General features: G+C 35.6%; 1 protein-coding gene across 1 annotated transcript; it reads right to left on the bottom strand.

Moving 5' to 3' along the window:
- Positions 1–11777: 11777 nt before the first annotated feature.
- Positions 11778–56192, bottom strand: LOC149546506 (spliceosome-associated protein 130 A-like). Its single transcript, XM_089791228.1, has 4 exons — positions 55029–56192; positions 52751–54808; positions 12223–12714; positions 11778–12110 (listed from the first exon to the last, which is right to left on the bottom strand). Exons 1-4 carry the CDS (start codon positions 55977–55979, stop codon positions 11973–11975), a joined length of 3639 nt encoding a protein of 1212 aa, XP_089647354.1. The 5' UTR covers positions 55980–56192; the 3' UTR covers positions 11778–11972.
- Between the last annotated feature and the right edge of the window lie 15897 nt (positions 56193–72089).

Here is a 72089-nt window from a genome sequence, read left to right as displayed (position 1 = left end):
GAAGATTCTCTAAAGTGTTAAATCCCACAATAGTGTTATAAAATTTGGTAAATCATCCAAATTAGCACCCCAATATGTTGGACCCCTTGAGGTCTTGAAAATTATCGACATAATCACCTAGAGAATCACTCTACCATCAATTCTCCTCCAGTTGCAGAATGACTTTCATGTCTCTTGTTTAAAGAAATATAAGACAAATTTTGAATGTGTAATTAATTTTTTTAACTCCTTATAGGCACGAGATCCAAGAGAAGTAATGATAGAGCCACTCACAATACAAGGTACATAAGTTGCACTTATGCAACCATGTTGTGATTCAATGCAAGGCCCAATAAGACCAATATGGAGATGACAAAACTACTTGGAAGGATTGCAGTGAGATCTTTCATATATTTCCTCATTCGTTTTGAACATATGTAACAAGTTCATAGTGTCATATTAGTACATTGATGATTCACAAGGGAGAGAATATGTTACATTTGGAATTCTTTGTGCAGGATTAGTATATCTTTGGTTATGTTGTAAGCTATTACTATAATGATGATGGTATCTAATCCTTCCATGTCAATGGATGCAAGAAGATCCATCTTGTAACTGAGGGAAGAGTATTATTAACATAAGAGTACACAAACACACGATGGAAGTCTAGAATGCCATCCAAACTAAAGTCACAATTGTTGCCAATTATCTTATTTAAGAGGGAAGTGCCTTAGATGTTTAGTTGGTTGTTTTTGTACTCTCGTAGAACTTAGCATAAAAATTAATTTATAATTGGGATCTTCTCTAAAGATCTTAGCGAATTACCATAGTAAAACCTCTTGTTATTTTTGAGTTAAGCTATGTGTATTTGATTATTCATATATTTTATGAATTTATACGTACAATTAAAACATATACGTGAACTTATATGAAAGAGGCATAAATGTGATTACATGCATAAGTAAATGACCATCATAAGTAAAACTATTAACTAAAAAATCACTTAAAATTTTCAGTCATTCTGTTTTATTGCATGTAAGGGCGGATGCAACCTGACACGATTGAGAAGAACTAAAATTACGTAAGGCATAAGGTCACATTAGACTAAAAAAATGTTTATGTAGGCATCAAAAGGTATCGGACAAGACCATTATTTATATTTATTACTTACGTACATCCCCATTTTAAAACATCTAATTAATAAATACAAACAAATTGTCACCTTTTGATGCCTGCATATACATCTCAGCATTAGTTATGTTTTTTTATTAAGGAAAACAGGTTTTGAAGGGAGCCTAAAACCATTTACAAATCATAAAAATTTCAATGAAGCCCAAACCATACAAAACTATAGACCAAATGTGAAACAGGTCACCCAATAAGACACAGTGATCGGGGAGGCATCGCAAATAATACAATACTCATCAGCCACACAAACAGGTTTTGAATGGGCACCTGAAGCCCAATGGTAAAAAAGAGGAATAGACAATAAGTCCCTTACCATGTCAGACAACAAAGAAACAATAGACCAAAAGAGCGAGGAAAACCAATGAAAGGGACAACCACAACTCAAGCTTTCCCTTTCAGTCCCAACTTTTGAGAACATAAAGCCATATCAAAAGGAGTGGAGGGCTTGACCTTTTTTCCTTTAATTGTGGTCCATCCATCCTCCACCAAACCAACTGCCTTCTGTCAAGCAAAGTCAACAACACCACAACCATCCCCTAAAACCCCCGCAGCCAGGGAACGGACTGCACCAGAAGAATGATCAATAACCTCCAAAGATGGGGCAACAATATCCAAAGATGAAGCCATAGGTGGGATAACAATCAAATCGCCAGAGATAGAAGATGTCACCACTAAAGGGACAATCGTGCCATCAGAAACAGTAGCCGAGTTCGCCCCCAAAGTGTCTTGAGAAGAGTCACCATTCCCAATAGAAGAATCTTTCTAAACCATGTATTGATCATCTAAACCCCCCCTCCACCAAGAAGGAGACTTCCTCGGTCTAGATTTTTAGAAGAGTGGTGGGCAGCAAGGTGGTCAATCTTGTGGCATATCCTACATCGGAAAGGGATGCCCTCATAATCAAGAGGCTGGTTCCAAGGGCCATGCGGAGATTTCAACTTAATCATTTCAGGGAGTCCCTTTGAGACGTTGATCTCAACCAGGATATGGGCATACATCATCCTAAACACATTGGAAGATGCAGTATCTACCAACAAGAAGTCCCCGAAGGCTTCCCCCACCGCCTCCAAGACAGAATCCACCCAAAGGTGAAGGGGGAGATTCGGCAACCTGACCCACAGAGGGATCTTATTAAAAGATTCTATCGATGGGTCAAACTCCTTATACCAAGGTTTAGCCATCAAGGGAAACTTCTCCCCCCGTGAGAAACCACGACGCAGGATGGCATTTCTATCTTTAGTAGTTTCAAGTTTCACAATGAAAAAACCGCTTGTAATAGGGTATATCTGAGTTGTACCTGAAATGAATGGCTTCCAAACACGGGCGATCCGATTGTGCAGGTCTAGTAGAGAGGGCCAGAAACCCTTAAAGCGAAAGATAGTAGCACTGGAGGAGATATCATCCACATAAACAGAGACCTCATCAAAATATATGGCTCTAAATCTATAATTATTGGGTTACTAACTGCAACTGGCATAGCACTGTCCCCGAACACACAGGGTGCCCTCTAATGCCTGCCTCATAAGCGGCAACATCAACGTAAGACATTGCAGATCTGTCAGCACCATGAGGCAGAGACACCATGGAGAGACCATCAACCGGTTGTAACCCATCCCCAATAGATGAGTTAGGAAGGGCGAAATGGACCCCTACAAGGGCAAAGCCATGGAAGACAGTCATGGGCAAAAACCGACCTGGGCCCCCCAGCCGGATCAACAACGACCGCAAAGAAGCCGAAATGCGAACAAGACCAAAAGTGGAGAGGGTCGCAAATGCAAGCAAGGGCTGCAAAATGAACGCGGGTGCCATCACGAAAAAGTTTTTCTTGAGTGCCCTATTTGTTGGAGACACCCCTTAGCATTAGTTATGTTACATCCCAAATTTTGACCTAGTTTTAAAATTGTTCATAGCCATTGGATTTGACGAATTTTTCTTTCATGATCATGTGAAGTAGGTAGTTATTTATATTTGTTGTATTAATTGTTAATGAAGTTGATCGTTAAGCATTATCGTTATATGATGTTTAGCAATTGCTTGATTTTGGAATTATGTTTAATAATTTGAAGTCTTTTAAATGTTTATATGAAAATTATTATGGAACTGTTATTATGGTGAAAGTGTTTCATGAGTGATTGCAGGAGAAGATGAAGGGGGAGAGCATTGCTAAACGGGATCATTGGAATGGGATACTAGTGTAGTCCAGTCAATAGGAATGACAGGTATGACCTTAAACTTCTTCGCAAGGACCTAGTGACTTGAACTTCAGGATACATCTGTAGGACCCGCATGAGCTATGAAATAAATAATTTAAAAAACATAAAATAATTTCATTAAAATATAATACGTACCTTAAAGGATTTTAAATGATCTTTCACCACATTATTATAATATATACTTATGTACGTACACATAGACATAAAAATGAAGTGACAACATCATATTATTTTCTTATAATGAATGATGTCACCTCACCAATATATTTACATGTATGTATATAAATATGAATCATAATAATTTTTGAATTATAACCTTCCAACTGTTTTTCCATCTTTTATTATTTTCCTTGTTTGAAAACCAATTGAACACTTGACGTTTTTATTTGACAAATATTCTTTAAGTTATGGAAGCCAAAGAGTCTTTTTAAAACCTTTTTATATCATGGATCGGGAGAGACAAAGTCGCAAGAGCACACATTCCCATTTCTTTCCCTTTTAATATCGCATTCTTCCTTATTACGGTTCCATTCCCAGTCGATACTCTGTTACAAACCTATCAAATATCTGCAATACCATTAAAAACCTTTTTTCATAGTAGGGCCATTCTAATACTCTCTGTCGTATATGCCCTTTCTTGTTGAGGATATAAGTTTTTATACACTGTGGTGACATCTACAAGCAATTGAAGAAGAGCTGATTACAAATCAATTTGCAAACTTCAAACAGTTCTAAATTTATATCAGGTCATGTGATAATCATTTACAGTTAATGTTATTCCAATGTTTTTACCAATCGACTTCCATAGCTGCAATTGTAGTTTACCCTCATTTATAACTAAATAACTCTAGGGAGTTGCTTACCAATAAAGTATAGTGAAGTGTCTATAGCATGGAATCATAAATTATTTTTGCCAATAGACCTTGGAACCAAATGATAATTATTTATGCAATTTTTTTTCTTTTAAAGAATATAATCATGTAAGCACAAATTGTGAAATGCTAGAAGTTTATAATATTCATGAATCAATAAGAGCTAGTTGCTCTAAAATTTCGAACACCTAGGACTCACCGACTATTTAGCCATGGAGAAGAGGAAGAGGTGAGATGAAATCTGCAAGAATAAAGAAAATGAAATTAGACTTGATACTTTAAATCAAATTAAACAAATCTTAATAACTCATGCTTGTCCCTAATAATGTAACCTGTTGTCAAGTCGAGCGGTGGTGATTGATTCGTTGAACCCATCAGAAAACCTTGGCCAAGGTAGTTTAAAGACATACCTACCATCTAATGATCACTTGATGTCAGTGGTGTCAATTATGTAGACATCTTCGTCCATAACTGTGTGAGACATTATAAACACTAGGATACTCAGGTGGCTGGACTAAGAAAATCTCAAGCCCAATCTCAAGGTAGGAAGAGTCTTTCTAATTCAATAGATTGTGTGGAGATAAGTATGTTCCGAAGTTGGAAGGTTAAGCCTAAGCCAATGCTTCTCCTCTTACCGAAAGTCAAGGCTTGTACAACCAACCAAAGACCCACCAGATGATACTTTTATGTTTCTTTTCCTCTTTCCATGATAAGCATTTAGTTACATGTATATAAATTAGATAGTTAATCTAGTTATTTCAGTTGATCATAGATACAGTTAATTTCAACTAATCATTAATTTAGTTATTTTAGTTGATCATAGATACAGTTATTGTCAGTTAATTGTTAATCTAGTTATTTCAGTTGATCATTGATATAGTTATTTTCAATTAATTACCAATCTAGTTATTTCAATTGATCATTGATGCAGTTATTTTTAGTTAATCATTAATCTAGTTGTTTCAAATGATCATGGATACAATTACTTTCAGTTAATCGTTAAAGTAGTTATTTTAGTCAATCATTGATATGGTTATCTCAGTTTAACATGGTTATTTCAATTAAATGTTGATAGTTAAAATAGTTAATGTCATATGAAAAGGAATTCAGTGATCTATTCAATGAATGTTGGGAAAATTTCTTTATAAAATGTCCTTGTTTTTGTTATGAAAAATTGTTTGTTACAAGTTAAGTATGCACGTCAATTACATTGATAAACGTTTAATTAAAGTTCATAAATAAGTTCTGTATATTGTTGTTCATGGTTTTCTTTAAATGGAAGAGCATGTTGAAGGTGTCCGACGATGCGAAGAGCAACTCCTCAAGCCACTGCAGGCAATGAGTTGCTCCTTGCCTGTGGTCAACTTTTGAGTTCTTACCTTGGTCAGGATTATTCCTTCTTGTCCGAACAGTAGAGCTCTACGATTTTGATGTTGGGAGTTGTTCTTGTATTTGAAAAAGAAGGAAAGTCATCTTTTACGTTTGCTGATATTGTTAATTGCTGTCATTACATGGCGCAGACGTGAAACTTACACTCTTGCTGTTGATTTAATCAAATAATTGATTTTCATTAAAAAATATAAATAAACACAACCACATATTCTTATGCAGCTCTCTCTATTAGCTTTTCATTTCCTGCTATGATATATTGATTGCAATCATGTATCTGATATATCTTTCATTAATCTTCCGTTGAGTATTCCTAAAATAGAGCTTGAAAAAATAAGTCAATTTTGACTATTTAACACTTTTAGCGTAGGAATGAAGCCATAATGTGTGATGTTTAAGCTGTCCGTATTCGTTCAAATACAAACCTTAGATTTAGTTTTGCATATTAAGCATACTATTATAGATTGATTTGATCCTTAAATAATATCATGATAATTATATTGTGGAAGATCGAATTCAATCCCTGTTTGCTAGGATTTTAGAAATATGAAAAAGGACCCTAATAGTTCTCGAATAACATCAGGTGGCCTTAATATTGTGGATCATCTAATTCGTATATTTATGTATAACTTCTTCCAATTTGGGAAATGAGCAATCGTATAAATACTTAATATTTGGGATGCTATTAAAGAAAATAGCCAAGCTTAACAAGGGTTCCTACTTTGCTTTAGAATAGCTTAAGATAGCATCACCCTGCACAATACACGTCAAAGAAAAAGAAGATTACATTGTATGCATAACTGTTAATATGTTAGAAATATTCAAATTTTGCATGCATTTCTAAGTACTAAAAATAAAAATAAATTTTGGTTCCATGTTATGCAGTTATGAGCTGGAAATCTAATCACCATGTTAGAAACGGGAAATTTGAAATAATACAAGTCTACTCTTAATGACCTTCAGTAATTATGTATAGGTAACCATCAATATGTGAAACACTCTCATCTTAGTAGATTAAGGGACTGGTCCAGCAGTAATGATTAGGATTTATCTGATTTAGAGGTGTTGGTCTATAAAACCTGGAGACAATCTATCAATTGCAATACTGTCAATCTTGCAATGAAAATTGTTATAATTGATTAAAAACACAGTGGCTTGTGAACAATTAAGTAATCAAGATGTGGGTAATTGAATAATAAAGCAATGTGAACCTCGAAGAGTTTTGCGGTGACATTAACTACACAAGTTGTGCTTGTACTTCTAAAATATTGGCCAATATAGCACTATGCTACACAATACTCAATCACTAGAACCAGTAATGCTACGTCTAGCTATAAAGGTCACCTAGTAGGCGAAGGTGTATATAAGATGGTTGAATACAACAGTTGTGGGCTCCAAATCTTGTTTGCAATAAAATAGAAACCATGTTTGTGTGCTCCTAGAAAGGTCTCAGCTATTTCCATATGGAAGTTGTATAGGTGACTACTAGGTCATGATCAAAAGATCTAAGGTCGGATGGTAAAAAAAAACTATGCTACTCTTTTGCACATGGAGGACAAAAGCTAAGAAAAAACAAGAATGAGACAGCACGTACAGATCTTATTCAATTTTTTTTTATAGTGAGTTACATTAGTTATTTAATTTCCTATGTTGCTTAACTAAATGAACTAGAAAGGTACTCACCTGAATATATTTTGTAATTTTTTTCTCATTAGTTAATGCAACTTTCTTTTCATGCTCAGGAAAATGAAAATCGGTTAGTTCAGTTATGATATTACACTCCACGTAAAAAAAATTCCCATTTTGTTAGGGTAGTATGGCTTCGTTATTACATTGGAACACTAGAAAACCGGAAGAAGCCAGTGACATAATTATATGCCATATTTACAAGCATCCTCAGAAAATCATTATACCAACATAACGAAGCAATGGTATCATTTTGGTCAAGCTAATAAAAGAAAGTTACCATTAATAAACAGTATTATCTTTGCAAGACCTTAATGTAGATATTATATTGTCAAAGGCAAGATTCTATAAAGAAATAATTAAAAAACCTTCATGACCATTCCAATGAATACATTCATAAAGAAAACTCTCTTATCTGAGCCAAACAAATTAGTATAAGATTAGCCCTAGAAGACCATCCATATAGGTCAGATCATGTTAGCCCACACAGGTCGCTGCTTGAACACTCTGCAAAATAACCTCAAAGTTAATGGTCAGGCAACAGCTACCCCGAAGTAACGGTCAAAGTCCAATGTAATCAAAGTCAAACAAAATCTTAATGGCCTAGCATATATGTAGATGTGTATGTATGTATGTATATATGTGTGTACATATAGATATACATATATATTTCTTAAGAAATGTTGAAAATCTAAACCTATGGAAAGAATCCTGGATATTTGATCATTATCGAACTAAAGAATATGAATCGTACAATTGATTGCAGAAGCTCATGTTCACCTACAAGTACCAGCAAGCTATGACAACTCCAAAAAATAGCTTGGTTGGACAAAGGCATTATATCAACAGTCTGATGATATAAGCACTAGTGGAATACAAACTCAAAAACATTCTAAAAATAGGCAGTCTCTAACAACGGAGTTTATTATCACTCTCAATTTTCCATATTAACGACAATAGCACTGAAATCTCTACATTTGCTAAAGAAGGGAATGAACTACATAGCCCAAAATCAACTTGGCAAAGGGGAAGTATGAAAGCATTTACAATTTGCAGAACTCGTGCTATTATGTCCACACTTAACAGAACACCAACCTAACCTTGAGAATTTTACAAGAATCTGAAGAGACATTGCAACAGCTGATATATATGAAGAAAAAATATTCTTGGTTATCAGAAATAAAAAGGCACAAAGGAGATTGAAGAGAATTCTAAACATGGATAGTACAAAGTCAACAATTCCATAAATAGGCATATCATTAGTCAAAAAGGACAAGAAAGAACAACACAAGTATTTGTTCGAACATGAGCAAAATGCAGATTAACAAATTCCCGACTCACAGTGACTACACATCCAATTAATCATCTATATACAGATTGTTCAATATGCATCAGATACCCATTCGAAATGATACATAACACTGAGACTAAACCACCTCTGAATTCAAATAGCAACTTGAAAAACTAACTAGCAATGATCAATAAGGACCATAGCGCCATCTATTTTGAACCTGTCAAAGAAATGAGAACCACAAATGAAATAGCAACAATTGAATCAGTTGAATAAGTCTTCATGAATCGTAACACTAGATCATCCCTGTTAGGAATGATCTCTAAGGTTGAAACTAGACCGCCTCTGAAGAAGAATAGTAGCTCTCTGTAATGTCCTCGTTCTGAGAATAGAATATAGCTATAATTAATAAGAATAGATAATAAACAGAATAATGATAAATTTTTATTATTAATATAATAAAAAAGAAAATAATATAATACAATATTATATTATAAGTGGATGTAATAATGTGATTAATAAATAGTAAAATAATATTAATAAATGAATACAATATTAATATATTCAAATAAGAATATGAATAAATAAGATAGTACTGAAATAAACAAATAGAATATTATAATAATAATATATCATTTATAGATAATAATAGTACATTGACAAGGCAAGAGTCTGCAACACAATGGCAACCTGTGAGCTTTCCACCGTCTTCGGTTTGAGTCTACTGGAACTTAACACATAATTATTATTATTTATAACAAATAATAATAACATTTAATCTAGGCTTGATAAATAATAGTACACTGATAATAAATTAATTCATATATTATAATATTATTTACACAGATAAACAGAGTAGTAAGAATAAACATATTATAATAACGGGACTAAAAGTCGAGACTCATCTAAGAGAGAGAGTTTCTATTGGGGCACATATACATGGAGCAACAACATGATAGTTAAGACATTAAAGAGGATAGAAAATGAAAAGAATAAGAAAGGAAAAACATAACTAACTTAATAATTTAGGCAAACAGGAAGCATAAAATGGCGACCCTGTAAGGCATTCACAGTAATAGTTTGATGAGATACAGTTAGCAGCCACGTTGAAAGGATATAAGGAAAAAAATATCATTTCTGTTCACCGTTTTGGATATAACACAGATTATACAATAGATCGATGCAGAAGTACATCTAATTAGAGAGAGATCTCATTGTATTTCGGAATGGATTATGAGAACCACCACCACTGGGGAGTATTATCATAACTAACTTAATAATTTAGGCAAACAGGAAGCATAAAATGGCAACCCTGTAAGGCATTCACAGTAATAGTTTGATGGGATACAGTTAGCAGCCACGTTGAAAGGATATAAGGAAAAAAATATCATTTCTGTTCACCGTTTTGGATATAACACAGATTATACAATAGATCGATGCAGAAGTACATCTAATTAGAGAGAGATCTCATTGTATTTCGGAATGGATTATGAGAACCACCACCACTGGGGAGTATTATGAAGACAGAAAACTGTGGCAATTAAGTCACCTCCACTGATAAGAGGTCAAAAACGCAATCTCCTGACAAAAACATAATAATAAATTGTTTGCATCTACAGTGTCAATCCATCCTATTCTACCCATGGTTGTCATCTCAAAAAGTTATAAGATAATACATACAGAAGGGAGGAACATAGAATCCTAGCGTTATTAATATATACCTTAGAAGTTTCAGCGATAAAAATATAGAGACGGCATAGATACTTAAATGCCATTGACATCAGATTGGGAAAGAGTTAAGGGGAACTGTCATTTAAGCAATATAACTAGAGGAGACGGCAATGAACGTTGGTTAGAGTCACCACATCAGCAATCCACTATATATGGATATTGGGAATGGGAGAAATAATCAGGAGTGAATAGTATGGAAGGGAAAGACGGGAGACAGTAGCAAAAAGAAATAAGCACATGAAGATCAACGTCACGCTAATTCTATCCTGTGCAATCAGGGGAAAAAACTATATTTTCTTATCCTTGAAGAATAAGCAATATAACTAGAGGAGACGGCACTGAACGTTGGTTGGAGTCACCACATCAGCAATGCACTGTATATAGATATTGGGAATGGGGGAAATAATCAGGAGTGAATAGTATGGAAGGGAAAGATGGGAGACTAGCAAACACAAATAAGCAAATGAAGATCAATGTCAGGCTAATTCTATCCTGTGCAATAAGGGAAAAAAAAACTATATTTTCTTATCCTTGAGGAATACATCAGCTATTTGGACTCTGACATATACAAATTGGCTGTAGACAATTCTTGAAGAATTCAAATTCTACAAATCAGAAACAGCACCAGTCTTAATCACAAAAGAAATCTAATGAATATTATTATTGTCTGGACAATTAGGATATATCTAGCAGCAAAACATTAAGTTCGACAATTAGCATATTCATATATATTTGATTACGAAGCTCATGAAACATATGCAAGCTCAGGAAGATAAGGGAAAAGTGAGTTACTACAGCTTGGAGAAAAAAGAAGCATAGGAGTGAGATAAAAAGAAAGGAGCTGGATAAGAATCAATAAAATCAATAAGACATCAGTTCACTATGCACCACAGAAACATTAATTAAGTTCTTGCCAATTTCAGGCCAGAATCCGAATCATTCAATTCTAGTTTATTGAAAATGGGTTAAGTTGGAAGCTTGACCTATTTGATATCCAACATATGATTATATTATAATGGGAAACTATATGAGGAACTCAACCTGCACATACGTTCGTCATACCTGATAACAGAAGAGACAACAATTATATTGAGCATAGAATTTACTATAAAAGACAACTCATTAAAGTTGCATATGATTGACTATGTCTGAAATAGTAAGGAACATGAATATTAGTCAGTGACATATCAAAGGCACTATATTATCAATTCAGGAGTCAATGGTAAAATCAAGATTGTGATACATAGTAAGAACAAGGAATTATAGGTAGTTGTCCTCAATTCTAAGGTACATCCAGACAGGGGACATTACACTCAAAAATGATTGGCATTGCAAAGAAAACCTCAGAAAATAATCAATTGATAAGGATCATGACACCACCTTTTCCTACTGCTCAAGCATGTTACTAAAAGAAAGGAAAACTGCAAATAAGACAACTGTGCTAATTATAATACGCTATTGTATGGGAGGAGAACTGAATCTGTAAAATTGGAATCTTCGGAACATAAGGTATGAGATGCCAACAAACCTCATTTCCGTTGTTGTAATTTACAATGTTGACTGTTAATTGAACAGATTTTCTGCTGCTCAATTGTCCATTAGTTACAGTTAAGCCACATAAAATCATATTATCTTATTTCTTATATCTTCTAATTTCTTCAATATCTCTCCAGGTGTTCGATCAAGCTCATCTGCAATTTTGCGCTGCAAATCTGGAGCTAGAGTGGGAAACTGCTCACAAAGATCACCATCAATGACATCCTGCACAATGAATTCCTCATCTTAGTATCCAGAAACATATGCATGTACTTATTCTCAAGAATCTGCTTAAAAGTAGATTTGCCACTTCGAATTTCAGAGACATCAATCTTACCTTTACAGGAAAATATGCTGATCTATATGCCATATGATCTCGACCACATAAAGGGGGATGTTCCTGCCTCAAGTGCATCTCTAAGTGTGAGAAGAAATCAACATCTTCTCTTGAGGTGAATGGCAGAAGTGCCCCAATGCTTCCCATCACAGTGCCATAGATTAGACATTCACCTCCTCCAGGTATAAGAGATGCTTTCTGTAAACTCGTCACGACATCACCAATATGAAATTGTATTATTTCTTCTACTTTGTTTGGGGCTCCATTCAGCTTACCCTGTTCCCACTTGATTTTTCCACCAGTGGGATCATCTTCAATCTCTTCTGATACATCTTGTGGCAAACGAACAAGGTAAACATTTCCAAATTTATCTGCGCCCGCCATTGTATCAAAGTCTATGTGCAAAGAAGATGTTAACCAACGAGGAACACAATCATCTGCAAATATGTAAAGCTGGTTCTCATCTCGTCGATACTTTGTGTAATGAAATGACTGCAAATATCCCATTAAAATCAATCAATAGATTTACTACAAACACACAAATGTTAAAGATTGCATTACAGTCACTTAATTTGACATTTAGAATAACCTAATATACGATTTAGAATAAGAACACATTTATCAACAACATATAATACTAATTTATATAATTAATTAGTATATTCTAAGCAGTCATTCAAGCAAGATATTTATATTCCTTAGTCTCCTGCAAGCTTCAAATCTTTCATAATTACACTTTAATTTTCTCATGCTGCATAGAGATACTTTTATTAATCACTAGTAGAAGCTTGCAAATAAAAATTAAAATGAATTGAATGGTAACAAAAAGTAAAACCTTATAGTCATGAAAGACCTCTGCATAATGGTGCAGATTGAAATTTGATACATTTCAAAGACAACAGTGTTATTGTTGTTGCAAAATAATCTCATAAGCACTTTAATATGACATAAGATCTGGATATTTATGGGATAAAACATGTAATGTCAACAGGAAAAGACCCTTTAGAATCTCAATTTAGTATTATCTATCTAGCATCTAATAACAAGTTTCATGAATCATACTGGAGATCTTAAGAAGAGATATTTACTAAAATGTACCAAAGAATAAAAACAAGATTGTTATAAGAAATTTATCTGCACAAGAATATTAAGGAAACAACCAAATTTACAAAGTGTTAAAAGATCATAAATAGGATTTCTAGAGAAAATTTTAAAAGAGAAATAATCTCAGTATATGATATAGGACATTTTCCTTCAAATATGAATTTAGCTAAACCTTGAAGTACATGTGATAAAAGTTATATCAAAGAGCTTCTACAAGAGTTGTCGTTCTGTGGTTCTTGTTACACAATATATTTATAAACTTACTTTATCTAACAATCAAGTCCTAAGTAGTCCTAAGCTGTCACCAAACCTTTATATAGGAAGATGGTTATTAACTCATATCAAGATACACAGTCCTAATGGAACTGTATATCTATTCATAAACAAATGAAATATCTAACATCCGAATGCAATAGAAACTGTTGATAATCATTAAAATGAATGTATCCAGATGTCTGCTATAGATAGGACTGTTATGACACCATTTGATTAACCACCTCAATACTTGAATGTCCATTTCTATATCCTGAGCTGCAATACAAAATCACAGAAAAACTAAAAACTTGCTGTCATAACCAAAACCTTAGATATTGAGGAAACATCATCATAAGTCTCTTCCCTAGTTGTTGACACAATGCAAAGGCATTATCTCAATTTTAACATACAGCAACATCAAAGGTAAAGATCTTTATCGCAACTATAATCTTCAACACTCCATCTTAACAAGAGAGAGATCTTTAATATGGCAGGCACACATAGCTACAACCAAAAACATCAAAAACAAATTCTCATCACAGATTTTCTCAATAAAATATTTTTATCTCAGCATAATACTATTCACCATAGCTAATTCTAGAGGGTGATAAATAAAAGCATACGATTGAAGTCATGGAATCGCAAAAGGTGGATCCGCCATACCTACTCACAGAGGATGGAACGAGGGCTTTCACCTTAGACTTCTCCTAGAGAAGAATGCAATTTTATCGTGCCTACTCACAAAGAGTGCATCCACCATTCCTACTCGTAGAGGATGGAACGACGGCATTCACCTTAGGCTTCTCCCACGAAAGAATGCATATCCACCATGTCTGCTCGTAGAGGGTGGAATGAGGGCTTTCGCCTTAGTATGGTAGGCACACATAGCTACAACCAAAAACATCACTAACAAATTCTCATCACAAATTTTCTCAATAAAATATTGTTATCTCAGCATAACACTATTCACCATAGCTACTTCTAGAGGGTGATCCATAAAAGCATTAGATTAAAGTCATGGAGTCCATACCTACTCTCAAAGAGTGGAACAAGCGCTTTCATCCTAGACTTCACACAAAGAAGAATGCATTTCCACCATTCCTACTTGCAGAGGGTGGAACAATGACGTTCACTTTAGACTTCTCTCAGAGAAGAATGCATTTCCACCATGTCTACTCGCAGAGGGTGGAATGAGAGCTTTCACCTTAGACTTCTCCCAAAGAATAATGCATTTCCAATATGAATAAGAATGGCCAAGATTCTCTCTGAATAGAGACTCCATTCAGCAGGAGCAGCATTCTAACTGCTTCGATTACCACAATAAGAGAGTTGATTCCAAGTTGACTAACCAAGGAGCTTTGGCAGTCACACTACCTCAAAAGCTTGCCAAGAATTAGACATCTCCCTCCGTCACACAACCTCCCTTTGAATATGAATAGTCTCCCTCCAAATACCATTTCCTGTATATGATCTTTCTCTTTTAAAGAAGATATATATCATCATTTCAGTCCCATGACTGCAAGCAACGTCCCCATGTTCAATTCTACAGTCTACATATAATCTCTCATCATCCCATTGCTTCTCATTTGTTTGTAGTTAAAAAATGTAATAAGCTCGTTTGTGTGTAGTTATCATAGTTTAAAAATGTAAAAGTAGCTCACAACTCCCTTCACCTATTGAAGATAGTATTTTAAGTTTAAAATATGATTTATCAGTATAGAGAGTTCCAAAATAATCAGGCAGGGACATTATCAGCAATTGAATATAAAAATTTCACTAAAAGAAATCTTAAGGTCTAGTTTAATTTTATGTAATAAACATTTGAGTTTATGTATTTTGTTTTGTAATGTTAAAGATCTTATTCAAATTCTGTAATAATTGTTTTCCTCACTAAATTATAGAACGTTTACCAGTGGAACTGTACCTGGTTCACACTTGGCCTGCCTGGGTCTGCTCTGGTTCAACATATGTTTGGCCTGGACAAACCAGTCTGCCTGGGTTCAAACCCTGGGCGAACCAACAGGTGCACCAGTCCACAACCAAGAACTAGTTTGAAGTTCACCTGCTTCGGAGGGCTAGGGGGGTGAAAGGTGACTTAGATTTTAGGGATATATGAGTTGCCAAATTAGAATTCTTGGTAAAATAGTGAATAATTTGTTTATGTATTTATTCGTACGTCAGTTCATTTCACCATATTACAATTATATTTTTAAGTTTGTTTTAAAGTCTGGCCTACATTCTGTGTGTCACTGCTGATCATGGACTCTGCTACCTGTTTATGTGAACCACTATTCTTTCAAAGTCCACACTTGTATTTCTGTCATACACCATACGTAGTAATGTGAAGTGTCATTCTTGTGGAGTGAAATTTGGAAACAGTATCAAAATGGAAAAAGAATATAAAATGACAAGGCTGCATATAGAAAGGAGCGGGAAACCTGGGAGGAGAATTTAATCTCTTCTTGGACATGGCCAACTTGTAGATATATCATTTGTGTCCCTTTCCCTTCAAATAAAAACTGGATATCTGTCCAACTAAATAAAACGACACTCTCTGGTGAAAAGATGTGTAAAGCATCAAAGTCTTAAAATAAAAATTACAGAAAGTGATTACATTTATATCTTATAAAGAGGCACATTTAACTCATTAGATACATGGATGACATTTATGATTGCATCTTTCTCTTTGTATATTTACATGCATTTGCATTTAATATATTTTTCTCAACATAAACATTATATTTCGATTCATCTTCTAATTATTTTGTTTCACATTTTGTGGACTCTAGCAGTTGCACCATTTGTTTTGAATTATAGTGGAGCTCTTTTCCACCAATATCCAGGTAAGAAGATCTCTCTAATAGATTACTTTTCTATACATATGCCGATGGATATTCTAACGATGTCGTCTTTTAATGGTGTCCATGACAAATGAGAATATTTGATGTCTTCCTTTTATCAGTGATATAAATCTGCATTCTTACTATGACTGAAATTCATACATTAAAACTGCATTTGAAAATAAGGAACTTCCAGTCAGTAATTTTAGGAGTAACTCTAATTCAAAGACCCATTGATAAACATATTTTGCACACCAATTCTCATCTAGAATATCTCTATGGCACAATCATTTTCGTAAATTAATATTCATAGCCCAAATATAAGGCATAAAATCATTCCTGGACCATATCTAAAACTAGTGTTGAAGGCTTGAAGGCTTCACATCCAAGCCACCTAATGCAGAGAGTAATTCAGAATTGCCAATGTTAGTAAATTGAAGAGAAAGCAGACATTCTATTAGGACTTTGGTTTTAATTTGTGCTTGGGTTTTCATTTTTTTGGCCAAATACGGTTTACCGCTAATTGATAGCTACTATGCAAAAGATTGTAAGAAAAGACATTTTTTCCAATTTACTTTAGACATGTAGGCTGTATTGTATACAATTAACTAAATCATAACCAGATTATACTAAGGAAATGCATAGTAAAATTGTTCCACAAAAGAGGAATACAAAATGAAATACTCTGCACATGCTTGATATTAGCTGAGAACACAATTCAGTATGCTAGGATATCACCCAAGCCCACCTAAATAATTGAATAGCAATATAATAATGATTATATGACTTAATTAAGGCAGCCACATACCTACTTACCCATGACCCTATGCATACACTAAGCTTAAAGGTGTAACACACCCCCCTGCAGAGAAGCGTTCTCAATGCTAATAAAATGTAAAGGCTTGTAAATGAAATCATCATCCTCACATTTGACATTCTCAACGCCTGAATTCTTTTACTGGATGAGATACTCACTGTGTGTTCTAATCCTAGTTACCGGATTCAGATCTGGGTCTGATCCGGATTCAGATCCGTGCCCGGATTGGCATATCCGGGCAGGACCAGGTCCGATCCGGATTCAGATCTGTGCCTGGATTGGCATATCTGGGCAGGATTCTTGTTTTATGCAATGGATTCATGTGGACTCATGGGCTCACAAATCCACTGATCATGCACAAATCCTCGAAGATCCAGTGCGAAACCACAAAAATCCTCAAGGATCCACAGGTGGGCCAAGGTTTTAAGTGGGTCCAACTTATGTAATGACTTTTTTTAAAATTTGTTTTGCCTTCTAACCCTAAAATGACCCTTTTATTCAACATCTAAATTCATTTCACCTCAAATTTGCACTCTATTTTGCTCTCTCATTGTATATTTCTCTTATCTTTTTGTGTATATATATATATATATATATATATATATATATATATCATTATAGGATTTATTTTTTCATGAATCTACGGATCTGATTCGCATGCCTGAATCGGATTTGGATCCCGAATCAGTAACTAAGGTTTTAATCCTTCACTTCCTTGTGGATGTCAAACGAGTGAGCTTTGGTTCCAATGTGATTCTTCCTCTTTCATCAAGCTCTACAAATATTGTTCGTTTAAGTAGAAGAAGAAAAGACAATTATAACGGCTAAACATAGCCTATGGCACAACTTGCCCAAACAAAACTGACTTCAGCAAGTCAATACTTTTTTCTATGCAAGGTGATGATACATGTCCCCAATTTCTTATTGGTCCCCTTGCAGAAAAAAGTAAATCAGGATCCAGTTGTCAAGATATTAACATGCATCTCCTAAGAGTGTACTGTATGGATTGACAATACCAATGGGAAATGTATCTTCCCATAGTAGAATTTGCCTATAACAACTCTTATCAATCCACTATCAAGATGGCACCCTTTGAGGCCCTATATGGCCATAAATGCAGAACTCTTGTAAGTAGGAACCAACTTGAAGATAGAACTATTAATGGGCCACAGATGGTATTAGAGATGGAAGAACAAGTAGTTCAGATCTGTCAGAGACTGAAAGAGGCAAATGACAGACAAAAGAGTTATGCAATTGCTAAGGGCCCGTTTGGTGCCTGGAATTAGAGTGGAATAGGCATTGCTAAATTCTAAAAAAATTCAATTCCTCGTTTGGGTGCGTCCAATGGGAATTCAGAATAAGAATATATAAGCCACTTTTGTCCAAAAAATAGGCATTTGCCATTCCACCCAAATAGGTGGAATAGCAAATGTCCATTCCTATTCCATATTTACTTTTCTACATAACATAATATTTCAGGTCTGTAAAAAGTATGGCACTCAAATTTTTGGCAAACTGGCACTCATTTTATTTTGGCATTATCGCGCGAAGGAGTGAGTTTGGCCATCGTCAAAGATTTTTGCGTTCATAACCTAGGTCTCCATCGTGCTTAGAAGAACTCAGAGCAAGCATTATTGCGTCAGAGTTACATTTACTTGTAGAAGTGAGATGCGCTGCATGTGGTCTCCATTGTATTCCTTTCTTTCTGCTGAATCTAGTGATATGTTCTTCCAGTCATAAGATTTGATGTCTTCTCGATTTCTTTTCGATTTCCATAACATGAAAAAATTGAGGGGTTTGTACAAGAGGCTTCTATGAATTTGTGTACATAGTGTACATTGTGTTGTATGCTAAGCACTGTTGATAAAAAATTGGGAGTTTTCTGTTGGGTTTTACCGAAAGGCAGGGGACCTAAACTTAAAACATATTTTCTGGGTTTATCTAGTTTGAACGGAATTGTTGCTGGGTTTATCATTTTTTCTGGGTTTTATCAAATTGTTGATTGGATAGCCGGTAGGCTACAACAACTACGTTTTTGGTTTGTTTTCTAGGATTAATGGACCTGTCGTGTTGATAGGGTTCATTTGGGTTGGAGTGGTCATTAGGGAGCCCTAGCTTGTAATATATTATCTTGGATTTTCAGTTTCCAAGGAATTATTGGTTGGGTATGATCAGCATATTGATTGTATGCCCTTTCGCCAATACCCATTTGGTTTCCAGAGGTTAATGGATCTGTAGGGTTTGGAATTGTTGGGTCATTAATATAGCTAAACTAGAACGATAAGAAAAATAGTCACCAATCTTGAAATCTTGCATTTGATTTGTATTCTTTGCTATAGAATCATTTATCAAATGACTTATCCCTTTCCACTCCCTCTTTTCTCTCTTGGCATTCTAAATGTCAAAATTTTGGTTCCTGCGAAATATAACATCAAACACAAGAAGATTCCTACCATTCTTATCTTTTGGTTTGCCTAAAGCTATAAAACTAGAGTAAAACTTACTAGTTACCCCATAATTACTAATCATCATGCCGCATAAAAACATATCGTGGACTATGTTAAAATTGAGTATTTTGTAATGTCCCGAAGTCGGAATATCCCCAAATTTCCTCAATTTATTATATTTGCACTATTTGATGGTTGTAATTGAATTGTTGAGTGACAATCATTCTTCTCATTATTGTTTTGCTATGAGTTTGGTGTGCTTCGTCTATATACTCGTATACATAAACATAATCCATAGTTCATCTTATCTCCTCCTTATGAAGACTGTCAAAATATTTTACATTCTCTTTTTAATATCATCTCCTATCTGATTTCTATCATCAATATGATCTTATTGTATTGATTAACTCTATCTGATTTGTATTGTTGTCCTATTCTTCTTGATGAATCTCTTCATTCAGATTTATCTATATAATCGATGACATCTTTTTATTTCAATTATTGATTGTCACTGGTCCTCACTTGTGTTAATAGTCTTGACTCGATTATCACCTTCTCCACTCTATTTTATCTTATTGATACCTTGTGTAGTGTCAATAACTGATTGATGAGTAATCGTTATCATTTGCATCTACCTTCAATAGTCATTCCAATCCATTCCTGTGAATATAATTACAATCCTAGCTTCCAGAAATGTATCCGTGTATAAATTGAGATATAGATTGTATTCATCGATTAGTTACACTATTCATAATGTCCATCCTTCCGAAAGCATTCTAATTCTGCTCATATTCTTCTCTTCTGGTCCATCACTAACTTTATATTGAGACTTTTGTACATCTTAGCTGTGTTCACTCCAAAATGTGCTTGCGGGGAACTTTGGAGGATCATGTTGAGCTTTGCATGTGGATTCAATATGCAACGAACTGAATTTACTATCACAGACTGAACAATTGGCCAGTGAGTCTAATCATGGGTATGTTCTGATCATACATGGTGTTGTAAAGGAGATATGAGTCTAAGCATGTGAGTGGGGAAGGTTACCTAACACTTCCAAGTGGATGGAAGGTAGTAGATCTGAAGGTGAGCCCATAAAATGATTGTCTCAATAAGAATTGTGACTGTTCCGATAACAGTAAAACTGTGGCTCTGGTTTGCATATGTCCAATGAAGGTAATGTGACATGGTGGCATGACTCATTCCCCTACTTGCAGCTGACTTGGATCCTCTCCATCCTTGTTGTCTTCTAGCGGATGCTTCTCTCGCAGTGGTATTGAGTTCTTGTTCAATGGCTATTGGCCCTGCACTTGGTGCGATATCCTCCTGTGCTTATTATAATTAGATTATTTATTGTATGTGTTTGGACGTTTTCTTGCCTTATCTACTGTTTGGTGAAGGCCTGTCCTTATGCTATCTTTCTTCTATTTTTCTTGACATTTGCCGCTGGTGTATAACGTGGAACGAGTGCCAATATCTTGCCATGCTCATATTGGGAGGGGTTTTAATGGTGTCGGTCAGAATAAAACATATATCAGAATATCTGAATGCCCCTAGTTTTGCATTCACGCCAAATTCAGTCTACAAGGAATATAAACTATTGTAGGAATTTGCTGCTTCCCTTTTTTGTTATCTCCCCTATATTCCTCTTGCTGCTCGTCCATTCTTGTTATATATCTCCCTCTGAATTTGATGATGGGACGTGACTCTTGCAGGAAGCTACTGTCTATTCACCAATACTTAATCTTAATCTAGAATTAGATGATGATAAGTGCTTAAATGTTTTATTCGATATTTTTATTGTAGATTATGTATAATAGAGATTTCTATGTAGTTATAATATAAGAATATTATAATGTATTAACAATCATTCAATAATAGATTATAGTTGCATATTATTATTATTAATTATATATTTAATAATAAATATTATTTCTTTCTTTCTTTATTAATATTTATTTAATGTTTTCTTATCTAGAATTTAAATTATTATATTGTAATAGTTTAATATTATGAGACATTTATTAATTTCTTTCCAGGTGAAGGGACATTACATATTTAATCCATTCATTGTATTTAATAGAGAAAATAGATACATAAAAAGATGGAATAATTATTTTCACCATTCTGATAGCAAAATATCGAACACAATTGCAGCGCCTTCAGCTAAAAATCAGTAACTCTTACATGAAATGTAACATTCCAAAAACCACTATAACCCATCTATTGCAATTATGACTCCATTAAATCTGGGATAAAGATGAATTCATGAATTGGTGACTATTTTTCTATTGGGCTGAAGGTTAATGGACCTGTAGGGTTTGGAACTGTTGGGTCATATATATGCCCTAGTAATGCCCCGAAAATGTCACTGCCCTAAAGCTAAACAAGACACAAATATATCCCCAAGTAATGCATTGTAGAGAGTGCTCCATGAAAGTGGGGCTCAAACAGATTCAATTACATCCATGTCCATTATGAATTTGAGCACTGATTCGGTTACATTAATAACATACGAAAGTAAAAGCCGAAAATTGATTTTATATTTCAGGGGAAGAAATTCCAAATGGGCCATAAAACATTGCCAGTTTACTTAGAGCAGCACACCAGAACATAGAAATATAGACTGGTAAGCAAATTACATCCCAAAAATTCCCCTATGCAAAAAGTAACTAGTACAACTAGAGTAGACATGTATGCAACTGCCCAAAAACTGAAGCAAAAGGTATAACCATTCTGTAGCTGAAAACACAATCCAGTGTCCTAACATATGATTTTGGTTCTGTGTGAGCAGCGTAAGTAGAGAAAACGTAGGTTATAGGAATGATTCATGTTGAAGACTAAAGTAAATTTTCTGATAATGGTTGAGTGCTGGGACGTCCAGAATTTATGATAATTAAGAGGCCGACTGACTGAGATAATGGCAGCCACTTAGGGTTATAATTGTCTCAGATAGGCAGTGTGGTAATTTCTAGCAGGGCTGCATCTCATTCATACAGGCTGTATGCACTTTTAGGGGCTCATATCTGGTTCTTTTTGGCCTGTGATTCATACCAGCAGTTCATGTCAATCATTGTTTCACATTTGGGGTTGCTGTAGATCAACCTGAAGACTTCAATGCCTTTTGCATCATCTGGGTCTTTATATATATTTCTGAAAATAAATATATGTTGTATCAGATACTGACATTGTGATTATTGCATTCATTTAATGGAGTTATAAGCTTCATGCATCATGTTGTTGTAATGCCACAGAATGTATATAGCTTGCATGGTAAGTTTTGTGAAAATGGCAGTTGGCTGTAGGTGCACATTCTACATGTAGAATCTCCTATATATATATTTGAAAAGACCAAAAGAAGTTGTATTTGCACTTAGTTTGTCACTAAGCCATTGTAGTGTTAATTTCCAAACATTATAACATCATTTAGAACCATTTTGTAGCAAGCAAATATAATCTGAAATAAAGGACAGCGAGATAGTGGTTTTTTGCAAAGTGTTTGATAAAATGATTGTATTTCAATTTAACTGACTAACCATGAAATGCCTTCAACATCCAGGAGTTTTTGGATGTATTTATAAATGTAATTAGGCATCTATATACCTCAATATTTGTTGTGCTTGCATCCATAATTCTTAAATTGCAAGTCTGATAATAATTGTCGTTATTCCTCAATCGATATGCATACTTCCAAGACATAAGTATATTAATAAAAATATCATTGTCAAGTATTTATGGCATATTCCCTATTGCCTCGTTCTTCTGCAAAATATTTCATTACATTATTGGTGTTTCTGTAGGATGATCAGGAGATCAGATTTATGTCTCATGCTCAAACTTGAATTTGATTTATCTTGAAGAGAAACATGAACTAAGTACACGATGTTCCCCTAAAGTTTCTCTATGCAATTGATATTTGTGCTCCCCAAGGTCATATAGCCAAAGCCTCTTAGGTTAGGATACTATACTGAATTAGTTATTTTACAATATTAATCTCTCTCAAAAAAATTAAGCTAAGTCAATTATTTATATAATATAATTTATGAATCTTGTATTTTGATAAGTATCATTAGTATTTGAGTATGCTAGTAAGGAATTACTTATGCTTCTGAAAAATTGCACATCGAGTTCTCACAAAATTGCTTAGCTAAATTCAGATTGCTAAATTCAGATTGCTGTTACAGGTCATTCAATGGATCCTGCTAATGATATAGAAGTTCAAGGAAGCATTGTTAGGAAGATCACCCTCTTGCGTGTACTTGCTGTTCTACTTGCCACCCAAGCAGTATTCATAGCAGCGTCTTTCGAAGAGGCTAGAATACACAGGCGTAAGCGAAGAAGAGCTTCTTGTCCTTTCTATAAACGTATTATATTCTCCAATGAGACAGATTGCCATGACCAAATACGCATGAGTAGAGGAGCTTTCTTCAAACTCGCCAATATTCTAAGGGAGAAAGGGAGCATTAAAGATACGATAAACATGAAAATGGAAGAACAACTAGTCATGTTCCTTCATACCCTCGGCCACAATCTAAGGAATCATAAGATTGGCCATAACTTTGGTCACTCGGGAGAAACAGTGAGTCACTACTTCCACAAGGTCATGAAGGCTATCATATCACTCCATAGCAATTACTTTTTGCCCCCTTCTCCAACTACTCCTTTAGAAATAGTTGGGAAGGATCGTTTTGATCCGTACTTCAAGGTAAATCTCCTAAACTAAAATCAATTTTGTTGCCTGACTCTTTAGCATATTGTTACATATTTGACAATAATAATTCCTATGCTAGGATTGTATTGGAGCTATCGATGGAACCCATATACCAGTTACCATTGATGTGGACAACCAAGCAAAATACCGTGATAGGAAGGGCAACCTATCACAAAATGTGATGCGTGTATGTTCATTTGACTACAAGTTTCAATATGTTCTTGCTGGTTGGGAAGGGTCAGCTGCAAACAGTCGTGTTCTTGCTTCAGCTCTATTAAGAGCAGATCCACTACTAGTTCCCCCTGGTATATTAAAATCTACTTTTAATGATTATATATTCACTACTGTAAATTGCAGTTTGTATGCTATTTCCAATCTATTAACTTCTTTTTCCTTTTATATAGGAAAATTCTATTTAGTTGATGCTGGCTATCCAAATGTTCCCGGATCTCTTGCCCCTTATCGGTGAACGCGGTACCACCTAAAAGAGTTTTCCAGAGCAAATCCAATCAATAATGCACATGAGTTATTAACCACCGACACTCCTCACTTAGGAATGTGATTGAGCGCACATTTAGTATTCTGAAGCAACATTTTCCCATCCTAAGGCATGTGACGTCCTATAGTATCATGACTCAAACAAACATTGTGTTAGCATGTTGCATACTACACAATTACATTACCATAGAGGATGGTGTTCCACACGATGTGGATATTGAAGAGGACGATGATCGTGATGGGATAAATGTGCCAAATCTTGAGACTTATGGGATGACTCAGCGCGATAGAGATGATTGGGGAAAATTTCGAGATGAAATAGCACGAAGGATGTGGGAGGACTATAGATCTTGCCATTAGTTGATATTTTTACTCGCATAGACACTTTGTAATGGACCTTTTTTGGGGGTCTATCATTTATGTGCGATTTTCCTTTCTGAGTTATTGCAATTATGGCTCATCGTCCCTTATCTAGGAAATTCCTTATTCTGAAGTTTATAATATCTTGACTACAGGTATGTTGAATGACTATATCGAAGATTCTAATGTACATTATTATTTTTTTATCTTGTTTTAATCTTCTGGGTTTGATTGGATCATAGATATGTTAGGTGGATATATCTATAATGCTTATGTGGATTCCAGTCTCATCCTGGTGCTCTTCACAATTTGCACAATTATTCCTGTGAATTTCTTAACTAGACTGTGCCTCTGTTTGCCTATATTGATTTGTGAAAAATATGCATTTCTAATGTTCAGTGATGGCTTGCAATTGACTATTACCTTCTATTTGTCATTCCCTTGCTTATTGTTCAGTCGGGTTGAAGCTGCCAGTTTACAATGAGAATTATGATTGGTTGGTCGATGGCTTCTGAAATGTTCATCTCCCTATCTTTGTGCACATATATTATTCTGTTTGTTCAATGGGTCTCTTCAATTATTATTTTATTGAATCCTGTTAACATTCTAGAGTTTGCCGATATTCCCCTAAGGCGTCCACGTAGGACAAACGTTAGTCAAGTTTATTCCCATCTATGCATGGGGTTCCATGTCCATAATCTTTGATTGGTCTTTAACATATGTTGATTGTATCCACTATGGCTGAGATTTCCAATTGCCATTTTGTTGGCTATTCTTCTTGTTTATGTTCGTTGTCCTACATTTGTTTTTGCCCAATTAGGTGTAATCAACATACTCTTCAAGCTGCTCCCAATGGTCTTCAATATTGTGTTCAGTCTGAACATCATTTTCATTCAATTCATATCTTCCTTTGTGCAATTCAATCTGCCCCTGTGATTAGTCTTTAATATGAATCCCGATAGCAATAGATTGCACTTATAACTCCATGTTGACTTCATCGTTATCTTACTCGTAAACAAAATTTGATGCCTTCCATTATATCGATGAATATCATTCAAATGCTTTCATAAATGCTTTGTTAAACATAGATGCTACTTTATGAATCCTTGTCAAACTAACTGCACACAATCTGCACATTCCGTAAGTGATGTGGAACTACCTGCTCTTTCCTATTTACTCATTGCTGACGTATATATTCATTTGAAATCCTCTATCGTGGCTCATCACTGGTTCTTTTGACTTCAATCCTATTGATCAACATATTTACTCCATATTTATCTATGATTATACATGGAGACATGACTTTTCAAAAGAAGACGTCTCTTAACATAGCTTTTTCATTTTAATTAATCTCTTTAATTTGATTGCTGATAACATTATGACTATGAAAACTTAATATAATATGAAGTAGTTTTAGACTTGGGATCTTTATCGTTTGAATAATATCTAACATACTTTTATATTTGTATATTTATATTGTACTATCATTTTATATTAATGGTTGTACCATATTTATTAATAGATATAATATAATCAATTCATTACCGTTAGTTATCAATAGTATTTATATTCAAATGTGATAATAGTTAGATATATTATCATCTTATTGATTTATAATGTAATTATAACATATTATATATTATATTAATAATATTAGTAATATCGTTATTCTTAATACTATTACGTAGTATATTTTCTTTATATATTATTTATAATAATATTTAATTTTCAATTATATTATAATATTATCCTTGAATATGTCCATTTCATAATATAACCCATGTAGGTACATTATATAATTATTATTGGTATTTGATATCATTTATAATCAAAGTATTTATTTGTTATTAAATTTATTTAACTCATTAATATTATAATTATAATATAATATTTTAGATTACAATTATGCTATAATCTTATATATTGTTTTATTTTTATATTGTCAAATATATCACTATTATATAATAGATTATAATATTATTATTCTTAATTATTATCATTGTATAATATGTTATTTGAATATTCATATATCCTTTTAATTTGGGCTCATGACACACTTCAAATTTGAATTGCTAGAATACTCTGAATATGACTTAAATTTGACTCAAATATGATGCTACATTGTATTGTATTGTATTTATCAAATATATTCATGTCATCACTTGCATCAAGCTCTAAATGGAATATTAATGTTAATTTCATTCAACTATGTAAGTCTTGTTTCAGTCTACTACTATCTATTTGTTTATATTTGATGTCTTTGAATTCTTATTGTTATCTCTCTATATATATAAGATATCAACTGTGTAAGTCTAATGATTAAAATTGTGCAAGTCTTTTGATTCTTCTGGGTGAACTTATTGTGACTGGTTTTTTATTCTCCTGAATTGACTACAGTGCTTAGATAAGTGTATAGATCATTGGTTAGAGGTGATTAATTATAACCATTGTACTTATATCCCAGCAACTCATCCACTCCAACAGCCAAACTGTAGTATCCAAATGGAGCTTGTACTCTGTGTCTATTGTGTTTAGCAGACCCAACGTGACCACTACAAATCTGCCAATAAACCATTGATTGATGGTCTCATACCCAATGCTAATGATGTTCGAAACCATGGCAAATGCATATTCAATAAAAAGCATTAGTAAATTGTACAGGAAATGTTTAAACTTGAAGTTTGTTTTTCAATATATTAATTTTTTCTTATCAGTAATATTGTAATATTCAGAAATATTGTGATATTCAATCTGTTACTGTTATCTAGTTTACCATAACTATCTTGTTATCTTAGATTGTTGTTTGTATTATTAGATTGCTGTTTGCATTCACACATATACCAAATTCAGATTGTTGTTTGTATTATCAGATTGTTGAATTCAGATTGTTGTTTGTATTATCAGATTGCTAAATTCAGATTGCTGTTTGTATTTACACAGCTAAATTCAGATTGTTTGTATTTTCACATATATTGCTGTTTGTATTTACACATATATTGCTGTTTAAAAATAAACTAGGCCAATAGGATTCAATTTGAACATTTGCAGCCTTCACCAAAGTGGTAATTTTCTCAGCCTATTAATATTGTTAAAGAACTTCATGTATCTCCAAAGTTCAGCCAAAAACAATTGGGTAACAGCGAAAAGAAAACTACTTGTGCTGCTACAAATATTTAGATATAGTTACATTAGATCTCTACCATCAGTATTCAAGAAGTAAACTCCAGCCACTATTAAATACTTGTGCTTGTTTGACACTATTAAATGCCCTGTTTGCAAAGGCATGTAGCATCAACCACCCCATATGATCATGTCTTTAACAAGATTTCTTTTGCTAGCAATATTTAGTGTACAGTTTTACTAACTACTTATTATTTATTGTAAGTTTTGCAGCATTATATCAATTGCTTATATCAGACATAAAAATGTCATTCACAAATCTAATGACAAGCATACATGAGGGGGTTCGTATGCACCGTGTTGCTACACCTGTTTATAGACCCGCTGCTACCCCTGTATCTACCCCTGTTGTTGGTTCTTCTAAAAGTCCAAAAGTGATATGGACTAGGGAGATGGAAAGAAAACTCTTGGATGTTTACTGCATAGGTTAATTAAGAATTGCACACAGATAATGGACACGAACACGAACAGCAGAACTCTTATTATTATTATTCGCATATGCCAGAACATTACATTATGCTTGAATGATCTCCCATTACAATGCTTCCCGAAGGGGTTATAAATACTTTCCGAGGAACCTTCCCGAAGGAGTCCGTCGGCCACATACAACATGTCGCTACATAACAAAAACCTTTCCGAAGGGACCCGTCGGCTACATAACAAGAACCTTTCCGAAGGGACCCGTCGACCGATACACAATTTCCTTTCCGAAGGGACCCGTCAGCTGATACACAATTTCTACCGACGACATTGGATTTGCTCCTAGAGCAAGTTCAACTAGGAAGAAAAGGTGAAGGTGGTTTTCACAAAAGCGTGGACTGCCATAGAGAAGAAATTTAATGAAGAGTTGAAGTTAAACCTTGGAAAAGGAAACTTAAAAAATAAGTTAAAAACATGGAAAACGAGGTATAGAGTAATGAAGGAATTGCAAAATACAAGCGGGTTTGCTTGGAATGAAATGCATGGATGCTGAGGAAAGCGTATGGGATGAGTTGTTGAAGGTAACATATTGTTCAAGGTATTTTTGAATTCTAATGTCAGAAAAATATCTAATAATTTAAATATGCCAATGTGTAGAGAAAGGAGTTCAAGAGTGCAAAAGTGTATAAAAGGCAGCCATTCAGCTATTTTAATGATCTAGCAGCCATAGTGGGGAATGACATGGCGGAAGGAAACGCAGTGGCAACAGCACAAGATACTGAAGATGGTAATCTTTTTGCTGAGGCTGCGGATCTAGATAATGATGAGGGTTTCCATACCCCCGTAAATGTTGCTATTGATTTAGATGAAGATTTCCTTCAGTCAAATCAATCCACTACAGCCACTAGAAACAATCCTTCCATACCATTGACAAGGAGGCAAAAGAGGAAGAAGGCAAACATGGCCACTTCTTTGGATGCAATATCTGAAAGCATCCATATGATACACGAGGGAATAAGTAAGCCTCACACTATCCGAGTTGATAAAGAGGATACTAGGAAGGATGCTAAAAATGTGTTAGCTGCCCTGAAAGCCATCCCCGGACTTGGCCGCGACTCTATGAATGTGGCATGTGACATTTTTATGAATGAACCTACAAGAGCTATTTGGTTCTTAGAGATGGATGCAGAGGCGAGGGAGGATTATGTTCAATATAAGTTTGGAGGAATATAAAGGTGTTGGATTATGCTAGAGAGTCATGTTAAACCTTGTTAGATTGAAGTTCTTAATGAGTCTATAATGTTTTGCTAGAAACCAACATTTATGCTAACTGTCACTTATTATTATTAACTATTTCAATTGTTACGATGTCAAACATTTTTATTGAACCACTGTTCCAGATATGATATATTGTAATTTATTTTTGATATTGCAGCCTTTTTGATATTGTTACTGCTGTGTCAAACTCTTTAAAAAGATATTTATTCAATTATGATTATTCCAAACATTGTTCAATGCATGGTCGATCCATATGAGTGTGAAATCTACAGCCAAGGTCGATGACAGATTCGTTATTTACTTTTTTCCTGCATTAATATCCCTTTATGCTTTTTCTTCAATTGTTTGGTATTTTATTATATGTAAATTAAAATATCTTCAATTGTTTACTGCATATCAGGCATACATGGTAATGTCGTAACTTCTATACTAAATGATAGCATCCATCATGTATCATTTACATTGGAGTTGACTTAATTTTAAGGACTATGATTTGCTTTCTTTTTGTAGGTTTCTAAGGTTCCTCTTCAGCTTATGTTCAGTATCACATTAAAGTAAAATGATTTTACTTACTCCGTGACTTTAGCTATGTAATTTTCAGAAGTTATTATTTAAGTTTAAAATTTCTTGAATAAATTATTTGATGTCCAAATCAGCAATTCTTAATAAACTACCAAACAGATTTACAGTGGACATTTAAATCTTGGAGTTCTTGATTTCCTTACCTTACCTACATCACGAGATAAGGATACTACAATTCGAAAGGATCTGTTTCATTGCTTTTATTAAAAAATTTAGTAATTCTAATATCTTTACTATATGCTAGTGTCTTGAATAGAAGGTGAACTAGACTATTGTCATTTCTTGTTGTGTTCAATTTACTGTTGGAGGCATTTGAATGACATTATTTGTAAGGGAACTCTCATCTTTATTTCATGGTATAGCTGTTCTATAGGAATTTGCTTTCCTATCTACTCTACATTTAAAGCTATTGAAAGCAAAAATAAGGAAGACCAGGATCAATGGCTGATTTACTAGGCAGGCACGTGCTAGTAGCCATCTGTCCCTGAAATTGCACACTTTGCTAAAGAAACAAATATTTCATTTAACTGCAAAAGTTTATAAAATTTTACTTATTTTCATATTTTCTGTTTTCATTTACTATTGCTTGAACTCATGATTTCTGAAGGAGCACCTGTAGTATTATTTGATGCTTTTGAGTTGGGTCCTCTTGAATATCTTGTTCCTCCATTGCCTGGCTCATGTTGTTTTGCAGGTCCAAATTCTTTATCACATGCTGTTGTTTTGCAGGTCCAAATTTTTTTAATGAATGTCTAATTGAATGGGTTTTCTATGTTTGGTATGTTCATTATTTATATAGCATTGATGGACCTAAATTTGCCAATGTGTGAGTGTCGAACTGGCCCCATAGCAATGAAGACTTCACACACAATGAACAATCCAGAACATAAATTCTTGTGCTGTCCAAATAGTCAAAAGGTTGTTACTAATTTTTTGATGTATGTTTATATTTTATGGAAGAAATAAATTGTGTCAACTACTAATATAGATTTGGTATTGCAGGGTTGTGGTCGTTGTAACTTCTTTCAGTGGGTCAATGATGTCCCAGCAACATCCTTAGCCAAATCTACAACACATGACAGTAATGACTGCAAGTTGTGCAAGATTAGAGAGAGTGAAAACATGTTTTTGCGACGCATGTTGTGCATTATAATTGTTTCACTCGCACTAGTCTACTAGGAAGAAGTGCGTAAAAGTTAGACAAACTATTGTGGAATGTATGATTAATACTATTTTGTTGTAAAAAACTTATTTTTGATCGAGGAAACTACATTATTTTTGTGGGCTCATAATTATGTATATTACTAGTTTCATGACTAAACGATGAAGAAATTGAACTAGTTTCATGATTATTTTATTGTGTCTAATTGTTCATGATTCTTTAACTAAACTCCATAAAATGTAAAATAAAATTATTTACTATGTTCCCTCGGGATGCGTACTTGGCCTGAAACCCGACATTTCGAGGACGGGGGAACGGGTATGGGAAGTCCCTGAGCCGTCTCCAAAATACCTTTTTTTGCCAGGGACATTTCGAAAACTCGAGGACACGAGGAGGAAAAAAGGGGACGGCCAGCCGTACCTAGTACGGAAAGGGGACGTCTAGCCGTCCCCCGACCTCACCGAGTACGGCCAGCCGTCCCCTTTTTTGTATGCACATAACTTTTTTAAAAAAACATTAAAAAAACTTTTAAAGCCTCCTTCTTGGTCAACTAGTGGGCCCCACTCCTCCAAAAGCCCTAAAATGTATATAACTCCACACATTTAAGTTGTTTTAACAATTGTTTGGTTGTGATATGAATATCAGGATTTAACTGTGTGATTTTGAGTCAAACAGTTAAATCCTGATATTCCTATCACAATTTGACTAGCTATGGAAATTATCTCCTACTTATCAATTGTTTGGTTTTCATTTTATGTTGCAGCCAGCTGGAGTTTTCATTTTGCAAGTAGAGGGGGTAATATTTTTGCTTCCAAGAGCTTGACCAAGGGTTTGATCTTCTATTTTGTCCACCAAGTAAAAGTATAGAACTCTTTGTGCTTCTATCTATCATTTTTTTAATAAATTTGCAGCTTGCGAAGTCTGATTTTTTTTTATTTTTTCATTGTTTCAGTGCATATATCTATTCAATTGCATGTTTAAACACAATGAGCAGCAGTGCGAGTAAAAGTTGTAGTAGTGAAGAAGAAAATGTAGGGGTTGATATTGCTAGTAGTGACACTGGGCAAAAACCCAATCCTAAAGCTGATTTGTTTAAATGCCCTTCCGCCATTATGAAGAATTTTGCAAAGGGTCCTTTCAATAGGAAAAAACCTCTTCTCCAATATGTCACACCTTGGCCAAAAGATTAAAAATATTCAAGAGGGACTAGGGTGTGGGATTGCCATGTTTGTCTTGATGATTTTAGGGGCAACTATACAAAAGTGAAGTCACATTTTTTAGGTGTTCCATGCCAAGGAGTCAAAGCTTGTCCTAACCTCACTAATGAACAAAAATTAGAATGCCAAAGATTGCACTTAGAGGCCGAACTGAAGGGGCAAAATTTGACAGTGACATCCCCATCCATTCCCTCACAATCATCTAGGCATATTTCATCTGCCATTGGTACTAGTGGCAGCCCTACTAGGTCTAGAGGGAAGAGAAAGATGAGTAGTGGTGAGAAGGGCTCGGTGGAAAGTATGTTTGATGCACAGGCAAAGGAAAAGTGTGAGGCATCCATTGGTAGATTCTTTGTTGCTAATGGTATCCCATATAATGCAGCGTGTTCCACTTATTATAAACAAAAGGTAAAAGATATTTTGAGAATGAATTCCTCATTTGTTCCCCCTGGTGAGCATAAGCTACGAACCACTATCCTAGATGAAGAGTACTCAAAAGTTGCTTTTTTATTTGAGGATATGAGACGCACTTGGATTAGGATGGGCTGCTCTATTGTGATGGATGGGTGGATTGATGTTAGACATCGGCCACTCGTCAATATCATTGTCACATCCCCTGCTAGCTCTTATTTTTTGAGAACCATAGATTGCTGAGGAAAGAAGAAGGATGTAGAATTCCAGTTCACCATTTTGCGAGATGCCATAGAGGAGATTGGGCCATCTAATGTTGTACAGGTTATCACATATTCTACACTTATGTGCAAATCAGCTGGTTTGATGATAGAGGGTGCTTACAGGCACATATTTTGGACCCCTTGTTGTGTTTATTCCTTGAACAATGCATTGAAGGACATAGGGAAGATTGAATGGGTGAAGCAAGTGGGTGCTAGAAGCTAGAGAAGTGCAAATGTTTATTTGCAACCACCACACTTCACTTGCTCTATTCAAGTCCTTCTTTAAGAAGGAGTTCCTCAAAATAGCCGAGACAAGGTATGTCAATTATAATTATAGTTTATTTTTAGTTTGTTTTAACTTTAAGTTATTTAAAAAAATTATTTATAAGCTTACTTACATGCGATGCTTTTAGTTTTAAATTTTAATCATTAATGTTTAAGTTTAAATTTTTAATTTTTAATTGTTGCTATAGATATTGCACATATTTCATCTTGATGGAGAGGATGATTGAGGTCTATAAGGCCTTTCAATTGATGGTGGTGAATCCAGAGTGGGGACAATGGCCTCATTCTAAGTCCTCTGAAGGAAAAGCGGTGAGGCAAAGGATCCTTGATGAGAGTTGGTGGTCCACAATCAAGTAAGTTACTGATTTCTAAATTTACTATTAGTCTTTTGCTTGCTGATTTTCCTACTAATAGTCTTAAAATTCTTAAAATTCTGATTTTTATTTTTGTCGGCATCTTGATCTTGCAGATATATTTGCTCTGTCATAGCACCCATTGTTGATGTCATTAGATATGCTGATATTGATGCTCCTAGTTTGGGAGAGATCTATGAAACTATTGACAGCATGTTGGGTAAGATGAAGAGAATTGTTGCAGCAAAAGATCCTACATTGGGCTTTTATGAGGAGCATATTAGGCCTATTGTGACACGGAGGTGGAACATGATGAATACCCCACTTCATATGGCAGCCTTTGCTCTAAATCCCAAATGGTATGCACAGTTGGGTGGAAGGGGCCTCCCATGTGATGATCCTAAAGTTTTGGATGGCTTCACAAGAGCAATTGATAAGATGTATTCAACTGAAGATGCCTCTACTCTTTGTGCACAATTCCTTGACTTCACCAACCTTCGTGGCCCAAACTTGGGTAAGCCACAAGCAAAGTTGGATAGAGTTGTTTTGGCACAGAAAGATCCTATTGGATGGTGGACCTGACATGGGAGAGATACACTTGAGTTAAAAATACTTGCCAGTCGCCTCCTTTCACAGGTTGCTAGTTCCTCGACTGCAGAGAGGAATTGGTCCACATATTCATATATCCACTCTATCAAAAGGAATAGACTTACCTCTAAAAGAGCGGAGAAGCTAGTGATAGTGCATCATGCTCTTCGACTTGCCGATCGTCAGACTCCAAAGTATAGGCAGACACCAGGTTTGCGATAGAATGTTGAGCCTGAGGATGTGGCCCAGATAGATGAGGATGACACAGCACCAAGATTGGTTGGGGTTCCATTAGATGAGACTACGCTTCCTGTGGAGGATGATAGTGACGAGGACTCTGATTTTGATGCTATGGCAGTAGAAATAGAATAGGAGCAGCAGTCTGCTTCATTTTTCTATGTTTTTCTTTTTATGTTGAACATGAACATGATTATGATACATTGAGAATTTGATACTTATTACTTTATGGCAGCCCTATACCCTTTGGGCCTATAGCTTTGGGGCCTTGGGCATATTTTGATTTTGATTTTCAGATTTATCATGCTTATCATTATGACATTAAGATATTGACAATTGTTAATGTTCATTGTTCAATGTTCACTGATATTGATATGCATTTTGACAATTGAGTACTAAAATCGGATATTATTTCCTAGATGGCATTCAAATGTTGTATGTTATGGTTCTATAATGTTTAAATGACATGCTTCGTGCTTAGTTTCATATGAATGACATGTATATTTGCAAATTTCAATGTATATTTTATAATTTCCCTATATATATATAGCCGTCCCCGTTTGCCGTCCCCCCCAGTCCCCAAAATTGCCAAAAAAGTTTGTCATCTCGGAAACCCGTCCTGCCATCCCCCGTCATCCCCGTACCGAAAACTTGGGGGAACATAGATTATTTACATTTATAAAATAATTTAAAAAATTAACCTACTCAATAAAATTAAAAAGAGAATAAATATTAAATTAAAACAAATGATTGCAAGTTGTGCGAGATTAGTGAGAGTGAAAACATGTTTTTGTGACCCATGTTGTGCATTATAATTGTTTCACTTGCACTAATCTACTGGGAAGGAGTGCATAAAAGTTAGAGAATTGTAATCGTAGAATGTATGATTTGCACTATTTTGTTGTTTTGAACTTATTTTTAATCGAGGAAACCGTTGTGAGATTTTCACACATCGCCCCAAATCTTGGGGACCCCCTTTTTTTTATCGCCTCGGCAAATTTTTGGATTGCCCAAAATTTTTGAGTTTTAAAAATTTCACGCATTGGCACCTTCAAGACAAATGTGGGGAGGCTTAAGCTTATTTTCACCCGGTTTCAACTTGATTTTCCAGAGCTATCAATTCTATCCCTAGGCCGAATAATTTTCTAAGTTCATTTCAACTTGGCAGGATAAAATTGTAAATTTGTACTTGGACGTCTTCTTTTGAAAATTTGGTTCTAATTGTGTAAATTTGGATGATTTTCAAAAGGGAAATTTTAATTAGACTTAAGTTTTTGGAAAATCTTTTTTTTTTTTGGCAAAAAAGGGGATTTAATTTTGTAGGATGAAGTTAAAATTGGCTTTAATTGGATTAATTTGCCTTGAAAGCTTTTAGTTTTTTATGAATTTGGTAATTTAATATTGAAAAAATGGCTTTTCGTTAGCCAAAATCCAAATTTAATAATGTATTAATTACTAAACCCTCATTAAATGGAAATATTTAACACCCTCAAGGCACCACTTAATTTCGTTTTGCGATTTGGAGCTAATTGGCAAAATTAAAAATGCAATTTTCTTTTGGGCAAAATTAAATTTTTGAGCTAAGCACTTAACTATGGGCCATGACTTGGAGTTAATTTTTGTTTTCTTTCTCCTCCAAGACCAGGTCAGCCAGCTTAGAAGAAAAAGAAATTGGGTATAAAGGAGACCTCTCCCATTTCTTTTTCACAATTCATTTTTTCCTCTCCATGCTTGGGTGAATTTCCTTGAGGAGCAGTTTTTTCCAAACTTGGCGAGTTTGTGGAAGGCAGTTTTCTTGCATTTGTTGGGCGAATTTCCTTGGGAGCAGATTTTGATGCTTAGGCAATTTTGTTCTAAGGCAGATTCCTCTCCATTGTTGAGTGAATTTCTCTTGAGGAGCAGATTTCAGGCCTTGGCGATCTTCCTTGTGGGCAGATTTTTGCAGATTTTTGGTGATTTGTTTTTCTTCTGTGCTACGATTTGTGCCCTGGGTGACATTTTTGGGCAAATTGAGGACTTCCATGCTTGGGCGAATTAAGACAAGGGCAGCACTTTTCACTCTTGGCATTTTCTTGAGGCAGATCTGATTTTGTGACATGGACAATTCATGGTGAAGATCTCTCCCTATTTAGGACTGCATTTCTTATATCAGAATTGGCAATTTTGTTGGGAGAACGGATGCATATGAAGGTTTGATTCTTTGTTTGTTGGGCAAGTGTTGGATGGTTTTAGAAGTTTAAATTTCTAATTTGCAAAGGGATTTGAAATTTTTGAAGTCATATCCTAAGTTCTGAAAAGTCGCTGTAAGATTATTGGTTACGGTGAATTTTCATCATCTAGAGTTGCAAGGGGTGCTTAAGCTGACATCCATCTTTCGTTCTAGTCTAAGGATTGCTCCTCTTGGTTCTTCTTGCCTTCTGGTCCACCACTCTACCATCCCATAATAGGGCAACGAGCATGGAGGATGGTAGTGCAAGTAAGAATCCCAAGCGGGCAAACACTAAGAAAGACAAAGAGGATATGATGCCCAAAACTTCCTTCTCGAAAATGAAGAGAATAACTAACACCAATATATTTACAATGGACATGATACAGATGAGGGACAGACTAAAGGAAGGACAATCCCCCTTGGCAAAAAGGATATACAAGAGCAGAATTGTACATGCAGCGGCTTTTCCTCCCACAATGCCTTGTCCAGAATTGATTATGGAATGTGCATCCATATTTGATCTAAACAGTAAATCCATCATTTTTGATGAAGGGAAGAGAGACAAGCAGAATCAGTCAAACAAAGGAATGAAGGAAATAGCCTGCAACAGGAAATGATTAGAAATAGCAAGAGGAAAGTTCTGGAGGTAGAGAAAGGCAAAGAACATCCAGAGCCTCTAGCCAAGAGACAACATGCAGCGCCATCAAGAGAGAGTATAATTGAGGCTAGAAGCCAAGAGGTCAATTCAAATGATAAAGGGGCCGCAGTGGAGGTGAGCTCTGATTCAGAATCAAGTGGCTATAGTGAAAGCACCGAGTACTCCCCTCTCTCGGAGAACCAGCAAGGAAATGATATGGAAGAAACTAGTAGAGAAGAAGATGGACCAATCGACATCGAGGCAATAAGTCAGGAACCCGAGGCCATTGGTGATGCTTTGTTAGTCGAACCAAATCCAGATTTAGGGAGATGCACTGCGCCACTATGGTTAAGACAAATGCTTATGCCAAGAGGCGAGGTGGTAACGGCCCATACAGCTAAGGACATCCAAGGGTTAATAGAAAAGGGTGATAGCGAGAACCAAGAACAAATGGGAAGAACAATGGCAAGGGTAATCAGGAGGGACAATGATGATCACCGAAAGATTCAAATTACTATTCCAACAGTCAACAAGGCAATGAATGAGATTGTGGCCCAAGAATATGAGATAGTGGAACATAACTTGAGAAGGAATATAGATGATATGGAGTGTGAGGAGGTCCAGGAAGGTATGGCATCAATCAGAGAAAGGTTAAGGAAAGCAAATGAAAGGATAGTAAAGTTGGAGGCCAAGAACAAATATTGGAGAGATAGCCAGCCCATCCAACAGCTGCACCAGGCAGCCCTTCCTCAAGCTAGTGGGAGCAATTCAGGAGAGATATCAGCTCAGCTACATGAAGTCAGGGATTGGATCCATGATACAATCCAAGATGGGCGAAATTTCTTGCCTTCATCTCGACATTCCAATCATTAGTGGCCATTAGAGACAAGTTTAGATTATTCGAAGAGGAGTGGAAAGGTTTCCTTCCCATCAGAAATTTGGCTATTCCTAGGCTACAGGCGTTCATTGGGCTACCAGAGGCATATTTGCAAAGGGCCAGGTTGGTTGATGAGAGAGGATTGAGTATAGTTGAATCTTGGTTTGTTACATTAACTACCAGATTTAGAACACTTCAGGAAATACATAATGAGATTGCATGACATAGTCCAAGCGTCGACACTTCTATTTCAACCATGATGAGCGACGTTGGGGTGGCACTTGATTTTGAGAATATTAGAGAAGTGGATATCAATGAGACAGATTTTGGATCGAGGTTGGATGAGTTAGGAAAGGTTGCTATTAAGAAAAAGCATTTGGGCACCCTTTCCTCTCTCAATGCTTTTATTGGATTTGCGAAGGAATATGAGAAGGATCACGAAAAGATACTTCAAGCAACGAGTAGCATGGCGAAGTCAGCGGAACTCAGGGCGAAGCACACACCTTGTCCTCCTATGGAAGAAGTTAACGGAAGGCTAGCTAAGTTCATTGACTTAGCGAAGAAAATGAAAGAAAAGGGAAGATTTATATTAATAGATCATTTGATGTAAGCCCAAGTGGCAATTTCCCTTTCTTCTAGAATAAGACAACTGTCTATTTCTGATTGGCCACCATTTTGGTGCCTTCTCATTGGTTGCCACTTTTTGCACTTTTTTCATTGATCCATTGATGAGGTGGCAACTTCTCATTGGCCGATGGGGTGGCAACCCTAGTTAAGGTTTTGCGGATCCAATCGGGATCGTTGATCTTGTTTTGATCTCCACCGTCCATTGTATTTTTGGCCCCTATAAAAGGCCATTTGCTCTCATTTGTAAAAGGGTTGGAGAAATTGTTGCGAAGATAATACCAAAATTGCTCTCTTTTTCATTGTTGCAATTGGCATGTTGATTAAGAACATTGGGTGTTATTGCATGTTTTCTACTTCCACTTAGTTAGATTTCTTTTCAAGTTGTTAAAGTTGGTTGCATTTGAAGTTGTTTAAGTGAAGTTAAAGTAGATGGATAGTTGTATGGTAGCATTGGTAAATGTTTGATAGGGATCAATACTAGGCCACTAGCATCCCAACGGCTGATTGGGAAGCTTTGTGTGGTAAACTAGTTTATAATTCTTTCGAATCATTGCACCTGTGGAAGTGAGGCCGCTGGTCAGCTCTCATTAGGTTCGATCCCTGTCCATTTGCTAACCTTCCATTCATAGGAGTAGGAGTAGAATAGTGAATAGTTGGGTAGTTGAAGTTTAGAGAGAAGGAAGTTAAAGTAGGTCGAGTATTAGAACACATCCACTCACCTTCCACCACCATCACTTTACCATCAACATCACCATTGGCAGACACATCCTCCATCATCGCCACCATCAACATTATTTGTCTCCGCACATTTCACAAACCGAGCCACCATCACCTTCATCCCACCAAAGTCCAAGTCATCCTCAACAATTTGCATAAGGCCGCCCACGTGATTATCAGCAAATCACATCGATAAAACTGAGCGAGTATCCAACCATGTAAGGAACATTGGAGCTATTGCTTATGTCTTCATGAGTAATAACTTTTCAAGAGAGGAGTTGCACATTTGATATCCATATTGAATATTCAAATCCTAATATGTTATGTAAGAGATACAAAACTCGCATCAACAGAAACTACATTATTTTAGTGGGCTCATAATTATGTATATTACTAGTTTCATGACTAAACGATGAAGAAATTGTACTAGTTTCATGATTATTTTATTGTGTCTAACTATTCATGATTCTTTAACTAAACTCCATAAAATGTAAAACAAAATAATTTACATTTTATAAAATAAGTAAAAAAATACACCAACTCAATAAAATGAAAAAGGGAATTAATATTAAATTAAAACAAAAAAATAACTTAATAAATCCTATTCCAATTCCAAGTTTGCACAACCAAACGAAGGATATACATATTCCCTATCAAATTCCGAGTGAACCAAACGGACCAAGAATAGCAAATCCGAAATAACAAATGCATGAATAGTGAATCCAGAATAACAAATGCCTATTCCCAATTCCTATGCCCGCTGCCAAACGGGCCCTAAGAATACCTAGAGAGTTCTCGATGGGCAAAAAGGTTCTATTAAAAGTAAAACCACAAAAGAGCACTATCAAGTTCAGAAAGATTGCCAAGCTCCCCAAGATACGTGGGACCCTTTGAGGTGTTAAAAGTTGCAAACTCAGTAGCCTACAGGATTGCACTACCTCCAGCCCTTGCCAAGATGCATGATGTATTCCATGCATCGTATCTTAAGAAGCATATCACCCATCATGAGCATATAATTGATTGGAATCTTTTGTAGGTATGAAACCTAGGGGTGGTGGAAATAGAGCCGCTCAAAATACTCGAGGCGCATAAGCTCCTCTTATGAAATCGAGACATAACCTAGTGCAAGGTCCAATGGGGCCAGTATACTGAGGAAAATGCTACCTAGGAAGATTATGATGAGATCTCCTAGAAATTTCCTCATGTCTTCTTTGCGATTGAATCATAAAATTTTGTTGAATATCATTTAAAACTATGCTTTGTTTACTTAAGTAGAATATTGTTTCTATAAAGTTCATTGGGGACGATGAAACACAAGGGGGAGGGTATGTTACATCCCAAATTTTTGTCTCTTAACGTAATCATGTAGCCATATACATTTCATGTGACTAGCAGTTAGTCAATTAAAATCAATTGAATGTCACGATAATGGGAAATGGATAATTTTGGTTGATTGTTGATTCTCGTGACTTGTTAGTTGTTAGCTACAAAATAATTGAGAATGATTATTATTGTTTATTTTTTTCTTAGAAGTTATAAAAATAAATTGTCATTGGTATTGTTGGTTAGCTATTACAATAATTATAAAACACTTTTGGATATAATTGAGAAATATGTTATTATCGTGGAAATATTCTTTTGGTCGCAAGAGCAAGCAAAGGGGGGAAGCATTACTAAACGAGATTTTAAGGAATGGGGCACCAAATAGGTCCATCGTCAGACCATTAGGTATGGGTTCTAACTGTCTTGATGAAGGATTTAACGGCAAGGCAACAGAGTATACCTTAGACAATCATGAGCTACCCGGTCAGTTCTTAATGCAAGAGAAACATTAAATATTTAATAACTTAAAAGAATTTGTTACCTTCTTTTTATTTTGAGACTATGGAGTGGTCGTCAAGTGTAACTCTATATATATTGACACTGTTATTTTTTTTGCTATCATCTATAATTTGCACCTAAATGTATATGTACATATGTGTGTGCATGCACGATCAATATATTGATAAAAAGAATTACATGTGCTCTCAAAAATACACACACATTTATGTGTGTGTGTATGTACAATCATAGGTAATTATATAACCTTGAGTAATAGAATCTTTAAGTCTTTTTTTGACCCATGTCGTTGAGCGGATGCCACCTTTATATCGGCATTATTCTTTTCTTTTTTAATTTTGAAATGATTAAAGAGTTTCTTGTAACCGATGTTGGCCTTGCTCCTCACTCCTTCCTTGTAGTAACTGATGAAGCGTGCGGGAGGCCTATTTACATTCCTTGTTGCCAAGGAAAAGCACTCAAGGGGGGGGTGTGGAGATTCTATTTTCTTTTGCACTTGATTGCTCTGAGTTAGTGAGCAAGAAATCTTCCATTACTACAACTCCTTTGGGAGACTCATTATCATACCTATCACATATCACGATACCACAACTACAATATCAATCACGCTATTGTCAACAATACAAGGAACTCATTTTCGTGTTGAAATTGTGTTGTCAGACCATGACAAATGAACATAATCCATCATTCTCAGATCATGAAATCATTTACCCAAGTTTCTTTTCATAAATATATATGTTGTCTTTTTCGATTGTTTTAAAGATGATTCCCACTATAGAAATGAACGATTGTTGGGATAATGCACATCCACGATCATGGATAAGCATGTTGGTTGTAACCAAAGGCTCAAGAGCATAGTGGTTCTGAAAACATAAGAAATGTTCCGAAATGTTCCCATCTTATTATGTTTTCTTTTATCCATGCATATCGAGTGCTAGTATAGACCCATACAATCAAGCACGGATTGACTCCATTGTAATTGTTAAGCAAACACTTCTAAAATGCATAATCATGTACATTATACATCAAGATGGTTCCATCATATTTCATGAGGCATATGTCTAGCTTATAAAGTGGTATTATCCATATAGCAATTGAGATAAGAATCAAATTGGAGGAAATAAATTCTGATTGATAACTAAATACACATATACCAGAAAATCTCCCAAGATGCACCGAAGACCACAAGGGTCAAGCATAAATGGATAAAGAGGAGAAGTGTCCCTGCAAGAACAAATTAAATGTCAATAACGAAAGTATATGAACACTTAAAAACCGCTCAGACCAAGTCAACTCATGGTTGTCCAAAGTATAATCAATTGTCAAGTCAAGCAGTGGTGATCGGGCTTATTCAAATGCCCATCTAAATCCTTGGCCAAGGTAAGTTAGAGACATGCTTGCCGGAATTGATCACTAGAGATCAAAATGCTAGCTGACAAAAGGGAGGTTGTAGAAGGAATTCCACAGCCTTGTTTGCTACTTAAGCGACACTCTAACATCGGAATGCTTGGGTGGCAGGACTATGGTGCCCCAAGCATAACCCTGGGGTAAGGATGGCCTTTCTCGTATGAGATTATGTGGGGATATGTTAAGGTCCACAGTTGCGAGGTTAGGCCTAAGTCAATGCTTCCCCTCGTCACCAAATGCCAAGGCTTGCACAACACGTTGACAATTATTTTGACACATGTATGATTCCTAATATTTTGCTCATTCTTACCTAAATTACATGTAACTTTTGAGATACATGTTTATATATATGGTTTATTATAAAGTTCCTATCAAGTGTAATTGTAGACGTTAGTTATGAAAGTTAAACTAGTTTCCTTCATGTGAAGTTGAATCAGTTGTTGCTTTCTCTTGTGAAATGAAATCAATTAATAGTTTCCTTTTGAAGGAAGTAATGCATATAACCATCTTTATGTCATTTTGTTATGAAAATCAGTTCTTCTTAGATTATGATTTCTAAATTCCAGCCTATGGAAAATGATATGTTACAACTACTTACCTTTTGCATGATCTTGTGTGGGCCATAACATTTTGGGACAACTTCTTGTTCACTTGTTGCTTCAGTGACATTTATCTTATAATGCTACAATCTTAAGAAAATCCAATCCCCTATTTCAAAACTCCTTTAACTGCGATGTTGGTCAACTTGTTTCATTCAATCTTGTGCCATGTCTTGATTCTCTTCGATTCCTACATAAACCTATTGTTGATAATGCATGTGGCCCTGCAAAACTTGAACTCCCAATGACACTCAAAATGGTGAAGTAATGGATGGAGGATGATATCCATAGAGTAACATTGATGAAGACACTTTTAATGAACTATAGAAATAAGCATTGTACAACCACTTTGCTAGTTGGAGTCAATCTACCCATTGAGATTTCTTATCTGATGAGAAACAACATACAACCCTTTAAAATACTTATAATCAACCTTAGTTTGGCCATCAAATTGAGGATGGTATGAAGAGCTATGAACTAAATGAGTAACCAAACACGAGAATAAATCTATCCAGAAATATCTGGTAAAGATAGGATCACAATCACTAAAAATAACACTTGGTATGATATATGGCTTTTGTATATTCTCAAAATTGCTTTGTCCACAATGTTTGTTGTACAGGGATGTGATAACACAATGAGGCATATTTAGTTGGAAGATCCGTCTATCATTATGGAATTCTTGTCTTGTCTTTCAATCTTAGAAGCCTTGTGAGGAAGTTCACAGAGACCTCTTCCCAATGTTGGCTAGGAATAACCAAGGGTTGCAAGAGATTAGGTGTCTTAGTTGTCTCCCCTTTATCTCTTTGACAAACCAAACATTGGCCCCGATTTTTTAACACCCCCTATGAGCCCTTACCAAAGAAAGGCTTGCCTGATTCCATGTTATGTGCTCAGTAATCTTGAATGACCACCAATTAGAAACTCAAAAAGCTCTAAGAGAGTCTTTTGTTAAAGAGTGAAATTCGACATAAAGCACATCCATTCCAACAAAATTTATTTGAACTACTAGGATCACTTTGTATTATGTAACTGTTGAAAAAGTATTAGTTGTAGCAGCATTATTTTGCCACTCTAGCTTGGCTTGTCGTACCCAATCTAGATATTATATTAAAATGGCATAGAATAGAGCTTCAATATTCTCATCCTTCCCATATAGTGCATCTACGACAATATTTTCCTTCCCTCTCCTGTATAAAATTTCAAGTCATATTCCAACATCTTAATTACCTATTTCGTTGCTCTTCAAAAGATAATCTTAGTTCCAAAAAATATTTTATTGTAGCATAATTTACCTTAACTTTGGAATATCTTCCATTAGTTAAGGCCTTCATTGCTTGATTACATGCAGAATAGCTAGCATTTTCTTCTCATTAATAGGTATGAGTTGATTCTTACCCTCTAATTAGCAATACACAAAAGCAATCAGCCAAACCTCTTGCACAAGAACTGCCCCTATTCCAGTTCTAGAAGCATCACGTTCTAAAATAAGTCTAGAGTAACAAGAACTAGTGTTAGACATATAGCCTCCTTCAATTTCTCAAATGTCGTACCAACTAACTCATTCCATTGAAAAGAATCCTTTTTCAATAGAGTTACATGGTGGGTTGCTATAAAACCATAGTTCTTCACAAATCTTCTATAGTATCCAGTCAATAGTAAGAAACTCCTCAAATTTTCAATGGTTTTAAACTTTTAGGAACATGTCATTCCATGATAGCCTTAATTTTGTTTGGATCCACCTCTTCTTCTTCATTTGACAATATGTCTCCCATGTACTCTCACCTCTTTAAGAAATTAAGACCAAAGGCAGGCTTGGAAGGCTTAGATAGAGCTTATGATCATTACAAACTTGTAATGCTTGATCTACACGCTACAAATGATCCTCCCAAGTCTCACCATAAATCTATATATCATTATAATACATTAATACAAAAATTCTTAAAGGTTGAGTTCATCAAACTTTCAAATGTAGATGATGCATTGATAAGACCAATTGCTACCTTAGGAATATCCTCTTCCTTAATTCAAATTTGATGATGACCTGATTTAAGATCTAACTTTGTAAAATACATAGCTCCATTCATATCATGCACCAAATCATCAATGGCTGGAATCAAAAACTTATTTTTGATGGTATATATGTTAAGAACTTTGTAGCATGGGCACATGCACCAAAATTGATACTTGTTTTGCACCATTGCCAAGGATGAGGAATAAATGCTTTGGCCATGCTTGATAATACGCGCCTTAAGCATTTCTTGAACAATCTTTTCAATCTTATTTTTTTGTATACAGGGTAGGTTGTTTGTTGGTAGCTAGGTTCCTAGCACTCGTCATATGGCATGATTATGATTTCTCTTTGAGACAATCTTTATACATTTCTTGAAAAACATTGAGTGATGATCTATAATTGCTTGTAAATTTGGATGGGTGAAGAATTTGATTTTCAGGCTTCCAATGAAAATAGCCAGGTCACAAATCTATCGCACCTTTCTTCAGCAATAATAGATCATCACTATGTAGATTATTTGTGGGCACGTAGTGCACAACCCTCTTAGCTCCACTATCTTTCGTTTTGAGTGCAACCTTGTGCATAGCTTGTAATGTCCCCTATTGCATCTACTTCGGCATGAGGTTTCCATCAACCTAATCTTGGGTTCTCATAGGCTATGTGGATTTGGTTAGGGGATTGAGTGTCCCGAGGAGATCTCTAGCAGAGGGTTCCAACAGAGTTCCTAATTTTATCATATGCCTATTTTTAATAAATTTTATTTTTAGCACTTAGACTTGGCTTCTATACTCTATAAGTTCAATGCAATGCTTTCCAGTTCAGTACCATTCTAAGTTCTTCAGGTTGATACTTGATTTATGTTAGTTGTTCATAAAGAAACTTTATAACTTAAGTGGGGGTGATGAATTTATCAAGTGTTCCCCTTGTTCATCACCTAGTGAATTGGTTACCTGAAGTTGTTTGTAAAAGGCAAGTATGAATCTCCTTGTCTGAAGCCAAAAAAAAAAGATTAATTGCTGCCTGCTAAAGTGACAAGAAGTGTAAAGGATGTTACAAAGTGTTTAAAAATACTATAGTGTGAGCTCAAGAAGAGGGTGGAACATCTTAGGGTGAAAAATATGACATTCATAAAGTGATAAGGGAGAGAAGGTAATTCAAATTCAACTCGAAGTTGACATTACTTTTCCCTAACATTATATATTTAAGTTTGAGCTCTCATTTGTTCATCAATGAATTGACAACTTAATGTTAGGCTGCTATACTGTGCTTAGGGAGTACTTTTTCTGGGTAGGGACGAAATCCTTCTAGTTTGCTGGTTTTGTTGGTGAAACATCCACCCTAGCTGGTCGGTGTTCTTGGTTTCAGTATTTCAGAGATTTTGGCTCTGTGGGTGATTTTGGATTCGAAGAAGACAGAGATTTACATAGTTTTCTGATAAGTGTCAAGTGTTTGGTATTGTGTGTGTTTTTTCTGAGTGTAGCTCGGATTTGAAAGAGAATACAAGCCTTCAGAGTGTGCCAGTGTGCAATTTCTAAGGCTTGATATTTTTCCGTGCAGATTTGTAATGGATTCCACTTTGCTGGGAATTGCAATTTGAGTGGTCATTTGATATGCTAGGTGAATATCCAAAGTTTCTAGCATAATTGCCCTTACTAGGAGTCCTGTAAACTTGGCCTGGGCATATGGGTTTCATGAGAGGTCAAAAATCTGCAAATTAGAAGTTCTGAGAATTTTAATTTGGAGGTGTATAAAATAGCTGATTGAATTATCTTGGAGCTGGTGCAGTTTGGAGTTTTCTCGGAGACTTGTGAAATCGTGCTTGAATAGCACTTCTAATGAAGTATAGCATGGGTGCTGGAAACATTTCTGAGTGTTCCTTGTCAGTGTATGGTGATTATATCAGGTCTGCAATTTGTTTTTATTCAGATTTGAAATACATTGAATGAGTATATGATGATTATATGAGCTAAATTTGAAATCCAGAAATCAAGAATGCAACATACAGAAAATCAAGAAAATATATGAACAGATGACACCACCAGTTACCCTGGGAAAACCCTCCCTACTCAAGGGAAAAACCCAACCACGCCCAAAAAGTAGATCCTTTAATGAATCATCAATAAGTTTGAATACAAAGCTCACAAGCTTCACCAATAGTAACTTCTATATTGAGATTGTTAACACCTAACAATCAATATTGCTTTCATGAGCATACGTAAACTATCAGACATATACTGCAGCTGCAGAAAACCACCTTCGTGTATCAAATATTGATACTATTTACATCACAATAACATATACAGAAAACAGTATCTGTTGAACATCTCAGACAAAATCAAGTCGTCTTTTAGCAAGAAGAATACAGAAACAATCACTACAGTAGAAAACTAAATTACATGCAGCTGCAGCATCATGTGGTGCTCTAGAATCTCACAAATATCAAAATCAACAACATTTTCTCTTCAAACACGAAAATTTTCAAACTGCACACTTGTTCTGTGTATTCTGAGAAATGAATTTCATCATAATCTTTGCTTATGACTAAATAAAACTGATAAACTGATACTCCTATAGAATATAGGCTGCACACACGCACAACAGAGGACTAGACGATAATAGAAAAACCAGTTACACAAATAACAGAACTTCTCTTCTGTCAAAAGAATGGAACATCTTCAATAAATCTACTACCACTTATATGTGTTATCTCCTATCTATATATGTAGATAACTCACTATGCTTTAAATTAAGCCAAAGAAAAGACACCGAAAACCAAAATGGTGACCAGTTCATATTCACATGGCAAAAAATATAAACTGAAGAGGCAAGAATGAAGACGACAGCATCCATTAATGAAAACGAACCAAATAATGAACTGTAAATAATAATGATATATGATTGTCGTTAGCAAATGAAGTTCCATGTAAAAGATGACTGAGAAAAGAAATTGATGAATGCCAACGTAAGTATAGAATCTGAAATGCAGGAAAAAAACAGAGAAAAAACAGAGCACTGCAAAATTTAACACATAAAAACAATTTCTTTTATTGATCTATCATGCTGATCTTTTACATTCTTGCAGGCTATTCTAAACTGATTACAATAGACAGTTTTTAGAGAGGTTGTAACCTCTCAAATATATTGATTTTTCCTATTTTATACTTCATGCATTTATCATGCATTCAATATGCATTACTCCAGCAATAGTTAACCGGAGTTCACAATTTGTGGAGATATTAACTCACACTTCATTCTCAATCTTTATCATCTTTAATTAAAATTAAAGAAAATATTCTCTGCATGAAGGAATAGTGGTGATGGTGAAAACTATGGTGGAACTGTGAGTTCAAGCATCACTTATCTCAACACTCCCCTTTGATGCTGAAACTCGCGATACGATCTCTAGGCACTCAAACTGATCCATGCAACTCTTCATCACTGGAATCTTATAGACTCGCATAGTACTTCTAATAGAAGTCAACTATCCCTTTACTAATTTCTCTCTTTCATGAGAAATCACAAGGCTTAGTCTTTCCCTCCTTTCTCTAATATAGAGAAGACTCCAGACACATCCATGTTCCGATCACAACAAGTAGTCATCAACTACTTCACTCAAACATCGGAACCTTGATCTGCCTCTGTCGTTTTTGACATGCAAACTTGGAGGTTTGTACAACCTTCTCAACATCCTTGTCACATTTAGTTGATAGGATCCATCAATCCATCCATAATCAATCTACATACATCTTTTTGGAGAATGTCCATCGCAATCTCTATTCCAACAAGTCTTTTCACTATGACTTCATCCCACAAATCTGACAAGGGTGAAGATCCCAACATTTATCTACTCTGTCCTTGCCTACTACAATGGGAACATGAAATGCAATCCTTACTCTTAACATCTTTATTTGAACCTGCAGTACTGCCAACATCAGACCTCTCACACTTACCAAATCCAAATGAGTTGGATGGGCTCCTTCATACCTTGCCCATGCTTTCTAATCTGCTTCCTTTAAAGCCCATTTTCTGCATAATCTTTAAGCCAATATTATTCTTAAAACATCCATTGTTATCATCATAACAATTTCCATCTATACCTACAGATGTGCACTTACCTTCATCTTTACCCTCCTTACTTGGAAAAGCTTTGTCTATATCATCTGTATTGAATCCACATGGATCACTCGTACCACATACAGCGTCACAAACTGATGACTTTGACTTCAAGATCTCATTATCTTTTTCCAAAAAAATTAACTCCTTACTCAAATCTTCATTCTTCTTTTTAACTTCATCAAACAAGATTGATTTTTCTTTCAACTCATCATTTTCTTTTCTAAATTTCTCTAATTCTTTCTCTAAACTTTCTATTTTGCACAAATATCCATATCTCTCCTTTCCAAAAAAATTGAAATTCTCCACCAATTCTGAATTGCACTTCTCCAATTTTATCAATTCATCATTAAAACAATCCTCACAAATCAAACTCAAATTTCTTTCTTAACCTTCTTTCTAGATTTACCCATTAGAACCAATATTTTTACCCAAAGAATTTACCTTTTAAATCCTTCTTATATGCTTGCCTGAACAATCTCCAAGGTGCCAAATGCACAAACACGATTCTTGACTCTCTTTGATCAAGCGATCTACACCAAATTCTCTTTTAGCTCCCCCTATGACTGGTACATGGGTGATTTTCCTCACTCATTGCTTCAACCAAGGTTTGCGTCTCATTTCTCATCTCTACTCTAACACAATGAGCCCACCAGTGACAACATATCAAATGCCAAGAATTTAATCTTCTACAAGCTCTTCCTTTCAATGATTTGCAACAACATGCAGCTTGAAGCAATCTGTGTCTTCAGACCTTCCATGGATTCATGCTTTTCAAATTTCAATTAATGCTGCACGTTTCTCTCATAAACCTTCTATAACATTCATGTCCAGGATCATTCCTTACAGCTCATAGCAAATGTAGAATCTGAAATGCAGGAACAAAACAGAGAAAAAACAGAGCACTACAAAATTTAACACAAACACAATTTCTTTTATTGATCTTCTATGCTGATCTTTTACATTCTTGCAAGCTATTCTAATCTGAATACAATAGACAGTTTTTGTAGGGGTTATAGCCTCTCAAATATATTGATTTTTCCCTATTTTATTCATACATTTATCATGCATTCAATATGCATTACTCCAGCAATAGTTAACTGGCAGTTCACAATCTGTGGAGATATTAACTCACACTCCATTCTCAATCTTTATCATCTTTAATTAAAATTAATTAAAAAATTCCCTGCATAGAAGGAATAGTGGTGATGGTGAAATCTATGCTGGAACTGTGAGTTCGCGCATCACTTATTTTGAGAATAAAACAAAAGGAGCTCAAAAAAAAAAAAAGGATGTCGGAAGTGTTAAAGTTTGTAGCTGCAATAGAGATCTTTATCTCTCAAAATTTGGACGTTATTACCGTTATTGTCATCTTCAGTTGAAAAGGACTCTTAAATTTAATTTGTAATATTAAATGTAAATGACACGTGTCATTCACATGCATTGAGGCATGAATATTCGAAGAGTTACAATTAATTATAAGAGTTATGAGAATCTCAAGAGACCTTCGATTATAATGTGAAGAGTCTCTCCTAAAGATCTGTATATTGCATCAAGCGATAGGCATTGTACACTTGAACATTTTCATTATCAATAAAGATATATTTTTGTTGTGTGGCTGGGTTTTTCCCTTCATTCTTGAAGGGTTTTCCCAGGATATTTCTGCTGTTTATTGGTTCAGTTTTGTCTTCTTCTTACTGCTGTTTATCTCCATTGATTCCTGGGCTCAAGATTTAACAGAAAGAAAAACCAAAGCACAAAACTTTGACAAAGGAGATATTTGTCATGGGAGAACTCAAGAACACATATGAGCAGAATAATCTGAATAAGATGCACATCAGAATCATATGGAAAGGATTATCAACAACAATTATCCATAGATGAGTAACCAGAGCCAAAAGAGAATCAGGTAATGCTGCATCATCAAAGGTAATGATCCATCTCGCAGCTACAAATCTTCGCCAATATGAATCCTAGTTATTATCAGCTCATTGCTTTCCACATCACGTTGCAAATACTTAATTCATCATGAAACTGTTTTTAAAAAGATTATGTTTAAAAATCAAACATTTATCTGATCTTGACCAGGTAATTATTTCCGAACGAAAATAACATGTTATTATTCAGTGAACCCAGAAGCATGAAATTCAACATATGTACAAGTGGTTGTCTGCAACGAATGAGAATAGCAGTCACTAAAATGAAGGATCTCAAGTCTACCTTATAGAACATTAAAAAACCAACAATTTTAAAATAATACAAGATTTTTTTTCTCTTCAACTATATAAACAAAGATACTAAACCCAAACTAGTGGCATATAGAGACTAAAAAACCCATAAAAGCAGATTCAAATGCCAAAAGAAAGACATTACAGCATTATAACTATTTACGTAAGGACATAGATATATCCCATAAATACCATCTCAAAGTATTCGCTTTTTGTAGATAAATTTACTGAAAATTAGGGAATAGAGATCTCATACCTCCTGAATGTCACCAACATAAATCCGATCCCCATATGTGTGAATGGATACAATGGTATTAGGAAAATTCTTATTCTCACATTTCCGAAGTAATTTCCTTTTGCCCAAATCATAAATTCTCAGCACCTGCCCAATTCCAACCAATAGACGGCCTTGAAATTGACTTAATGCCAGTGGAACTCCATCAACCGGTGTTTTGTGCAGAAGTTCAAGTGATTTGCCATCATCCACAAATTTGTAGAGATGAATAAATCCACCTGAACAATTCTTTTTGGGCCAAAATTCTAAATCTTTTGCAGTTCCAATGGCAACAAGAGTGCCATGTTCTTTGTCATGGAAGTTAACAGAACAAATGCTAAATGCAGCTTCATTATCCTGCAGGGTCAAGATGCATGTTGTTTCACCAGATTTAGGATCCAAAACCCTGATGCAAGATGCCCATTTCTTTGACTCTGCTTTTGGGTAACCATACTGTTCATCGGGTAAAGGATCTTCCTTCTCTACATCATCCCCATTCTGTTGTTCAATCTCCATGTTCCCATTCTCCCCTAATCCAGCAGCTTCTAGGCATTCCTTTTTGGCAGCTTCACGTTCCTCTGCAGTAAATGCCCCCTGGTCACTTTCAATAATTATTAAAGATTTATGTTTAGGATGTAAAATGAACTTTCTTGGTGTATATCTCAGCGGCATGACAGTCTCGTTGAAAGTTTCTCCCAACCTTTCAATTGTAAAAACTCTCAATGCATCTCCAGCAACTGCGACCACACCTTCAGCACACTGATCAGAAGAAAAAGAAGCTGCATATTCCAGAGTTTCATAAGAAAGAGGAGTCAAAAGAAAGTGCCCTTGATGAATATAACCTAACCAAGGCCTGCTTGAAAGACAAAGCATTGCTCGACGACCCCTGACAATAGCGGAAAAAAGTTTTGGAGCTCTCAAACCCAAGAATCTTGTACGGGTGTCTGAAAGTTGCCCAGTGACCATATCCACTTCAGTCCTAAGAAGAACACCATTCTGCAGACCGGCATTCAGAAACACACTAGCTGGATGATCAGCACCATCCTCACCACCAACAGATGCTTGAACCTCCAGCAAAAGTAGAGATTCTGGTGGAGAACTTACAGCCTGCACACTTAAAATCTGCATACAGTCATCAGGATCTAAAGACAATATGCGTACTGTGCTGTCATATGATCCTACTGCCAAAAATCTTGACCTCTGTCTGCCTTCAGGAACTGGAGCAATATCTAAACAAGCTACATCTCCTGACATTTCACGTTTCTCAACCTCCATTAGTTGCCCTGTCATATCCATCTCAAAATAAATAAGTTCTCCCCCACTAAGAGCAATTACAACTTGCAATCTGTTACAGCCCACTTTTACTATTGTCTTTTTCCCTGGGGTCTTCCATTCATTTATACGTGAATCTGCCCTAATATGCCGAATTCCATTAGGATGCACTTGCATTAAGGAATCCTCTGCTAGAAGAGATACAGCCAGTGAAGGAGTAGTATCAAGAAATCCACTGTCACTAACTTCCTCTACTGTTTCACCAATAGACAGCACCAGAGTGGCATTGGCAAATGAGACAACAATGTATGCATCAAACTCGTCGTTCACACTCTTTTTAACTGTCCAAACAGCACTGGGAATGCCCGGTAACTGTGAGACGGCCATTTCAGTAACCGCAAGACCGGGTCTTAATATCCTCAAAGAGGAACGCGGACCCCTCCCACAGAGAGCAAAAACCTGTGGGGTTTCTTCCTCGAAGAGATTGACAACTTTTGTGTCCATTATTGGCATGAGGCTCTCTATGTCATCAATCTTAACAAGGTTCTTCAGACCCCTAGGCTGAAAAAAGACAGGCTGGAATCCCTCTTCTGTTTCCATGAGTGTTGCAGAAGATGACTCAACATCCGCATCATCCCCTATTCCCTGGAACTGATAGAGGGCCTGATTTCCGAATTCTGAAGCAGCAAAGAGAAAACCAGACTTAAGCACACACATTGCTGAAGTTACAGGAATTGTATCAAAATATTTTATCTTCAATTCACTGACCTGAAAGGAAACTTTTATCAGGTTTGGCTTTACATCTTTAAAATATCAGTAAATCTATTAAACTATTAAAAAGCTATGCATACAGCACATTCAAATGACAAAACTCGACAAGATAACATCCATGGACTGCATAAAGGCAGAGATAAGTGAACAAATGAGAGATAGATTAAAGATTTTTAATATTTTCCAAATCACTAGCTCATTAGTTTTCACAGTTTACCTGATCATTATCATGTTCTAGAGTAACTTTGAAAATGTCTCCGTACTCAGTCTGCAGCAAGAAGAAGAACATTGACTTTTGTTTGTGGGTTGCAGCGGATACTATCAACACACCACGCTCAGCTGGCAAATCTACTCTCCTTGGAATAACTGCGCGTACATCTGGGTGCCCATGGTTCTTATAGATAACAAAATTCTCTGCACAAACAAGAATCCCACTAGGACCATCCGCACCTCCTGGTACAGTGACAAGCATATTTGCACCATTATCAATGGGCTCCGACCATTTGCGGGCGACGTGGTTGAGGCCAAGATCAAGCTCATAAAAAGTCAAATGCTTCTGCGCTTCATTTGCTGCTAATCCAGTAGAATCCTGGTCAGCTTCAGAATAATCGAGCTCTATTGCAGCAAAAACAGGGTTGTCAAAACCACAATCAACACCAGATATAGAGTACACTATTGTGTGAGATTTGTGAGCTTCTAAGGGTGAAGAAATGGTAAGCCTGGCAGCATTATCCCGGTTCAAGACATAAACAAGTTTTTGTTTCTCACATGCACCAATCATAACAGCACGACCCTTTGGATCCACCGCTAGATACTGACCAGGGACTATTCTCCTGCATCCTGACTTGCCAAAAGTCTCTTGGTGAACCTTCTCAAAAACATTCTTTTCTTTGTTGTATTCAAGTATCACAATCCTTCCAGAATCAGACCCAACAACGATGTAATCTTTATGTGAACCTATAAGCCGGAATTGCTGCAGTGACCGAACAGCGCCGAAGATTTCAACAGAAAGAATTGTCTGTAGTTTTCCATTATCATCCGGCCGTAACAAGTCCAGCACTTTTCCTCGGGCTACCACAATTTCCTGAGTTTTTCCACCCATAAAGTTGCCATAGGTTGCACAAACCACACCTGTGGCTTGCTGCAGCGTTAAATTGTAGAGAAACATTGTTAACCCACCCTCTCAAAGATGAAAGGGATACTCCGCTGCCTCTAAAGTTCCAGAATGAGACGCTTCTAATGGAAAGCCCTCGACTGAAGCCCTAGCATGTTAGCGAACCCAGGCGCGTGGGTTCTGCTTTGATGACCCGATATCCAGATATTGGTGTTTTCCTTGACACTTTAAATCTGTCCTCAGACACACAACACAGTAGCAATCAATACCTTATGCAATCAAAACCTTATACTCAATATATTTTAAAGAAAATAACTCTACAAATATTTGAAGCTCTAAAATAGCAATTCCCAAAATATATTCTATACTAGTTTGGGTGCGTCAAATAGGAATTACAAATTGAAATATGTATGTCAATTTGGCCTTCAAAATGGGCATTAGGTTATTCTATCTAAATAGATGGAATTAGAATACATATTCCTTTTTCATAAAATATAATTTGTCGAGTCTGTGAAATTGATCTGTGTTCAAGACTTGGCGCTAAACAAAAAAATTCTTCTCATCTGTGCACACTCCATTTCAGGGTTTTTGGGTCTTCATTCTCGTCCCAAGTATGAAATCATCCCTTTGCTTTGGTATGCTATGTGGATTTTGGTCATTTGTGTTGATTTGCCATTCTTTTACAGGCAAAGTTGTTGTTCCCATAGGTACCCTAAAAACTCATTTTATCCTATGTTGTTGTTCCATTGCAGAGACATCATTCTACTCTCTCCCCTGCATTGTAATTATTTACATCATCATTTCTTTGTCATTTTACTCGTTTGATTCAGATTGTTGTAACTTTTTTTTCTCTTCGTTCTCCACCCTTTTAGTAATCGCGTTTTTGAACTCCTGGAGATGATGTAATTGCAATTGATGTCAATGCTCTATCTGCTACCTTGTCCTTGTTTGCCTCCAACTATTTTTTTTTTATGGCTCCCCTACAACAAAAATCCTTGAACCTTCCTTTGTAGAAGTCGGCCCCAAGTTTAACACATTTTCTTGGCCCTACCCCACTTTGAAGACCTTGTTGAATATTCGTGCAGCCTTCCTAAATATCTGTTTTGGCCCCATTTTCTTTGTTCTTGGATTTCAGATTGAAGTGAATCTATGTTGGTGAATGAAAATCTGGGGTTTATAAAGAGCTAGGTAAGGCCCTAAAAACATTTTCTGAGTCCAGAAAAAACATTGCACTAAAGACTAGCTATAGTAGATGACATCATATTATAAATTACCCTGACTGTAGTGCCTCTCCCATTTGACTTTTGTAAGTCGTCCTGATGGATGCAACCTTGCTGATCTTTTGTTGTGATGGGATCTTGATTGTGACCCTGAGTGGTCTACACCATTGAGGTGTTTGGATTTATGTTTCTGTATCAGTTGCCTTATTTATGCTTTTGACTGATCTTTGAGATTATGATGTGATTTTTGGTTCACTGAGGTTTGTGCCAGTGGTTACCAGGATCGATGTGGTATCATGAGGTTGTTCCATGATTACCCTAAGATGTGTGCAGAGATTGCACTGTGTACTATTACCATGCTACACTGGACTGGGTTCCTGTAGCGATGGTTAGTCATGTTTATGACTGTGTTTGCTTATGTGTTTTAAATGTCTTTTTAATGCAGAGTAATCAATCATTATTAAATGCTTAAGTAATTAGAATGGATTGTTCATGTTGGATTCTTTGGTTATGTGTTGTAGACATTTACCTTGTTATATTTCTGATTAGAGAGATATTTGTTACTCATGTGATGTTTTACATTTGAGATGACCTGAGGGTCAAATGTTACTCTTTGATTCCAGTATCATAGACATTAGACTACTATGCTGTTTAGTTAATCATATTGCATGATGATGCTATTTTGAGATGACAGTGTGTTTTGTGATGTTATCTAGTTATCTGGTATTTGGACATACCTCTGATTATGTTATGTGATGGATTTAATGCTATGGTTATTTACTTCATTCCTGCGTTGTTATGCTTTATGCGAACGTGAGTGATGTAAATAGATTATTTTAATATAATTAATTAAATGGCTAAATTAGGTGATTTAATGCATTTATTGCTTCGACTATGTTATTATATGCAATTGCACTTGATCGTGTTGTTTAGCGTGCAGGATTTATATCCCTGGCAGTGGCACATGGAGTTAGTGATTTAGCCTTTCATATTTTTCCCAATGTCGTCCTTGTATGGTCGACGTATCCTTAATTAAATGTTTGAATTAAACCTTTCGGTGATTATTAAATCCGAACTCATTTGCATTATGTGATTAGACCAGTAAGCGTGTCAGTGCATTTAGAGGTTCGCATTGTCGCGAAAGTTGTTAAGGAGATTTATGTGTTTTTGGATTTTCGAGCTTTTTAAATTGATTTATTTTAATTTCTGGCAGCTTTGCCATAGATGAATTCCTGTTTATAGGAATAGCCTGTTTTCGTTTGGGTCGATTTGGGGTTTAACTGGATTGGCTGGTTAAATGCCCTAATCGACTATTCACCCAAAAAGTGAATAAATATCCAAAAAGGAATTTAATTCCTCACTTCTCACTTTTGAATTGGAAAGTTGGAGAGTAAAACCCAAAATCCTCTTCATGAGGATTTACTGTTTTGTTCGTTGTGGGAGCTACGGGCGTGGGATCGTCGCGAGGTTGGGCTCGTTGGATCCAGCTCGGAGAAACCTTGGATTGCCGCGATTTTCAGCTACTTCTGCAGGATATTTATTTTATGGTTCAGATTCCCGTTTTGCCCTTTTGGCTGTGAGGTAGGGCTTTCCCGTTTTATTGGTTCTGCTCCGTTTCTGCTTCTGTTTTTGGTAGCCGTTTGTTTGGAGGCTGAGAACTAGTGTTCCCCTCCGTTTTTGTATGCTAGTTCTACCCGGTTGGGCGGGTATGAACGTTTCTCTTTTTTTGAGATGAGGGTTTGGGATTTTACGCCGTTATGCTGGCCGTTTTTGCATACGGTGTCCGATTTCATTTATTTAATTTTGGGAATTGCTATTTTAGAGCTTCAAATATTTGTAGAGTTATTTTCTTTAAAATATATTGAGTATAAGGTTCTGATTGCATAAGGTATTGATTGCTACTGTGTTGTGTGTCTGAGGACAGATTTAAAGTGTCAAGGAAAACACCGATATCTGGATATCGGTGTTTTCCTTGACACTTTAAATCTGTCCTCAGACACACAACACAGTAGCAATCAATACCTTATGCAATCAGAACCTTATACTCAATATATTTTAAAGAAAATAACTCTACAAATATTTGAAGCTCTAAAATAGCAATTCCCAAAATATATTCTATACTAGTTTGGGTGCGTCAAATAGGAATTACAAATTGAAATATGTATGTCAATTTGGCCTTCAAAATGGGCATTAGGTTATTCTATCTAAATAGATGGAATTAGAATACATATTCCTTTTTCATAAAATATAATTTGTCGAGTCTGTGAAATTGATCTGTGTTCAAGACTTGGCGCTAAACAAAAAAATTCTTCTCATTTGTGCACACTCCATTTCAGGGTTTTTGGGTCTTCATTCTCGTCCCAAGTATGAAATCATCCCTTTGCTTTGGTATGCTATGTGGATTTTGGTCATTTGTGTTGATTTGCCATTCTTTTACAGGCAAAGTTGTTGTTCCCATAGGTACCCTAAAAACTCATTTTATCCTATGTTGTTGTTCCATAGCAGAGACATCATTCTACTCTCTCCCCTGCATTGTAATTATTTACATCATCATTTCTTTGTCATTTTACTCGTTTGATTCAGATTGTTGTAACTTTTTTTTCTCTTCGTTCTCCACCCTTTTAGTAATCGCGTTTTTGAACTCCTGGAGATGATGTAATTGCAATTGATGTCAATGCTCTATCTGCTACCTTGTCCTTGTTTGCCTCCAACTATTTTTTTTTTATGGCTCCCCTGCAACAAAAATCCTTGAACCTTCCTTTGTAGAAGTCGGCCCCAAGTTTAACACATTTTCTTGGCCCTACCCCACTTTGAAGACCTTGTTGAATATTCGTGCAGCCTTCCTAAATATCTGTTTTGGCCCCATTTTCTTTGTTCTTGGATTTCAGATTGAAGTGAATCTATGTTGGTGAATGAAAATCTGGGGTTTATAAAGAGCTAGGTAAGGCCCTAAAAACATTTTCTGAGTCCAGAAAAAACATTGCACTAAAGACTAGCTATAGTAGATGACATCATATTATAAATTACCCTGACTGTAGTGCCTCTCCCATTTGACTTTTGTAAGTCGTCCTGATGGATGCAACCTTGCTGATCTTTTGTTGTGATGGGATCTTGATTGTGACCCTGAGTGGTCTACACCATTGAGGTGTTTGGATTTATGTTTCTGTATCAGTTGCCTTATTTATGCTTTTGACTGATCTTTGAGATTATGATGTGATTTTTGGTTCACTGAGGTTTGTGCCAGTGGTTACCAGGATCGATGTGGTATCATGAGGTTGTTCCGTGATTACCCTGAGATGTGTGCAGAGATTGCACTGTGTACTATTACCATGCTACACTGGACTGGGTTCCTGTAGCGATGGTTAGTCATGTTTATGACTGTGTTTGCTTATGTGTTTTAAATGCCTTTTTAATGCAGAGTAATCAATCATTATTAAATGCTTAAGTAATTAGAATGGATTGTTCATGTTGGATTCTTTGGTTATGTGTTGTAGACATTTACCTTGTTATATTTCTGATTAGAGAGATATTTGTTACTCATGTGATGTTTTACATTTGAGATGACCTGAGGGTCAAATGTTACTCTTTGATTCCAGTATCATAGACATTAGACTACTATGCTGTTTAGTTAATCATATTGCATGATGATGTTATTTTGAGATGACAGTGTGTTTTGTGATGTTATCTAGTTATCTGGTATTTGGACATACCTCTGATTATGTTATGTGATGGATTTAATGCTATGGTTATTTACTTCATTCCTGCGTTGTTATGCTTTATGCGAACGTGAGTGATGTAAATAGATTATTTTAATATAATTAATTAAATGGCTAAATTAGGTGATTTATTGCTTCGGCTATGTTATTATATGCAATTGCACTTGATCGTGTTGTTTAGCATGCAGGATTTATATCCCTGGCAGTGGCACATGGAGTTAGTGATTTAGCCTTTCATATTTTTCCCAATGTCGTCCTTGTATGGTCGACGTATCCTTAATTAAATGTTTGAATTAAACCTTTCGGTGATTATTAAATCCGAACTCATTTGCATTATGTGATTAGACCAGTAAGCGTGTCTGTGCATTTAGAGGTTCGCATTGTTGCGAAAGTTGTTAAGGAGATTTATGTGTTTTTGGATTTTCGGGCTTTTTAAATTGATTTATTTTAATTTCTGGCAGCTTTGCCATAGATGAATTCCTATTTATAGGAATAGCCTGTTTTCGTTTGGGTCGATTTGGGGTTTAACTGGATTGGCTGGTTAAATGCCCTAATCGACTATTCACCCAAAAAGTGAATAAATATCCAAAAAGGAATTTAATTCCTCACTTCTCACTTTTGAATTGGAAAGTTGGAGAGTAAAACCCAAAATCCTCTTCATGAGGATTTACTGTTTTGTTCGTTGTGGGAGCTACGGGCGTGGGATCGTCGCGAGGTTGGGCTCGTTGGATCCAGCTCGGAGAAACCTTGGATTGCCGCAATTTTCAGCTACTTCTGCGGGATATTTATTTTATGGTTCAGATTCTCGTTTTGCCCTTTTGGCTGTGAGGTAGGGCTTTCCCGTTTTATTGGTTCTGCTCCGTTTCTGCTTCTGTTTTTGGTAGCCGTTTGTTTGGAGGCTGAGAACTAGTGTTCCCCTCCGTTTCTGTATGCTAGTTCTACCCGGTTGGGTGGGTATGAACGTTTCTCTTTTTTTGAGATGAGGGTTTGGGATTTTACACCATTATGCTGGCCATTTTTGCATACGGTGTCCGATTTCATTTATTTTTGGATTTTTGGGGTTTTTGAACCCAAAGGCCAAATTGGGTTTAATTTTGAAGTTTTCCAAATTTTTGGGGTTTTTACCTCGTTTTGTGTGCCACCCTGTTTTCTCGAGTTTTCTTGGCACAATGTGGGTCGTGGACCTTAATGATCCGCTTGGATATTAGTCATACCACTTTAGCACTTTTATGTTGCATTGGGATGCGTGTTGCATCCGTACTCCCGATGTTGTGTTCGGTTGAGTGATTTTATACCTGGTGTTATTATTTCTTTTAGACCTTTGCTTTTGTTTCGTGAACGCTAGGATTCGCGTAGAATCCATACTCTCGGATTGAGGCCGGTTGAGTGAGTTCACGATGTTTGGTCTTGTTACATCATTGGGATTCTTGTAGAATCCATACTCTCGGATTGAGGTCGGTTGAGTGATTTCATGATGTATGATATTATTGGCTTTGGGATTCGTGTAGAATCCATCCTTCCCGTGTTGCTTTCAGTTGGGTGTTTTCTTTGCATTGTGCTCTCATTCCTGTCCTTGTGTTATGATCTTCGTGATGGTGGTGCGCCACACACGAGTACGTGCGCGTACGTTTATCGGGGGACTTGCGAGTCTCGACCTTCCATGTCTTTTCTGGAAGTTTTGATCATTAGGGTTGGGTTGGGAATTTGCATGCCTACGGGCACTCATCGTTGGATGAGCATGGGTAGGGTAGGGTAGCATCTGGAGGGGGCTTCTATCTCGCAGCTCGGCGTATGGTGCCGGAGGTTGACGGAGGATAAGAAGTTTTAAGTAAGTGATAACTAAATAAAATTGTGAGAGTTAATAAAACTAAAGATAATGAAAAGATCTACATTTGTGTGATGGTTCCAAGGGAGTCCCTTGAGAGTGTTGCCACACGTGATCCGAGCTTGGGCTTTTGGATGCCAAGCGACTCTCCAGGATGTCAGCCCCTACTTAGTAGCCTATTGAGATGTCTGACCAGGACCTGTAGTTATGTATTGTCTATGTCTTGGATTCAGTCATCATACTGCTTGGCATGTGTGTTAGCCATGGTTGTTGTTTTGTGTGTGTGTGGTTGGATCATTATCTCCATCAGCATGGTGTGTGTGGACCTACGAGTGCCACATGGTTGGGAGGCGTAGCTACCTTCACCACTGCTAGGGATCGGTGTTCAGAGATGATCTTTGTCCTAGTGCGACTGTTGCTGGATGTTTTCACTTGGTACTTCGGGTTTTGGAGTATGCTTCCTTGTGATTTATGCTTTCATTGGGATGCTTGTATATCATGTTTAGATGATGTTATTTTATTTGGCGCATTCCCTCATTATGATGTTTAGCATATGATTAGATGATGTGATTTGCTTTAGTAGTATATATGTTGCTTACTGCTGTTTAGCATGTGATAGGTGATGTTATCTACTGTAGGATTATCTTATGCGTTATCACTAGCATGTTAGATTTTCTTATGCTGTTATTATTGCATTTTTTTTAGTAGTGACGTCCCTATTACGACAGTACCGACGATTTGGTCGGTGGCTTCGGGGGATGGCTAGGACCCACGATGGTCTTATGATGCTATTGACGGTTGGGAGGAACCGCGCATTTATTTGGTTGTTTAGTTCTGAAATGTATTTTGTTCATTGCGATGTTTATTTCAGTATGTGCTTTGCTTTTATGTTTTAGATGGTTAGATGTTCCTCTTTCCTTGCTATTAGTGCTCTCGAGTGTTCATTCCTCGATTTACGTGGATCCGGTACTCCCCGGTTTGGAGGTTTCCTTGTTTGTTTAGCTTTTTGTTTGTGTTTTGTATCGCGCTAATTTGTTTCCTTGCGCGAGACTGTTTTCTCCTCGCGCGAGACTGTTTCTTCCTCGCGCGAAAGAATACACTTCCCGCGCGAGAATGTAAATCTTCGAATGGCGCATAGGAATCCTCGCGCGAGAATGTGAATTCTCGCGCAAAGCGGTGAAAGATCTCGCGCGAAACTCGAGACCAGTTTTCTTTCTCGCGCGAGAAACAAGGGCTATCTAGGCTTGTCGGATGAAAGTTCGGAAGTTGGTTTTGGACACCCTTTTGGTTTTTACACCTTCCTGGTTCAAAACAGATTTCCTAGGGGTTTAAAATATATCGTTTAAGTATAAGGACAACTTATACTTAAGATATATTTTACTATATGCGACAAATCATTTGAGATAGGTTTCAGACCTCTCAGAGATAAGTTATGGATTCTAGGAAATTTCAAGGCTTCAAAAATCCAGACTTAGCCAATTTTCAGGGCTTCAGGATTTCAGGCTTAGCCAAATTTCGGGATTCTGCATTTTACCCCCAGCTTGGTGTTTTGTTGATGAGTGGTTGTTTCTTGTGCCCTCATCATGTGCGTTGGCTTTGTTTGTGTGTGTTAGTTTGGTAGTGGCGTTCGGAGATTCGTTGGTTGCCGGGATTGTGTTGAAGTCTTCCGTTGTGATCTTTTTGATCCCTGTATGATGTTGTCTTGTGCATTCATACTTGTAAAAAAAAAAAAAAAAATCTTGGCTTGATTTGAATCCTTGTTTCCAAGGATCTCTGGGCGGGGCATTACACTGACCATGAAAGAGTAACAATATTATTCCAATACGTTGGGAAAACTTAATATTTTGGTTTATCTATTAGATCATAAAGTCATTCAATTTATTTGTCAAGGTTACCAAGGCAAATCCATGGGTAATAAAATTGCCAAGTAGTTCCTTTTTGGACAATGGAGGTACACAACTACTAGTTTCTTTTTTAGAGTACTATTGATTTGGTCAAGTGTTGACATTTTCATTTCACTAGTTATTTTGAGCAAACTCATTCATTGCACTTAAAATTGTAAAACAAATTCCTTCCTAATTACAACATGAGAATGAATCTTATTGTATAGATGCAACTCATTCTCACTTAAAATTTCTCCATGCATAGTAAGAAGGAATACATTGAAAATGAGTTAGAAATGCATAAATAGGATACAAATGAGTAGCTGTGATTTGGGACAAATTATGACATCTGAAAATATGATGTGAAAATATATAGAGATATTACCAAGGGACAATCATATAAATGTGGAGAAAAGAGTCCCCAATCAAAAATGTGTTGCAATTATCACAAATATGTATCCTAAGCTTTAAAACGTTCACATTAATAAAAAAAATATTGGCTAGACCACCATCCTTATATGAACTTGCACAAACTATTGTAACTAGTATGGTAATCCTGGGACATATGTCTATAATAGATAAGTAAGAAATTGGCCAACATAGGTGGAATAATTGTGTTGATTTGAACGTTTGGAATTACTCTAATAAAAAACTTACGAGCAAATTCCAAGGCATAGTCTGTCAAGGCAAACACTATAAGCCATTCAAAAGTTTCTACACAGATGAAATATTTTAACAAATTGCTTTGTCTATATATATATATATATATATATATATATATATATATATATATATATAGTGGCAATACGAATGTGAGTAAACCCCATCAATCTATAAACCCTTTCAAAGACCTCCCCAAATTAATATGTGTGCATGAGTAATTACTATGTGTTCAAGCTACAAAAATAAGGGAACACGATTTGAAGAAAAGAAAAGGCAACTCCTAAAAACAAGGGAACTCCTAAAAACTATATAGGCCAACAAGCGTGATGCGAAGAAAAGAAAATGCAAGATGCTAAAAATATTTTGTCTCAGAGATTAGCTACACTTGAAGAGATTGGCATTGGTAACTTGCATGCCAAATGTTGAAGCATAGAAGATAAATGGTATGCAAATTGTTTGGTAGAATGTTTGATAATGCAAATATTAAAGAAATGCTCAAAATGAACATTCATCAAACATAAGAAGTGTAAGCATTGATATACTTGCACACAAATGTTAATGCAGAGAAGAGGATGGTGTACAAAAATTGTTTGATAGAATACCTAATGATGCAAATAAGAAAGATACACATGAAATGGACATTCATCAAACATACAGAGTTTAAGCACTGACACAAAGGCCTGCAAATTTTGAAGCATAGAAAAAGAAAGGGTTGCACAAGTTGTTTGATAGAATGCCCAGTAATGGAAAAATGCAATGTAATGATTCCACGATATGTAGGAATTAAAATTATTAAATTAAATACAATGATTTCATGATATGCACGATTGGAAACATGAAAATTCTTACTCTCAACTTGATGGCTAAAACAAACATAAAATGGTTTCCTACTAGCAACGTTGATAATATACAAACATCATATACACTGAAGTAAATCACTCGACTCTCATATTGGACAAGTAGAAAATACTTCCAAACTTGATAATAAGCTCAAAACATGGTACCATTTTTGTAGCTAAAATATTTTATATAGCTTATAGTCTTGGCCCTAACATAATAAACAAGGTAATTGAAGTCCCATGAATCTAAGAATGGGATTAGATGCTTAAACAAGAGTCAAATGTTGCCTAAGTGCTAGAATCACCAAAACTTTATAATTGTGATCAAAACTCTATATCAAAATGTATCAATGGTTTATCTTTCTAAATAATGTTTATAATGAAATGTGCCTTGTATATGGTTTTAGATTACCCTCAACAAGTAGTATTAACAATGATTCATATAGACATTTCATGTATTTGCACACCCCATTAAATAAGTGTAGATAACGGTGGTTTGTTGTCTCGTGTGCCTATCTCATTTATTGTAAATGCACACTTTACTAAGTAAGTGTCTAAATATTTCTTTCCACTTGCTTACCTCAAGCACAGTCCACTGCACAAGTGAAGATTTTGTTCTCACTGTCATCTTTTGTATTCCCTTTAAATTCCATGCATCAAGCACAGTCCAACAAACAAATGTTGAAGCATAGAAGATAAATGGTATGCAAATTGTTTGGCAGAATGTTTGATAATGCAAATATTAAAGAAATTCTCAAAATGAACATTCATCAAACAGAAGAAGTGTAAGCATTGATATACTTGCACACAAATGTTAATGCAGAGAAGAGGATGGTGTACAAAAATTGTTTGATAGAATGCCTAATAATGCAAATAAGAAAGATACACATAAAATGGACATTCATCAAACATACGAAGTTTAAGCATTGACACAAAGGCCTACAAATTTTGAAGCATAGAAAGAGAAAGGGTTGCACAAGTTGTTTGATAGAATGCCCAGTAATGGAAAAATGCAATGCAATGATTCCATGATATGGAGGAATTAAAATTATTAAATTAAATATAATGATTTCATGATATGCATGATTGGAAAGATGACAATTCTTACTCTCAACTTGATGGCCAAAACAAACATAAAATGGTTTCCTACTAGCAATGTTGATCATAATTATGTCTTAAATTTATATTGTTGTTACAAAGCTTGAAATGAAATATTAGATCACATCATATACACTGAAGTAAATCACTCGACTCCCATATTGGACAAGTAGAAAATACTTCCAAACTTGATAATAAGCTCAAAACATGTTACCATTTTTGTAGCTAAAATATTTTATATAGCTTATAGTCTTGGCCCTAACATAATAAACCAGGTAATTAAAGTCCCATGAATCTAAGAATGGGATTAGATGCTTAAACAAGAGTCAAAAGTTGCTTAAGTGCTAGAATCACCAAAACTTTATAATCGTGATCAGAACTCTATATCAACATGTATCAGTGGTTTATCTTTCTAAATAATGTTTATAATGTAATGTGCCTTGTATATGGTTTTAGATTATCCTCAATGGTAGTATTGCTAGTGATTCATATAGGCATTTCATGTATTTGCACACCCCATTAAATAAGTGTAGATAACGGTGGTTTGTTGTCTCATGTGCCTATCTCATTTATTGTAAATGCACACTTTACTAAGTGTCTACATATTTCTTTCCACTTGATTACCTCAAGCACGGTCCACTGCATCAGTGAAGATTTTGTTCTCACTGTCATCTTTTGCATTCCCTTTAAATTCCATGCACCAATCACACTCCAACAAACATGTGTAGACCTACTTGACTTTGATGGCTTGTGTGTCTAGTTGATTAAATCATTTCATAATTGGGTGTGGTCCTATACACCACATGCTCTCACCATTCCCATCTCAAGAACTAGGTGATTAGAAAGTGTAAAGAGTGTAGCTTTATTTCAGTAGAAAATTTTCAATAAATTTGGGGTTGTTCTTGCAAGAAAACTTCTAAGTGGCTTATCCAACATAAATCTCAACCCAAACATGGTAGAAATGGTAAAACGATGTAGCAACAATTCAATGTAAAATGATGACAAGTGTTGGGTAAAATTTTTTTGTTTAGTGTTAGGATAAAGATATATATGAAAGTTCTATCTATTTAAAGAAACACAAAAAGTAGGTTCTAAACATGCAAATTAGTAAATAGCAGAAGTTGGCTTGTTGAATATCAAAATCCTTAGGATAAACAAAAACATCAGCAATCCACTCAAAATCTTGATGAATTTCATCAATGATGGTTGGTTAATCTTCTCAATGACACCTAATTATTTTCATTCATTTTAAGAAATTAAAACTGTAAAGAAATTGTACGAAATGATAAAGTAAAGAAAATTGAAATATTGACTAAAATCTTCTTGATTCTTGACAACAATGACAACACCATTTTTCCTCCTTGATCATTCAATAGATCCTGCTAATAATATAGAAGTTATAGGTAGTATTGTTAGGAAGACCATGATATTGTATGTACTTGTTGTTTTGCTTGTCACCCAAGTAGTATTCATAGTAGCATCAACTAAAGATGCAAGAATACATAGACGCGAGCAAAGAAGGGTTGCATGTCCTTTCTATAAATGTATTATATATTCTAATGAGATGGATTTCCATGACCAAGTATGCATGAGAAGAGGAGCTTTCTTGAAATTCACCAATATTCTAAGGGACAAAGGGAGCATTAAAGATACAATAAACATGAAATTGGAAGAACTAGTCATGTTCCCCCATACCCTTGGCCATAATCTACAAATTTGTAAGATTGGCCATAACTTTGGTCACTCAAGAGATAGATAATTGCTACTTCCACAATGTCTTGAAGGCTATCATATAGCTCCATACTAATTACTTTTTGCCCCCTTCTCTAGCTACTACTCTAGAAATTGTTGGGAAGGACCATTTTGATCCATACTTCAAGGTAAATCTCCTATTGAAATGTATCTTATTTCTTCAATCTATTTGAAAATAATATCTCTTATGCTAGGACTAGATTGGAGCAATCGATGGAACCCATGTACCAATGACCATTGATGTGGACAACCAAGCAAAATATCATGAGAAAAGGCAACATGTCACAAAATGTAATGGGTTTTTATTTGTTTGACTACAAGTTTTTGTTAGCATGAATGTTGATGGTATTCCTTTGGGGGAGTATCCTAAGCATTGGAGAGTATTGATATGTTGCATTCATGACTGTGTTTGTCATTGATGTCAACATAGCAGTAAGTTTGTGAAGACTGGTAGAATAGTAGACAGAGATTGTACTTATACTGACAGATTTTTGATGTACAAGTGAAGCGTATTTAAGGACATGTTGTACCTTGTCTCCTAATGATGAGGTTAAATTTGCAAAGTCTAATTTGAAGATTTACAGAAGCTATAAGTGATTTACAGAGAGCAGTGCAGAGACTGAGTGCATGGAAAGTAGTTTTTGATGATCCTATTAAATCTCTAGCAGAGATATAATATGGTGATGTGTTGTCACCTAGTGACAGAAGATAGTCTAATGGTGATGTAAGCAAAATCATAGGTCTTGAAGTCACACATGTGAAGTTTTGTATAAACTATGAGCCGATAGTGCTATTGTAATTGCAAATTAATTAATTATCTTATTATAATTAACTAGGAAAGCCTTAAGGTCAACTCAAGGAATTATTTTGAAGATTGGGTATAAAGGAAACATAGTTTCCTTTTTTGTAACATATGATGAAGTGTGTGTACAAAGTATTGAATGCAAACTGTGAAATGGAGTAGAGTGTTTGGTGAATGTAAGTAAGTAATCCAAGGGATTATTAGATGCAGAGTTTGTGATCTGGTATCAAGATCAGAAGGAGTAAAGGTCTGGCTGACAGGACAAAGGAAGGAAGTACAATTTAAATCTATTATTCTACAAGGAAAATACAAAGATCATTTGGACAGCGGGTTCATTGGTCTTTCCCTTGAATTTTTTTGGACTGTGGGCCCATCTACCTTTTGCAACTCCTAATAGGGATTCAAAGTCTCCTAACAAGGACTGATATGTACTGAATGTTGTTATAGACTCCTAATAGAGTCCATCCTCTAACAAGGAATATTTATATTAGTACATCATCTTATGGGTACCATCATGTTGGTTAACAGTTTGTCCCTCTTGCTAACTTGGCTTTGCCTTGACTCTAAAGCCTAGAATGTGAGGAAACAAAAGGATGTCACCAAAAAATGGGTCGGTGTATGTGTTATATCATTGCCCTCTGAATTATAAGGTGCAACTCCCTTATATGCAAGATATGCAATGAATTGTGTCTTTAATAGATCATTGGGATGGGGGTATGCTCTTAACCTGAGAGCAAAAGAGGATAAACTAGGATGCTCATTACTATAAACACCCCAGGTAGAAATAGATATGGGCAACCTATAACACCCAGTGGAATGGATATCACAAGTTACCTTAAAGCCCTTCTAATACTACTCCTACTTTAATCTAAATTTAGACTAGTCCTACTGAAATGTAATCTAGGGAGAGAGAAGAAGTGCACATGAAAGATATGGAATCCACCTTGATTGATAACCCTCCACTAAAATGGAATCTAGTAAGATATCACCAACTTCAAAATACATTTGTCCTACAATCCCATAGAGACTACTTTACGATGCATGGTTAGCTCAATTGGAGGAGACAATAAACAAAACATTAGAAATGATGATCACAAATGGAATTAAGATCACACAAGACCTAGTTGTAGGTATCAATCAAATCCTCCATTTCACACAACATCTTGATTCTCACTCAGTATCTAGAAATATAGGGGGAGAAGTCATATACAATTGTTGATCCCTTTTATTAACTTAGAAAATTACATATATAAGCCCCCTCTTAGGGTTCTTGGTCAATTAAAGATTCATCAACTATACTAAAAAAGCACTTGAATCGCTTAGAAATCCAACAATCATCGATTATAATTCAATACATTAGAGAAAGAAAGTAGAAATGATTAGAAACCTTCAAAATGGTTCATATTCCTCTCTGATCTATAAATAGTAATCTTGGCACCAAAACTTGTATTTCATATCTCAATAGTCACTGAAAGTTTGAATTCTCACCGTCGATCTCAAATCAATAATCAAGATTAAAACATAATATTCCTCTTCATTTTTCCCTTGTCATTTCTTCACAACTATCATTTCTATAATGCCTTTACTCAATCTAACAATGTGATGATTGTTTATACTAACTTTCATATACCTTTTGCAATTTCACAACTCAAAACTTTTGCTTATGACTTAACTATGTAATGGTGCACAAGCTTATTCCCTTAACTGTCAAATATTTTTTGCCTCTTTGCAACCTAGAATGTATTGAATGTCTTTTATCTTATGATGTTGTGATGATCTTTTAATGTTTAACTGTTACCATTTTCGTCGAGTTGCAACTTAAAATGTCTTAAATGCTTCTTAGCTGACAACCTTGCAAAAATCGTTCACCTTAACTGTTATTGTCTCTCACACTATCGCAACCTTCTTTACAAATTAACCTCAACACCTTGCAATATTGTGAATTCATGCTTTCGCTACTTTGCAACCCTAACTCATGATTAACTTAAACCGCCAATGACCATGCAACTGTTCAATATTTGAATGCCCTGGGTTGCTTTTCATAGCTTCGCCACTTTAAGTCAAGGTTAACTTTAATTGCTTGCAATGTTGCAACAACTTAAACATTAACCGTTATGTTAACCCTTCACACCATCGCAAATTGAATTCCTTTAGACTAGAACTGGGTTGAGATCAAGTGGTCTTTAGCATTCGTGGCTTTGCAACTTGCAAACCATAAATTGCATTACCTGTAAAGATGTAATCACTAGCCAGATGATCTTTTTTTCTTTGTCTCAACACTAACCTTAGGCCAACCTTAACCGCTTGTGACGATGTGGTCTTAGCTTTCACTACTTCATCGCATTAACATTAGGTTACCTTCAACT

Source organism: Cupressus sempervirens, chromosome 7 (assembly GCF_028749045.1).
Source record: "Cupressus sempervirens isolate cs-2001-9-10 chromosome 7, ASM2874904v1, whole genome shotgun sequence".
In the NCBI taxonomy this organism is placed as follows: domain Eukaryota; kingdom Viridiplantae; phylum Streptophyta; class Pinopsida; order Cupressales; family Cupressaceae; genus Cupressus; species Cupressus sempervirens.
Note: the sequence above shows the minus strand (reverse complement) of the source record. Positions and strands in the feature narration are given on the sequence as shown.

Excerpts from the sequence above, each read along its gene's own strand:
- LOC149546506 (XM_089791228.1), bottom strand. The coding sequence starts at position 55,979 with ATGTTTCTCTACAATTTAACGCTGCAGCAAGCCACAGGTGTGGTTTGT. Across the intron at positions 12,715-52,750 it reads ATGTTGGTGACATTCAGGAG|TCATTTCATTACACAAAGTA; the intron begins GTATGAGATCTC and ends GGATATTTGCAG. Across the intron at positions 12,111-12,222 it reads CAGCATATTTTCCTGTAAAG|GATGTCATTGATGGTGATCT; the intron begins GTAAGATTGATG and ends TTCATTGTGCAG.